General features: G+C 32.5%; 1 protein-coding gene across 2 annotated transcripts; it reads left to right on the top strand.

Moving 5' to 3' along the window:
- Positions 1 to 220: 220 nt before the first annotated feature.
- LOC129222780 (MAP3K12-binding inhibitory protein 1-like) lies at positions 221 to 37,809 on the top strand. 2 transcript variants are annotated; one of them, XM_054857316.1, is made up of 12 exons: positions 221 to 304; positions 675 to 821; positions 2,875 to 3,048; positions 3,888 to 3,941; positions 5,789 to 5,935; positions 7,968 to 8,079; positions 26,169 to 26,240; positions 31,069 to 31,206; positions 33,453 to 33,614; positions 34,665 to 34,762; positions 35,151 to 35,210; positions 37,689 to 37,809. In XM_054857316.1, exons 2-12 carry the CDS (start codon positions 678 to 680, stop codon positions 37,782 to 37,784), a joined length of 1,257 nt encoding a protein of 418 aa, XP_054713291.1. In that variant the 5' UTR covers positions 221 to 304; positions 675 to 677; the 3' UTR covers positions 37,785 to 37,809. The 2 variants fall into 2 exon arrangements, with proteins under 2 accessions (XP_054713291.1, XP_054713292.1); XM_054857317.1 differs by lacking the exon at positions 3,888 to 3,941.
- The last annotated feature ends 23,139 nt before the right edge of the window (positions 37,810 to 60,948 follow it).

Below are 60,948 nucleotides of genomic sequence, written 5' to 3'. Positions count from 1 at the left end.
GCAGTTCCATCACCGGATCGAACAGTTAATGAGAGTTTAGAACTAGACCAGGAGCTAATAGCTACCTGGTCATCGTTTATCAAAACCCTTCTACCTCCCTGATCAAAATCAAAGTTATTTTCCCATTGCCTTTTCTTTAGTATTGGGCAGGAGAGACCAATAGATTAGTTTTTCCCTTTTAGTTTTGAGTGGTGGAGAGGAGAGACGCGAAAGAGTGTCTCTCATGTTTCATATTCGCTAGGCACGCTAATGATTTTCGAATGCAGATCTCAATTTTCAGAATTAATTTTTGGTTTTACAAGCTGTAAGTGCATACCATTCTTCCAGTTCACACAAGTATTTGTTAAGTTTTTGTTTTTGATCATTTTCTTAGATTATAGTGCAAAAAGATTGAGTTTATGCTCGATTGCCTGAGCAATTGGCAGCAAAAATCATTGTCATTTTTTCTTCTGAAGTGCTTTTATCTTCAAAATTTGTCACTATTTTTCTTCTCTTCTTCAAAATTTACGTGTTTTCGTGCCTTTTTTTCGTACCATTTTGTATTAAGGGCGCTAATAGTGAAGAAAATTGTATTTATAAAAAAAAAAACTATTTTACCGAGTAATGATTTTGTAACCGTTATCATGTAACCGAATCATTTTGTAACCGATATTTTTGGTTATGTTCTTTCGTAGAAAATGGCTGGTAACGTCGTAGATTCTTCAAATGTTCCGGATGCAGGTGAATCGGCAGAAATGATTGGTGATCAAAGTAAAGATGTTGTGAATAAACCAGAAGAAATCATCCAAGATCATGTTCAGAGTTCAGTAGATGAACAAGAAGTAAGTTTTAAAACCTGACTAAGGTTTGTTCAGTTAATTTGGGTACAAACTACAAAAGTGGCCTATTTTGAACTTTCAAGTCAACATATTTTCTTTTTCTTATTCAGCTAGCATTGTAACTTTCAGAATAATTTTTTACTATCTCCATGTTGATAGATCAAAAGGGCAAACATAAGTGGTTATAGTTAGAGAGCAAAACATGCTTTTTATAAACATCTTACTTAGTTTTAACAAGTTTAGGTTGATTGTTGATATAACAGAAATGATGCGATAACATGAATAATAATTTTTATGAGCATTAAGATAATCTCCAGGCATATAATGATGCAAAAGTAGTACTAAAATATGGCAATGACTTCTTGATAATGAGTACCTAGTTTTTTTAATGATAGATGAGATTATGATGATACACAATGGTTATTTTTGTAGATATTTCTAAAAAATGATTATTTTTTATTCTAACTTATAAAATGTAATGTATACCCAAATTACCCCCATGTTTTAAAATCCTTAATTACATAAAAAGAATTACAGGTAAAATTTTCAATTTGTGGAAAAATTAAAGTAAAAGTATGTAATGTAACTTAAATTTGGAAAGCATACAGCTGAAAATTAATTAGCTGCACTTTTTGGAAGTAATTAATTTGCTTTCCATTGCTGTCTTTAGTAAACTGAACTTATTGTTTATCAATTTCAATCACTGTTATTTTCAGCATATACTCATAGGCATGAATGGTGTTAAAACTGATATTTTTTAGTTGTATGAATTTTTTAGCTTTCTTTTTATTTAATAAAATATAACTTGTGCCCAAATTATTCCGATAAACCCTATCTGCTGTATGTATATGGTGCAATAATGATCTGCATATTTTCAAAACATCAATGTTTTTATTGAAACGACAATCAATGTCTTTCAAATCATCAATATGTTTCTGATGTTGGCCAGGTTAATTCATACAAATTCATCAGATTGCTGTGCTCTACCTTTTTTTTCTTTTAAAATTCATATCATTAAAAGTTACATATAAAAGATTTAAAAAATACTTTTATTTTTTTTCTAAAGTCTTGACCTTTGATATTTTAGAGGTCATTAAAAGTCATTTTCATAGAAAAAAGTGGCACTTTTAGACTTTTACATTTTGGCCCAAATCAGTTAATGGCAGTTAAATTTTAAATTTTCGTGTTAAAGTATACATTAGATAATAGTCTCACATACTATGTTATGTAACTGCTTTAATACTTAAAATAAGAGCAACAGGCCGAAGTATAATGTCAAATGTAAAATTTTTACTCATTTCAAATGGGGATAACTTGCTTGAAGGACAAAAACACAAACTGAAATATGACAAAAACTGATCTCACAAATGAGAAAACCTAATTGTAATTGTGTGTTTCTTCAGCCTTCATAGTTTAGAGCTCAAAAATAAGAAAAAAAGACTGTTTTAGACCCTTGTAAACCAAAAGGGGATGGAATAAAAAATTAAATTTCTTTGTTGATTGAGTATTCCCTCTTTTTCTGCCTGTTTATCTGCCATTTTTTTTTTTTAGAATTTTGTCTTTGTTTTTATAATTTTATTATTTTTTTCCATTCATTTTTACCAATCTTGCTTAGTTCATTTTGTATTTGTTTTTGCTTTTGTAATGCAGTTGACATTTCCCCCCCCCCCCTTTCTATTTGCCTTTGTTTTTCTTTTACCAAAATTTTGTGTATTGTTTATTTCCCAAAGTTTTTTTTGTTCATTCTGCTTTTTTTCCCCTTTTCTTGATGTTGAGAAATATTGAAAGCATCCTTTTTGTTTTAACTTTAGTAACTTTAACTTCTACCAATCAAACTCTTTCTTGCTTAGGCTTTACACTTGCGAGAAAAGTTTTTGCTCATTGTTTGCATTCCTATATCTTTTATAATTGTCATTTTTTAAGATATCTGAGGAAACCAATTTGTTTTTAGCTGGCATTACCATTTAAATAATACACAATAACAGTAATCAGCTTTTAGAGCATTTTAAAATAGACAGTGCCATTTTTAATTACGTTATTAAATATTTCTACATAGGAAATGGCTATTGACATCATAGATTCTTCAAATGTTCAGGATGTACCTGAATCAACAGAAATAATTAGTGATCAAAGTAAAGATGATCTAGATAAACCTGAAGCAGTCATAAAGGATTCTGTTCAGATTTCAGTAGATAAACAAGAAGTATGTTCTGAAACTTCACTATCTGCTGTAAGTATCCTTAGTTTAAATACCTTCTTGATTTAATTAATTTTTAGCCATCCAACGAAACCAATTTGTTTTTAGTGGACACTCATTTAAGTAATATTTAATACTCAGTAATCAGTTTGTAAAGCATTTTCCCCACTCTCCCTTTTAGTGCAACCTTAATTTTTTTTTTTTTTTACATTTCTGTTATAAATTTTCTTATCAAGATTTGTAAGCAAGCAAAAATTACTTCTAACTACTGGTATTTTGTTAAGAATTGTTCAGACTTGAAATGAATCATAACCAACCAACAAAACGGTAAGAACTTTATTCTCCCGACTTGAGGAATAAACTCGGGCAGAAGTGCAGAGCCAGAGAACAAACCAGAAACTTAATCCGCCATTTTATGTAGCTCAATAAGAAGTTTAGGAAGGAATTGCATAATTTTGATTGAGTGTTGTTCTTAAAATAATTACCTGCATCCGGTCAAGAAAACTTTAAGTGTTGAGAATCAACCAGACAAAATATTTCTAACACTTGGATAAGAAATTCAATCCTAGGATTAGTTTGTAAGCGGGGGCGGGACTACTGGGGGTGGGGCTGTCCACGCTGGGTGTTACCTGTCTGGGGGGTGACCCGCAAAGTGGAATTGCAAGTTTTTAAAAAATGTGAAGCTAAAATGCATGTTTATGACTACAAATTCGAAAATTTTCCAGGGGGAAATCCCCAGTACCCCCCATTGTTATTGCCTTTTATACATTAGCTCACTTAAAATTTTAGTTATAACATAAATGTAGTTATTTCTGCAAATTGCATGAATTTCATGTTTACCTAAAATTTTTTTTTTTCGTTTGCGTTTGTAGGAGGCAGGGGGAGGGTTGACAGCACAAAATACCGCCCCGGGTGTCCCATGCCAGGTACGCCACTGTTTGTAAGTGCATTATGTAAGCATAGCATGGTACCATAGACTAATAATAAGAGTAGACCGAGCTATGGCAACCCTTTTGCTGCTCATAAACCAAACCATGTGACTGGTGGATATCCTAGCAACAGCGGGCGTTGATCGTAGCAGACGATCAACGCCAGCGCGAAATAAAATAAATAGAATTGATGGAACACGGAAGAATGGTCTTTTATGGAGTCCGATTCCTAAATTTGTTATTCTAAGTTGTAAATATTTTGTTAATATAGTGAGTTTTTCGTTTAGATAGTATTGTGCATTTTCTTTAATCAATTTCAATAACTCTGTAAGCAATAAAAGATGCAAGCGACCAAGAAGAATCAGCAAACGGTAAGATTTTTACCTACAGTTTCAATTTAAGATATCGATTAGTACATTTTTGCGTTAACGCAAAACGTTTACGCCATTTCGTGCTCGCCAACGCTGACGGCTCCAAATGAAATAAAAGTTACCGAAAACTGATCAAAAACTATTACTAATGTCAAAATAATGCATAACTTAAAGAAAAACAGTTCAATCTCTGCACTTGGAAGTTTTTTTTAATGAAAACACATTGTTGTAAAATACATGTCGAGTGCCAAACTGTAGATAATGCTGCCATCTAGCAACCATGCTGCCAAAGTCTTCGCCAAGCCCTTCCACTAGTCACATGATACATCTATGAACCAATTTTCTTCATCAGCAAGAATGAGAAAGCTCGGTCTACTCTTATTATTAGTCTATGCATAGTACACTATGCTACTGCTTCATGCTATAAATAAAACAGTTAAACAGTTAATTTTTTGAGTATTGTAAATGATCAATTTGAGATCGATCGTTTACAACAACAAGCCCCGGACCCTGCAACACCTGAAGTACAACTGAAGGCTAGCCATTGCAAACATTCTTGTTGATATGCTCGAAAGAGTGGAACAAAACTTCAAAGCTTGGGTAGATCAGTGCATCATTAATGGGGACCATCATTTGCCTAGTTAAAATAAAAATTTGGAATGTATACAATACCTTATAGAAAGAAATAAATTGATCTATGAAGTACCTTACCTTTTCTTTTATTGACTTTTCAAATTGGCAAGTTTCCCTGCTGCACCCTGTATTATCTTTATTTAGAATTTTTATTACAAATGTAAGATTTGTATTTTAACATTGAATGCTTAAAATTACTTAAATTATAAGCTAACATATTTAAAACCTAATATAGTCATAACTAGTGGCACCCGCACGGCTTTGCCCGTAATAGAAAATTAAAAGGTCTTTTGGTTAGCCTGTATATTTACAAATAATGTATGGTGAATTTTCTCGCCAATTGGCTTGTACCCACGTTACAGTTCCACGTTATGATAATTTCGTATCTCGCCAATTGGCTTGTGCCCATGTTACGGTTCCACGTTATGATAATTTCGTAATTTATCATAGTTTTGTTCTTAAAATTGGAACAGAAAAAGAACCACATGGAATTTTCGAAAAATCGCTTCGAGGTGCACACCCCCATGCTATAAACTAACTTTGTGCCAAATTTCATGAAAATCGGCCGAACAGTCTAGGCGCTTTGCACGTCATGGACATCTAGACATCCAGACATTGAGCTTTATTATTAGTAAAGACTATCACTATTGTCATAAGCGACTCAGTCAATCATTTTTCAAATTTTTTTAATGACATCTGCTTTAGGTAGCCAGGGTCCTTAAATGAAAACAAGTTATTAAAATATTTTTGTGTGTAAAATATAAGTCTTGATAATCAGCTAGTCATCCCATCCATTACGTCAATCTTAAAAAATCACTGTACCATTTTTCTTTCTCATAGGAAATGACTTCTAGTACAGTAGATTCTTCAACTAATCAGAATGCATCTGGTTCAGAAGAAATGATTATTGACCAAAGCAAAGATCCTTTAGATAAACCTGATTCAGTTAACAGAAATCTTTGTCAGGTTACAGTAGGTGAAGAAGAAGTATGTTTTAAATCCTTATTCTATTTGCTTAATGTACTTACTGTTGTTTTTAAATTGCAATGTCTTTTTTAGTTTAGAGACATTGTCCAATGTCTTTGTAAACCACTTTGTTTTTTGCGGTGAATACAAGAGAATTAACCCTCAAATTATATGCAACTTTAAAAAAGTTAAACTGTTTGTCTGCTTCTTATGCATTTTAAATTCTGAACTCTTTTTTTTTCCCTCATTTTTATTATAAATATACTGTACAATTTATGTAGGCAAAAAATTATTAACTGTAATGTGTCTTAAGCCAAATAAATAGGTCATGACTTTACTTTAAAGTTTCTTATTAAATTTTTAAACAAATCTTACTACCCTTATGAATATTTGCACTGTTAACTTCTCTTTGACCCTTATGTCAACTATCAGTAATTACATGAGACTTTAAATTTTGTCATTAACAACTTTTAGCTATCTTTTATTCTATCTTAGAAACCTGCTCTTGTTAGGTTATCAAATAAATAGGTTATGGCTTTACTTTAAACGTACTTATTAAATTTTTAAAGAAAGTTTGATCCCTTACAAGTATTTGCAATGTTAACTTCTCTTCGACCCTTATGTCAGTGTCAACTATCAATAATTGCATGTGACTTTAAATTTTACCATTTACGACTTTTAGGTATCTTTTATTCTGTTTTAGAACCCTGTTCTTGTTTGTTACCAAAGTTCCAGTGACATCTAAATCAAAAGTATAGGGAAGGAAAGTTGTGTGTAAGATGTGTTGAAAGAGATGAAGAGAGGCTAGATATTTGTATACTATAGTAAAAATGACCACTCCCCCCTTTATCAAAAAGCCAATCAAATTAAGGTGCAAATTTCAAGCATGCTCATTGCCATAGTGACTGAAGCTATTCTGCTATTTGGCATTATGAGATAAAAATACGGTCGAGCATTGATTATCAGAACTACAATGATCCAAAGTGTCCAGTTCAATTTTACGAACATGATCTTGATTAAATGTTCGAAATGAGATACATTCGTCCAATCATGGACAGATCCAGAAATTGTTCAAGGAGGGGGCAATTGATTTTCTAGTTTACCTCTACTACATATCTAATTTATGCATGATGGGAGAAAGGGGGGTGCGTGGGTTCACACCACACCATTTTTATCTGACACAACTTAAATATAAAGGTTTCTTCATAGAGGTTTACAAGCCTATTCCTTTCCCTTTCCGGTGAAAGAGATATTCTAAAATTTTATTTTAGAACTTCAATTTCATGTAATTCTGGGCAATGTTTTGAAACCTCCTCTCCCTAATATGATCAAAGTTTGTCAAAAATGAACTTTATAGGAACTTTTCAGCTTCAAACAATTACGGGAAGAAAATCACTGAACCAATTTCTTCCATTAGCACTGCCTGAAATGTCTACAATCGCGTCATTAAGACTTAGATTTTAGAAAATACCTGAGGGAAAGCCTCCAAATTCGTCCTCCCAATATCACCAAAGATCGTCTGAAATAGCCTTATTGAAACCTGAATTCCAAAAGAGTTCTGGGAGGAAGATTCAAACCCTATTCCTTTCCTTAATGTCGTCAAAGATCTGCACTTGGGTTTTATAACTTCAATTTAGAAAAATTTTCAATGCAGGGTCCCTCAAGGGAGGGACAATCTGCGATCACCTCTCCTTTGTATCCGTCCGTACCTCCAATGTGTCAGAAATAAGGACTTGGGAAGAAATAGGAAACAAAAAAACACACTAGATATTTAACAGTAAGTTACCGCCCTTAAGCCAGGGCAGAAAGAATCACATGCAATATACCAGACAGCCCGTTTATCACATACAGAGACTGAAGTTTCGTTCTTGTTATTGCAAATGTTGGAGATGTCACTTGACTCCTGAAAAAAATCACAATGATTTTTTTAAACTTAGAGATCTGCTACTTTAACTCTTAATGTAATTTTTTTATTTCATAGTATTTAAAATTTACTTGCATTTTTCTCTTTCAATTATACCAATATTTATTATGAACATTTTGAATACTACAGATGAAAAGAAGAATATCATCATTTATATTTTGGAAAAGGAAAGAAATAGATCGACGGAATGTGTTAGAGTTTTGTGATCGTCCTTATATAGAAGAAGATGATCCAGAATATGGTATGATTTTTAAACTGTTTTATCTTTTTAGTAGTAGATTTTGTGTTCAAATAATTAATCTTGCTTTAAGGAAGAGTCTGTGCAGTATCTCCTTATTGTATTGTACCCTATACTCTCGATATCTCAAAAACTTTGATATGAGGAAAAATTATTTTACCCCTTGATTTTGCGTATTTATCTAATGTTATTTTTCATTCTTATGTCGAAGAGTTTTAAACCAAAACCTTGTTATGTCGAATATTTTTCAAAGTCTAATATAATTTTTGTGGAAAAACCGCAATTCATTGTCTCGAAGCAACTTGAGGAATGTTTCAAAAAAATTCTCACACCCTTCATTATTTCTCTCAGGGGTTAGAAATGATTCGGAGAAGCTTATCTACTGTCACTTTCATTCTAGAGCTTGGGAGGGGTAGGGGGCAGAACCATCATCAACGGGGGTGAGAAGGTGTCCCCCCTTCCCAGTGATTTTATCCAATCAGCAAAATTGGTTTAGAGAGTTGACAAAATCAAGTTGGTAAATTTAGAACTTTTGATACTCTAAGTTTTTTATTGGAAGAAAGAAAATAGGAAAACAAGAGAAAGTAATGGTTGGCAATTTCAGAAGCGGTGTTTTTGAGTTTCGAAATTATTCGGGACCAGGGGCATCAAAATGGAACGATACAGTAGCTCAAAGCGCCCTTCTAAAACAAATTGCTTATTCGGCAAATTATGAAACAGTGTGTTGAATTAAATCGTGAATAATTTGTATGGGCATGTTATCACATACGCGAAACGCTATCATTTCTCTAACTGATTACAGATAAGTCGTTATAAAAAGTCATGCCACAATGGAAAATGTGTTCCAGTGAAAACAATAGATGCACCAAAGAACCCCTTTGAAGCTTCAAAGAGAAGATCCCAAAATGGACAAGTAAGTTACATTTTTACTGTATGAAAATTTAAGTATTTAATCTGAGTACTACAAATAAGTAGGTAGCTATACATTTGAAAAAATAAGAATATTTCAGTTGAAAATTTTTGTTCGAAAGAAGCCTTAATAGTTCTAAAAAAGCAAAATTTAGAACAGTTGTTTAATAACATTTAAAACAAATTTTCATTCTCCAAAAATGGGGGGGGGGGAGTTATTTTCTGGAGTTTTCCTCGAAACAGTATGAAAAGTTCTGAATTGGCAGTCGTCTGGCTGTAGTATTCACCTTAGGATATGAGAACGACTAAATGAGTTTATAATTATTAGGAAATTAAATTTTAGTTCTAAATCATATAATTTTATAATGAAATCGATATTGTAAAAAATTCATCTGAGGTTATATAACTGTCTTATATTATGTTGCTTATATTTTCTAATCCCTGCATTTTGTTGAGAATTAATAACTATTACTTTATGAATGGCCAGTTTGGTCATTTACTTTGTTGTGTATATTTGGGTCAATTTCATTCTAATTACAAATGTCCAAAAAAAGAAAAAAAAAGGTGAACTTTTTGGTTTTATTTACTTTATGGCTCATATTTAGCAAGTTACTCGATTCATTACCGATGTCTGAAATATTTTTTGAAAATTTAATTACTTTGTAATATCTCTATTCTACATCGTCAGTAAAATGAATTTAATAAAATTTCTTACACACAAATTTGTTTGTTTGTTCTAGGGTGGAAAATATATTTTTCTCTTTTTTAATTTTATTATTCCGTATTTTTGTTTCTTTGAGCAGTCAAAAACTGCTTATTGTTTTCTTTGCACTTTGAGTGGTCTTCTGCAGCACTCATTCCAAAATCATCCTTTGAAATGTATGCATGTCACGATATTTCTTAGAGACAGATGTTCTGAAATTTCAAAAGTTCTCATTTAGCTTGGTCTCATTTTAGTAGGATATTAACTGGCGGAAATGTTAATTAAAATGCAAGTGGAATGCTTTAACAAACTTGGTGGTGAAAATGTACTTTGCATATTTGGGTCATTATACAAAAAACGCAGGTTTTTGAAGTTGGAATTCATGAAAAAAAAATCTTCAAAATTTTTAAAAGTTAGTTTCTGTTGTTCCTTTTAGGCACCTTTTTACTCTCACATAGTCAGTCACATTCTTTATTGGTTATTTTGTAACCTTCTTTTGTAGTTAAAATTTTGGATGTGAACGGAGGGTAACGGATAGTAAATATATATTTTAAATGTTATTTTTAAACTTTTCATTCAAATAAACATTGCATCTTATATGAGGAACACAATTTGAACTGATTAAAATGTACACATCTTTCTTAAAATAGATTTTTAAAGAAAGTTGTATGCTCCATTTCTGATTGTATATCCTCCATTACATCTATACTGTAACGGAGGATACAAATACTTATGTTTTGCTATGCACATTGTGTTTATTTAGGGTTAATGCAACATGTTATTTAGAATTTACTTAAAAAAAGTGATTCAATTTTAACGAAAAAAATTTTTTGTACATAAACAATTCTTTCCTTTTTTAATCAAGAATGGAGGATACATAAAGTTAAGGACCTATTTGACTTCAAGGAGAATAATGTTGAAATTCTTTCACACTAAGTTCTTTAGCTTCACTATGAAGACCCAGAGTTGAAAAGGCCTAACTTGTGATTCTAAACCTCTGTAGTAAGCTGCTAGTACTGCCGTCTATAGGAAATTCTATTACTTAATTAAATCCTGAATGAAGGATACAAGAAATACTGTGACAGTGATTCGAAAGATTATGAATGCTATATATATTTTTTTTATTTTATAACATAATTCTTTTAACCTATTAAAAAAACATCAAATGATTCAAATTTCACTACTAAATCTGTTATATTTTTTTGTGTTGAGTAAATAAATGAAAAAGTACATGGAAAGAAATGTGTTGGACATGTAACGGAGGCATACAAGTATCCCTCAGTTCAGTGAAAAAAAAACATTTAAAAAATTTTATAACATTATTAATGTATTGATCATTTTCAAAATTTGTTATACTTTTCTAAATCACATGAAAAAGTGTTTAAAAATAAATATTTTTGAAACTAACCACCCTGGACATAAAAAAGCGAGTTTTTTGTAGAATGACCCATTTAAGGTTTCGATTACGATGGAACTTATTCAGAGATCTAAATCAATTAAAACTTGAGTGAGGAATGTTTTTAGCACATAAACTGAAGCTATTTATTGCTTCTCGAGTCTTCATGCTGATAAGCAGCAGTCTTTTTTTTTTTCTCAAAAGGATAACAAAAATGCACAATTTTGTGCCTTTTATTCACAATTTTGATTTTTTATGATGCCATTTTACCTACATGGGTTAGCATTTAAAATACTTCTAGTTGTTTTAGCTCATTTTCTAAGGCTTTACCAGAAAACATTTTTTCCTTTTGATGGTCCTTTCTATTTTGAAGAAAAATTGGTAAAGACTCATTTTGAATTTTAGTGGAAATCTTTTACTATTGTTTACTGTTCTAATTCTAGTTGAATAAAGAAAAGTGCGACTCAAGTCGTGAAGAGAATTTCTTATCACTATATCTAGCTTTCAATCATAACTTTGAGTGTTGAAGCATGCATATTTTTCTTTTGGGGAAAGTTTGGTTTGAAATGACTAGAACCGCACTTTTCTTCGTTTGTGGTGTCATTTCGTTAAAACTTTTAAAACTACAGGAATAAGGTAACAACCCCAGTAATTGACACTTTAAGAGTTTGACCTTAAACTTACCTCTGTTTTCATTTCTCAGAAAAGACATGTTTACTTGTAAATATTTTTGTATCAAAGAATGCACATCTGTGCATATATTTAGTTCACTAAAAGCAAAAATCTTTGAATAGATATTTTTATAAAAATATATGTATAAAAAGTTACTAAAATCACCAGTAATTGGTACCTGATACCCCAGTGTATGACACCTTGTGATCCAGTGATTGGCACACGTTAATAGAATTGGAAAATCATTTTAATTTTCATTTTTAGATTACATACAAATTCCATGATCATAAGAAACATAATTAATGTTAATTTAAAGTAGGTAATTTTACATAAATTAATGTTAAATCACACATCTTGATGTTAAAAACGTATTTTAGAGAAATGAAAATTTGGAATGTTACATGGAAAAAAATATTGAGATTATTGCTGTTTCATCAGTCAGCATGCAGTTTTGATTTTACGAATTATAGCTTTTTTCACATAGAAAGGAACATTAACCCAAGGATTCAAAGGGACCATAAAAAATGAAACAGTTCTCTACAGTCGTCATATCTGACTCTGATGACCAAACATATTTGTTTTTTATTGTTTCCTTTAAAGATTTAGTTGTAGATTCTGGAGGATTCAAACCAATAGTAGAAACCATATTATATTGTTGCTGCAAAAGTATCAGAAATCAAACTTGTGACACATTGCACAATGCATTAGGGACTATAAGCACATGTGCCAATTACTGGGGACTAGCACAACTGAAGCACCACTGAATGGCATCCATCATTTCTTTAAAACCCAAAAATGAGACAAAAATTTACTTCTCACTCAAAGTAACATTTCTCAACAAAACTTTTGATAACCAAAATTTAAGATATATTTCAAGTCAGATTTTAATGGATTAATGTGCATGCTTCCCTTAAGCCAGAGCAGAAGCTTTTGCAACAAAAATGGCTGATTTGACACAAGCCACAATTGTTTCTCTTTCCCATGCACTGCTACCATTTAGTAATATGAATTGAAGTTATAATACTTAAAGTAAATGTACATTCAGTTGGTACATAGCCTTCTACTTTAAATATATTGAATATGAATCTTATTTTAGAACATTTTTGTTGGAAGTGCCAATCACTGGTGACCTGCCAATTACTGGGGTACCCTACTAAAATTATCCTTTCTGACATAGAAAAAATAATTTTGTTCAATTGAGTGCATTATGAAAAGTGCTTAGTATTTTTTTTAAAAAAATCTGTTGCTTTATTCTTTTTTGTGTAAATGTATTTCAGAAATAGAATAATGTTACTATCATGAAACTTCACCTTATTTTTTCATATAAATGCTCCATACTAAGAGGGGAAAAAAACCATATATGTGTCTAAAACTTCAAGCAGTTGGCACTAAAAATCAATCATTGTTCCTCTCTAGGATTTATTTGTTTGCTAATTTAATTAAAACCATTTAAATATTAAAAGTTTCCCAAACTAACTGATGTTTCAAAACATACAAATTACTCTTGATAAGGATCCTAATATGTATCTTTACTTAAGACCCGTTTTCGATTATTGCCATAGATGAGGATAAAAATCTTATGAAAGCAATGATAGTGGATACATTTCATGCTTGCTGCAGAGAAGCCTTGATTCAAAATTTTTATTATGATTACTATTAATTTGATGTTGTAAGGCAACAGAGTTTGTAGCAATGGGTTTTATATTTAAACATTTAATGGGGAAATTACACGAAATTTGCTGTTTTCCATCCTAACAGAAATAATAATTTTATTTTTTAATTGAATTTTTTTAGCTTTAAGTTGTACCTTAAGATTAAATAAATCATTTTGTGAAATCATGAAGTCTCTAAGTGGTCTAGATGCTCAGATATGAGCAAAAGCAGGCCTCAGATTTTTCCGTGATTATCAGGCCAAGTAGGGGAGACTGGGGATACTTAATCCCCACTTTAGTTTTCAATTTTTTTCTCGGCTGCAAATTATCTTTTTTTTTTTTCAATAAAAGTACGTGAAGAAAGATAATTTTTTCCTCTATCTGACAGTATTTTTTTAGTTGAAACTAAACCGTTAGTTTTGGTAAAATAATTTTTTTCAATAACTTTATAAAAGGATCATCTGTCCCCACATCAAGGGATACATGATCCCTTCATGAGGGATCCTTGATCCCACTGAGAAAAGAAACTTTTTGTTAGATCAGCTTTATTTATGGATTTTCATTTTCTACATAATGTTTCTAAAAAATAGCACTAGTTCTATTTTTTTTCATTAGATTGTAGCAGAATAACAGTTTTAAATTCCACTAGGACATTTGTAAAAAAAAAAAAATGTTCACAACTTAAATGAACTTATGAGACTTTTAATCAGTAACTTATTCTCTAATACAGTTGGGAACAATATATTTCATAAATAAAAGTAACAATTTTTTTAAGTAGCGTAATGAAACTCAAATTACAACAAATAAAAAAAGAAAAAAAACGACAAGCACAAAAATCAATTTATTTGCTTCTTTTCTTGCAATAGTTAAATTAAAAGTTCTATCAGTTGAATTAACTTTAAAAAAGAGGGATGAAAAATGCAAGTATCAGCATACTTATAGAAAAAAATAGAAAGCCGAGCATACATTTTCAAAACCTGAAAAGTCAAATGCGAACAATTTGTTGTTTAAAGTTCAGCTCAACCCATCTGGATGTCTGCAACTTAACACATTCATTCTCATTTAGTACACTTTTATCAATTTTTCAGGAAACATAGATTGATTAAGCATGTTACCTTTTCACTTTAGAAAACTTATTTCAAACTCTAGAAATCCAACTTAGCATTCTATGCGCTAATGGGTCTACAAAATTGGCAACTAACTTTTTTGATGTAAATCTAACGGTAGTAAATTTTTTTTTTCATTCAAACGAAGATTTGACATCTATTTCAACTTGTTTAAGCTCATTTGCTGATTAGAACATAATTCATCAGTAGAGTTAGTTTATGTTTAGATGTTTGAGGTGTTATGTGGGTAGCAAGTGCAAACTGATATTTTTATTTTTTAGCATATTTACTGCAGTGATTATATAAATCTATCACTCATACTATGATAAATATTATTATGTTAATATGGTTTTGAATTAAAGTTAATGTCAACTAAATAAACAACAGTTCTATTGTTTTCATTGTGGTTATATTGTCGTATGGATACTTTGACTCTTGGGATCGTGTATGCATCTAAACGAAGGAATCAAGTATCCCTAATATGCGATTTTTACAAACATTCTTGTTATATTATTAACAATCAGTGGCAATTTACTAAAAATATGTCTCAATTATAAAAGACTCTATACTTTCAACATTACACTTCAGTATTTTTTTAATTTATATATATTGGATAATGTAAACTTCAGAATGCTTTCCTAAAGAAAAGTTTCCGTTAACATGTTCAGACAATCATTTCTTGAGCTAAAACAAAATGGCTGAAAAATAAAGTTGCCAGATTTCATGCACAAGTATAACTTTAACATAATTCTCAGGTTTTAAATCTCTATTTAATGATTTCGGTACGTTTTTGGCTATAGGATCAAGTATCCACAATCTCCCCTATAATAAAAGTGATTAAAAAAAGTCATTATTATTATTATTATTTTTTTTTTTTTTGAATTTTCTTTTGAAATGTTACACAGGTGAAATGCTTTCGGTTTTTTAAAAGCTTTAAAATACAATGTCTGACAATTATTTTATTTTATTTCAGACGTTTTACCATGCCATACCAACTGTGTGCCAAATTTCGACGGATTCCCCTGGAAATACCGGTTGTGCTGAAAAGCCATTTAGCACTGAAGGAGAAAAGAGTATGGAATTAGAAGCTGTAACCGAAAATGTTGCAGCAAGCACTGAAGAGAAGTTGCAAACCTAACTCTGGAAGGACAAAAAGATGTAGAAGTGGAAAATGCAATAGATCATACAGGGGAAGTGGAAAAAAATCAATGAAATATCCATGGTCTCAAATAATTCATCCAAGGTAAACAAGCTTTTAATGAGTACCGAAAGAGAAACGGCTGGTGATGTCAAAGCTACAGCAGAAGAAGATGATGAATTTAGATCCATTTCCAGAAATTCCACTACCAAGGACCTTGATAATCCAGAAGATCCACAAAATAATGAAGACAGTAAATCTTGGTTGACGTGTGCTGGGCAACTCTCGGTGTTAGTTAAACAGCTTGAAGAATGCAAAAATATTGTATACCGCCTAAAAGAGGAGGATGTTACAAATCCTCTGATTTTTTTTGTCAGAAAGCATCGAAGTCATAACAGATGTTAAAGAAAAATGTCATTTATATCTGAATGATGCATCAGAGACGTTGAATGCTATAATGAACAGTCGGCAAGTAAGTTCTCTACCTGTGCCAGATGAGCATCATGAAATAGTAGAGCAATGATCCTGGAAAGCGCAAGCAAATCTGTTCTTCCAACCAAAGAAAATTTCTTATATCCCTCGAACCAAATCAGCCAAAGCTTATTCCTTTTCCAGCAAATGAAGAAATTCCCAAGTCAAACAAAGACATTTCAATCCGACCTGGTATAAGGAGTACAGCGCAATTAAAGACGCTGCATATTGCTTTGTTTGCAGTCTCTTTCCAGAAGGTTCAACTCCATGGACTGACGACGGCGTTCGTCTATGGCATTAAATGAAAAAGTGTAGGCAACAATAAACAAGGAAAACTTGCGAGTCATTTTTCTTCTAGCAACCATAAAAAAGCACTGGAAGATTACTGTAATTTTATAACAGACTCAAAACATGTTGATGCGCTCTTAAGAAAGGATATGAGGTCACAAAAAATAAGAGAAGAAGAAGAAAAGTTGTACAATATAAGAGCACTAAGTCTACTTCTTGATGTTGTCCGCACTTTAGGTCGCCAAGGACTCGCCTTTAGAGGAGATTTGGATGAGAAGAATGGCAATTTTAATCAAATGGTAGAACTTTTATCAAGACACAGCTCTGTAATGAAGCGATGGCTCGATTACGTTAACATTCGACGGTATTATGTCAGTTACATGAACCCTTCTTCACAAAATGAGTTTTTAAATATTTTGGCACGTGAAATCCCGATACAAATTGTCGGTGAAGTAAAGAAGTCAGGGATGTATTCCATAATGGCTGACACAACCCCTGATAACTCACATAAAGGCCAGCTATCAGTAGTACTTCAATATGTGGATGATGAAGGAAATCCAAATGAAAAATTGCTTAAAATCAATGAAACTCAGGACAAAACTGGCAATGGAATTGCAAAAATGATTTTTCATTTTATTAATGAAGCTGACCTGATAAGTAATCAGCGAGTATTTCAGTCATATGAGTGTGCAAGTGCAATGTCTGGTAAACATCTGGGCGTTCAAAAAAAACTCTCTGAAATTCTAGGCCACACCATACCGGATATTCCATGCCAAGCTCATCGTTTAAACACGTTTACGCAACATGGATGTGAATTTAGTATTCTAGTTGGACACTTATTTGATGATCTGAGTGCGCTATATGTATTTTTCACGTCCAGCACTAAACGATAGTCATTTGTACCAACAATTAAATGAACTAAATAACTTGTTGCAGCAAAAAAATCTGTCTAAAACAAGGTTTACAAATTAGGCTGAATCAGTAAAAGCAGTCTGGCAATCTTTCGATCACGTTATATCCGCACTTGAAGAAGTTTCAACATCAAAAAATTTGATCCAAAATCAAAAGTTGCGGCGTCTGGATTGAGAAGGAAAAGGCTCTCTTTTGATTTTATTGTCATAATTATGTTTATGAAAAACATAATATATAAACTGAAAAACCTGACTGAAGCTCTTGAAGCCGAACAGCTAAATATTGTTGATGCTTCCATTTTAATTGGGGGCACAATAAACTCATTGAAAGAGATCAATAAAGACAAAAGCGGTATGGATGATTTGATCGAAAGTGCAATTCTTTTTGCCAAGAAATATGAAATTGATGCTGAGAGTGAATTCAAAAAGCATCATAGAAAAAGAGTTTCCCTCAAAAGAATTGATGAAAATCCGAATGCTCAAACTGATTCCGCATTGAAATCTTTTTACAGAAAAGAATTTTCAGAACTATTGGACACTTTAATTTCCTTATCCAAGGATAATCTCCGAAATTTCACAAAAACATTCAGACCATTATTTGAAATACTAAAACCACCAATGAGAAGAAACCAGTGTACATTGGAAAACATAGAAAATGCTCTTTCTCTTTTTCCTACTGACACCGTTGTGAAAGATGCTTACGCCGTTCAAGCTGAATTAGAAATTCTGAGTGACCAATGTTCACAATATACGGATTTAATGTCCACAATGAAAATATCAGAGAAGTTCAAAGAATCATTGCCACTTGCGAATCAAATTCGCCTCCTGGCATTAACTGCACCTGTAACGGTTGCAATAAATGAAAGAACTTTTAGCAAATTAAAATTGATCAACGATGGGAGATGAGCGGCTCACTTGCTCATTTTATTGAAGTCCGAGAAAAAAATACTCTATAAAATAAACTTGGACAGAATGGCTGAAAAGTTTGCAATCCTAAAACAAAGGAGAATTAAGATATTTTAGTAAAAATGCTAAAAAAAAGAAAAAATTGAAATAATTAGTAATGTTACCTTTTCAAAAATTTTCAATGTGCAAAATTTTATAATTCTTGGGGGAGAAGGGGGAATCAATAGTCGTAGCAAAATTTCTCTGGTAACTATTTTATGTTGATGTAAAGTGCATAACTGACACAAAATATCTATTATGAAAATATAGGAATTAAGTTTGATCTTTTTTTTTTATTGCTTACTATGCACTAACTGTGATTAAAATGAAAAATTGTCTACCAACGAAAATTTGACAACATTTTTCTCTCAATCTTCCTCTGGATGGCTTTATACTTTATTGTAACAATGAAATATGTTTATTTTCATCATTTTAAAAGCATAACAGAACCCTAATTGTCCGAGACTGATGACCACTGTCGGAAAATCAAAAATGCTCCCATATTTAAATCACCCCTTCCCTTAATTACTTATGTTAGCGAAGTCTTATTAAAAACGCTGGGAAAAAAATATCAATACAGAAACAAGAACAGAGTAATAAACTACTACCATTATGCTATTAGTGCACTACTAGTATATATTTAAGAAGTAAATAATTTTACAATGTGTGTATATAATTAAATTTTAAAATATTTAAAGATGATTTTTAAAATGTGAAAAACTTCGAAAACAGCAACAAAAATTGAGGATGTTGGTTGTCTTTGGTTCAATCAATTTTGCATTGAAGATGGTATGCCTTTTAAATCCGAGACTCGTGTCTGTGATTTTCATTACTACTTTGTGTTTTTAATGTTTTTCATTACATTTTTTATATTTTATGTACATAGTTGCCTGAATTAAAATTTTGAAAAAAGTTTTCCATGTAATATTCCTTCCAAATCCGAAACCCGTGTCTGCGATTTTTATTACTACTTTGCTTACGTTCGACGAACCTCACCGGTCGACCGGTGTAACCTGTTGCTAACCGCAGCATTCTTGAGAGCTACCGGTTAACTGGTTGCTTCCGATGTCGTTCTATGAGCCTCACCGGTTGATCTACCGGTCAACCTCAACTTAAGATGGTTGATTGGTTGAGGGAACCACGTGACATTTTTGACGAATTATAAGTAATTTTCACCTGCGTGTTATTCATCTGCGCCATGTCTGCGCAAGTAACCGGTGATCAACCGAAAGCGTTCGATGAAGCATTGGTTCGTGAACAACCGGTTAGTTCCCGCTGACGTCATTGCTGTCACGTGATTAACCAACTGGTCGCTACTGGTCGTTCTCGTCGAACGTAAGCTTTGTGTTTTAATGTTGTTTCATTACATTTTTTATATTTTATAAACATAGTCCCCTAAATTAAAACTTTGATAAAGGTTTTTATTGCATAATATTGATTACACGCACGTACTATGCTTAGGAGCCAGGAGAATGTTTCAAGCACCAGCAAAGGTATTTCCTAAACTTTTTATGAAAATTCAGAGCAATATGGCTGATAAATCAGTGACCAAGGTGTTTTTTTAGTCGCCTGGGTGACCTGGCACCTGGGAGTTTTCGGAATCTCAGTATGTGTATTATATTGTGTCTTTTTGTATGTATATTTACATTACGGACCGAAAATCACTGGTACGTATATATTAGTCGGCAAAACGTTAGGAGTCAGTCGGCAAATTCAACCTCACCCCCCCCCCCCCAACCGAACTTACTTCACAACGGCGCTGGGGGGATGGGGGTCAGAAAATGTAAGTCCTGAGAAGCCCAAAAAACTTACCTAAAACCTTTCATCCCCTTCTCACGCCATTTTGTTGGACACCTTTTGACTCTATTTTCACCTCTGTAAAAAAAAGGGAGATGAATGGGAACCCCTTTAGAGACAGGAAATGGTGCAATCCTTTGTCCGACTTCTTTTGTTCTGGGGTGCTCGAAGCTCGTTTGAAACCGTTCTGCAACTTTGGTAATTCAAATCTTTGATAAGTTTAGTCGTGGTAAATCCTTACATTTTGCTACTTCAGTAGAGCGCTCTTTTTTATACTTTTTTCTCTATTAGTTTTGGCTTATTTAAAAAAAAAATTATTGTTATTGTATTAAGATTTTTTTTCAACTCTCGTTACATGTTTCCACTTATTTTTAACTATTGTGACTAATTTTTAGAATATTATTTTATTATTATTATGACCTTGTTATCTCAAAAACTCGATATCTCGATTTTTTGTGATATCGAGAGTATACTGTACTTGTCTGGAAAAGAAGATGTTACAGAGGTCCAAAACATTTGCCATTTAGGAATAAAGAGGAGGAATATAAAAGCCCAACTTCTGGGCTCCTTATCATTTTCTGCTGTAAATGCAAGAAAGGTGAGAGGAATGGAAAGAAACAATGGGTAATGTTTTTTTTCCAGCCAACCCCTCCCCCAACCAAAAAAAGTAAATAAATAAAACAATATAGAAGTGTTTGAAACATTGTTATAAAATGCAACGTTATTTAGCATTAATGCAGTATTCACACATGTTACTTTAGGTTTTCACTGCTTTAGAATTAAAAAGTAGCAAATTCAGTGAATAGAAAACATCCATTGACTAAGAAAATGATAAAAAGATTTTTAAAGAATAACATATTTTTACTGCTTCAATTGCTTCAAACTTAAAGCAAAGAATTTCTTGCTTTTTGAAAGACAAAGGTAAAGTTATGTATCTAAATGAGCATTGTAACGAGGCTACTGTATATTTAATATGAATTATACCTGAAGTTCATATTCGGGTGTTTATATGGTATAAATTCATCAAGGGCGCTCATATGGGGGGGGGGCAAGGTGGGTGCAAGCCACCCCTTAGAAATCAGAACTTCCTTGCTTTTGATACTTTTTTCTTTTCAGAAATGTAAAAACATTTATTCTCCAGCCATTAATGAATAAGTTATTAAAAATGACAAATTTTAATGACTATATTCTGTCCTGAAATCAGTTTCTGTGGGGAAAATATCCTGTTAAACCATGAGGAAAATATTTGAGTCTCCCCCCCCCCTTACAATTTTGCATATGGGCGCCTTTGGAATTCATATTCCTCAATATTTCTTTTTTTTTTTTTTTTCATTTTTCGTATCAATGTTCCCACTAATCAGGGAATGCTTGCAAAATCAAGAATTATCAAGGAATTTCTTTTTGATTAAAAAAAGTCAGGAAAAATCTTTAATTTTGGCAAAAACCTGGAAAATCGATAATCGACACGGAAAAACATTTTACTCAGCAGCATAAATTTATGTAGTATTTAGATGCTTATTATGTTGTGTATATATAAATTCGCAATTAATAAAAGACAGTTTGATAATAAATAAGTCAAGTTACTGGCTATAAATCCAAATTCCCTCTAACAGTAGGCAGAAGTGGAATGTGGTACAACATTCAAAAGTTATATTTATTTATTATTAATCTGATGAAAATGTGCTTTGACGGAGTTCATTCGTGACTATTAATATAATACTTTAAAATTAAATTTTGAAATTTTACAAAATCATTTGATATTTCCCAAAAAATATCACTAAAACAGGAACCTGTGAAAAACCCTAAGCAGACCATGATGATATCAATTGATTTCTAGTTTGACTCTGAGAACTTAAACTCCAATCAGTGAAGGATGAAATGATACTCCTTGTTTAAATAGGGAAGAAAAAAGCCTGTTTGCTTTGCCAATAAGATATTGAGATAGTTATTGGCTTCGTGCCAATGTAGAATTTCATACTCTTTCTCTCAAAACAGAAATAAATGCTTCCAAAGTCAGACGTCTTGTTATCAAAACCATACTAAATGCTTTGTATTTTAGAAAATAAAAGATGAATCATCAGAAATATTTGTTTTGTTTGCTTAAATTAAACATTGATTTTTAAAAACTATTAGCATAGTAAAACACAGGGGTGCCCATCCCCCCCCCCCAAACTCAATGGCGCAAATTCCTCCCCCCCCCCCACCCACCCAAAAAAAAAATACTCACTTTCGAATTGGGTTAAACATGACAGTTTTTAGAGTGTTTAATTTCCTGTCAAATTTATGGGGGGGGGGGAGTTGCAATACCAAATAGCATTTGAACTGCAATATTATTCGCCTTCCCAAAATATAGAATGTGGACCTTGAGACCTTGAGTAAACAAGTTTGGGAGACTCCTGAGTTTTGCTACATCTTTTTTTTTTTTTTTTTTTCTTTCAAACTTATGAATAATTACAGGGAGAGTGGTTTCAACTTTATGATTTGGGATGGAGTCATTACTGGATGCATATTATATGAACCTTGAAACGGAAATATAATAGCCACTTAGTTAGGGGGGTCCGGGGGACCTCCTTTTCCATTTCGGATTCGGACTCCATTTTTGAAATTGTAGTTTTAAAACCAGTTTTAGACGATCTCTGTTGATGTTGGGGAGATAAAAGGTTCGGTGGCCCCTTCCTGGTAATTTTTCAACATTGAAACGTCAAAAACACAATTGTAGATAGTGTACCATTGCATTAGGGAAAGGGGATGGGCTTGGGGGCTCTCCTCTGATAAATTTTCAAAATTGTAGTTCTAAAAACGCAGTTTTAGACTATCTGTGGTAATGTTGGGGAAAAGGGAGATTTGAAGGCTCGCCCCCAGAAAAAATTTCGCAATTGAAGTCTTAAAAATGCTATTTTAGGCTATCTATGGTTGGGGGACTGGTAGTTTTCTGAAACTGATCCTTTAAAATTGCAATTGTAGCCGACCTTTGTGACGTTCAGCAAAAAAGTTTTCTGAAGCTCTCCCGGAATTTTCTCGAAATTGAAGCCCTGAAAATCAAACTTAAGACGATCTTTAATGATGTTGGCGAGAGTGAGGGAAGGGAAAAGGGTGCTCCACTTAAACTTTTGAGCTTGTGGCTTTAAAACGCAGTTTTGATAGGTCTTGATAATGTTAGTGGAAGGTAAATTTCGGTGTCATTCCCCCGGCAGTTTTTCGAAATTGATACTCCAAAAACGCAACTTTAGGATTGTCTTAGATTGTGTTAAGGAGAGAGGAGAATCAGGGGCTCTCTCCTATAAATTTTTCAAAATTGCAGTTCTAGAAACGCAGTTTTTGGTGACTCTTGATGATGAAGGGTGTTATTTGTACGTTACAGTGATGGATACGCTCTCCTGGAAATTTTCCAAATTGCCAAAGTTGCATAGCCAAAAAAGATGGATCACACAGAGATACTCTGTGACAGATATTTTTTGGAAATCCTCAAAAATGGATTCAGCTATTCAGCACACATTGAAAATTAGAACTTAAGAATTTTAACGAATCAAATATCTTTCTATGCATGTCAGATATAGAAGAAAGTAAAAATGATTTACGAAAAATAATTAAAACACCTTAAGAACATATTGTTCTGCTTCCATCAGCTAAAACCAACATCACTGAAATTTTTAATAAAAGTCATCTAATGATGAATTGAATCAACCAGTTTAAAAATGGTAGAAAAGATGATAATAAAGTGAAATGAAAAATTCTACATAAACTTAAGCTAGTTTATGAAGAAAATATAGTAATTGTCAATTGCAGGGACAAAAAATATGTTATTCGCAAAATTCAAAACTAGTTCTTGACGATTGTCAAGGTGCAAATGAATCAATGAAAGAGAAGAGCACAGTGATCAGAATTATTACAAACAATGAATAAAGGAGAGGGAAAACCTTTTTATTTTAGTCATTTTTGATCTCTCTTCCTCTCATCACTGTTACACGTATTCATCATGCAGAATTGTGCTACTTCCAAAAAAGTTATAACAAATTAAAAAGAAAGCAAATCCTCTGATCCAGCTTTGAAACAAATACCAACTCCATCCCGTCTCCGATGTTCCCTTTATTGAAAAAGGGATACGGTCATTAAATTTTAGAAAGAGTACATGAAAAAAGTATTTATGCACTTATTTCTTGTTAAATTAAGTTAAATATATTTTCCTTCCAAAAATCAAAAATTTCATGTTCTAAAGAGAAGCAAAATGTCTGGAAAAAAATCACCCCCAAAAATTTTGATGGCGCAACGTGCGCTATAATACCCCCCCCCCCCTGTGGGCACCCCTGGTAAAACCTGTCTACAACGATGCTGTTGGGACCTAAAAAAATATTGTTATACACAGATTAGACAATTTGATTATTCATGCTGACAATTTGAGACAATTACAGTAGAAGACCGTTATAACGCCGACCTATATAACGCAATTCTCTATAAACCGCACAACTTTTCAGAAGTAAACAATAGGTTTTGAAGTTTAAGAAATCCCTCTGTTTTGCTTTGCAAACATAAAAATTATCGGGCAAATTAAATTTTGAGACAGTTTTTCATCTTTCCATCTTAATTCAAAGCTCTTGAATTGAAAATGAGTACTCATAGTAAACAGAAAATACCAGATTGCTCTTGAAAATGCAGCTGTTTTGCAAACCATGAAGCTAGCAGAAGTGCAGGATAATGCACTTTCTTTTAATTGTGAAACATATTTATTTGTGAATGATTAATTGTAATATTAGTGCTTTAATACTCATTGCAGATAAAACTCATTCTGAAGTTAATATATAGATATATTCTGAATATTGGTTTCAAAATTTGAAATGATCTATATAACGCAAAATCTGTATAACGCAAAAGCTCTGGTCCCAAGGTATGCGTTATAACGGTCTTCTACTGTATAGACAATTTGATTATAGATGCTGACATTTGTCTGGGAACAAGGGAAATATCGTTATAGACAGGTTTATTGTTATAGACAGTATCGTTATACACAGCTTTCTAAAATGTATATGACATTTTAGAAAGGTAACTCAAAATTATTCATCAAAGATAAAGGGCTGAAAAATGTTACGTTTATTTCATCATATCATTCTTGACTTTTAAAACACCAATGTACAAAATCAAAGTACAGTCAGACCTCGATATATGGTCACCCACTTAAAAGGTCACCCCGCGCACATAAGGTCACTTTTCTAAAGTCCCGGCTCGCTGAATAGGAATTCAATGTCATGTATTATTGGATCTATGGTCAGGTCATAATACATTAATCGCTTATAAGGTCACTTTTGTCTGATTTCTTTAAATGATTTCATTGCCTAACAGATTCACTTCCAAGAATTTTCCGCGATATACAATCCTTAAAAAGTGAAAAGTCATTTTTCCTATTAACGTAGTAAATTAACAGTAGAAAGTGAGTTTACAACAGTGATACTAAAATATGAAGCAGTAACATGGGCACTCAGTATGTACATATCGCAATTTTTTACCAGTCATTAGAAAGATACTTAGAAACCATTGTGCTTAAACTAAAGAAAAAATGCGTCAGTCCTGTATTAATGTAATATTAAGTAAAGTAAGTTGCACATCAGTTCTTTGCTTGGGCATATTTGAATGCAGTTTTATTCTAAATGGAAGTTTTAAAAAAGCATTTCAAAATTTCGTAATAATTCCAAAAATTTCAACTGGTTCAAATCGATTCAACTATTATAATTTAATTAACTGATGTTTCTGGACGTATTAAATTTTGAAAAGAATTAATGTGTACATCCTTGTAAATACATCCTTATTTATCAATAAATATTTATGAATCAGTTATAAGGTCACCCCACTTATAAGGTCAGTTTTGTGAAGTCTCGTGGAGTGACCTTATATCGAGGTCCGACTGTATATGTTTTAATATTAGAAATATAGTTTTTTGGCAAAAATAAAGGGGGGAAATGGATTGATCATGATTGTATATCTTGTTTGCAAAGCACCTTGGTTTGGTTCTTATTTTACTTTATACAAAATTTAATAAATCAGTGTAAAAAATTTGAACGAATTTAATGAAATTTGATTTATTGATTATTTATAAGAAAAAACTTCTTTTTTAGGAAAAGTTGATACATGTGCCAGAATAGATGCAATTCACTTCTCTAGATGTGGAGGCAAAAGTCGAGTCAAAGGTTTGTTCATTGTTTTATTTGAATGATTCTTATTTTTAAGAAACCTAGTAAATACCTGAATAAGTACTTTTGTGCTTGAGAAGTAAAAATGAAACAGCATTGTTAAATTCAGGGTTCGTACGGGTCATGGAAATCCTGGAAAGTCATGGAAAAAAAATTACAGAATTTCAGACCTGGAAAAGTCATGGAAAATAGAAATTTTGATTAAAAGTCATGGACATTTATTTCAAGTCATGGAAAAATTTCTTGGACAAAGAGAAAGGAACAGTAACTAAAGGAGCATTAGAAATCTTGAGTGATTTAACAGTATAACACATAAAAGCTATTAAAAGTGGAAAATTGAACGATCCAAAAATCAAGTCTGAATTTTGAAATCTCATTGCATCCACTTCTGTCGCAGCCACTCAACATTTTTTGCGATGTGATTTTACTGCCTGGACATCACTTATTTTGAATTTTTTGTTATTTTCAACTCTTATGTTTCATCTTCTGTAGTAGCAAAATTTCACGTTCTTAGTTTTGCCATGCCCACTCAAAAAAAAAAAGCTATTCAATTGCATGCAAGTTCGATTCCATCACTCATAAGGACTTTATTATTAAGTTTATCAGAGTTTATCTTAATTTGTTGAATGTTTTAGAAAATAAAGATCTTAAGTCAGGCGATAGAATACAGAAAAAGAGGAATTCTAATGCTATAAAACAGTAGTGCCCAACATACGGCACACAAAACTAATCCATGCGACCCACTGATACCTTCAATGTCGGGGAATTAAACGTGTTCTGGAATTTCTGAACCTATTATCTGATATGCATTTGAAAATATGCAAATTTGTAAACAAAACAAATATACTTTTGAATCAGAAGATTTTTTAAGTGTGCACTTATATTTTTTCCATTACGAGTAAGTGCTTCAAGGAGGCTGTGGCATTCATATAGACGTTTTGCTAAAATGCTCATTTCCAAGTATTACCAAGTTTGAGATTAAAAAGTGCTATTCTCTTCGTGTAACGAGGTCATGAAAATTTTCATTGAAGTCATGAAAAAGTCTTGGAAAAGTCATGGAATTTTTTCATCCAAATAGAGTATGAACCCTGTAAAATTGCAGGTTACTGCAGGCACCTGTTTTGGGGTTACAAGGAACTCCTTTTCTAATTGAAAATAAGTGAGCTTATGAATGAAGTAGCTCACTAAAACTGTAAAGGACTAGGAAAGGGTAGGATAAATGTACACAGAGTCAGAGATTTCCATTCCTCCAGAGAAAGAAGGTACCATGACACATGTTTTTGAAACAATTGGGGGGGGGGGGTGAGCAGAACTTTTTATCTTTAACAAACCTGACTGAAAAGAAGTTTTTATCTCTTTTCAAAAATTATGGATTTATTCCTCTGGAAGTATTCAAATAATATTAGTGATTTTATTATGTAGGAGAGACTGGAAATACTTGATCCTTCTGGATGCTCGATCCCTCAGCCAAAAATACCCTAAAAAGCTTTAAAACCTGACAACAATGTTAAAGTTATGCTTATACATAAAAACTGGCAACACTTTGTCTTTTTCACCCTTTTTGTTTTAGTTCAAGAAATGATTGTCTGTATGTGTCAAGGGATACTTTTCTTAAGGAAAGCATTCTGAAGTTTACATTATCTGTTATATAAAACTTTTTAAAAATATCAAAAAGTAATTTTAAAGTATATACAGTCGTTAATAATTAAAACCTATTTTTAGTAAACTGCCACTGATTGTTAATAAAAGAACAAGCATGTTGGCAAAAATCTCATATTAGGGATATTTGAACCCTTTGGTTTTAGGGATACATGATCCCAGAGATCAAGCATCCCTATAACAGTATTAACACAATGAAAACAATATAACTGTAGTTAACTTAGTTGACTTTAATTTTAAACATTTAAAACCATGGTAACATAATAAAATTTATCATAGTATAAGTGATAGATATAAACAATCACTGAGGTAAATCTGCTAAATAATTAAAATATCAATTCACACTTGTAAACAAACGCAGGATTTTTACTTACACATAATACCTCAAACATATAAACATAAACTAATTCTACTGATGAATTATGTTCTGATCAGCCAAATGAGCTTGAACAAGTAGAAATTGGTTATCTTTGTTTGAATAAAGGGGGGGGGGGAATGATTTTGCTATTGTTAGATTTGCAACAAAAAAGAGAGTTGCTTATTATGTAAATTAAATAGAATGCAAAGTTGGATTTCCAGAGTTTGAAATAAGTTTTTTAAAACAAAAAAGTAGTATGATTAATCATTCTATTTCTCTTGAAAAATTGACAAAAGCATAGTAGATGAGAATGAATGCCACATCCAGTTAGGTTGAGCGGAACTTTTAGAACTACAACTGTGATGTTTGTGTTTGACTTTTCAGGTTTTGGAAAACAGGCTAGACTTTCTTTTCTTTTTCATATGAAAACAGATACTTACATTTTTCTCCTTTTTTAAAAAAATAATTCAATTGAATAACTCTTAATTTTATTATTGCAAGAGAAGAAGCAAATAGGTTTATTTTTGTAGTTATTATCGTAATTTTTTTATTAGTTGTTGTAATTTTAGCTTCATTACGCTATTTTTAGAGGAATTATTAGTTTTATTTATAAAATAAATATTCTTCATAACTGTATTGGGGAGAATAAGTAACTGATCAAAAGCATCTAAGTTTATTAAAGTTGTGTACATTTGTCTATAAATTTCCTAGTTGAATTTAAAACAATGTTATTTTTGTGTTCACATTATTATCATTTAAGAAAGAAAATTAGTAATATTGTTATTTTTTAGAAGCATGTAGCAAACTAAAATCCATATTGCTAATCTAATGAAAAGTCTACGTATTTTCTCAGAGGGAACAAGTATCCCCCACAAGTATCCCTTGATGTGGGGATACATGATCCCCTTATAAAAATATTGAAAAATATTATTTTATCAAAACTATCTGTTTAGTTTCAACTGAAAAAACTACTGTCAGATGGAGGAAACAATTTCGATTGTTCAAGTAATTAAAAAAAAAGAAAAAAAAAAACTGATAAAAGAAAAAAATTGAAAATTTAAAGCGGGGATCAAGCGTTTTCAAAAAAAGGAAATGAAAATTAATTTACTGGAATAAATTTTCGCAATGTGAATGTTAAGTAAGTAGTAAGTAAGCATTAATAAAGAAGTGATACAGAAACTCTTTAGGAAATTAAAATTATGGACTCTCAATAAGTTGACATCCGCTTTAGTCTCGTGTTTTCAGGGCCGGATTTAGGGGAGGACAGGCGGGGCTACTGCTCCGGGGCCTCCACAACAAAGGGGCCCCCACAATACAATTTTTACAAAATATCCTAACTTTCACGGGTTGAAAATATCGCATGTATACATATATATCAAAATATTCGGATATATATCAAAGTATTGGATATTTTCGAAAATATGATCTTTTCAAACCCTGATTAGGGGCCTCCACTCCTTTGTTGCCCCAGGCCTCCACACTTCCAAATCCAGCCCTGCGTGTTTTTATGTTCCCTTAGGGCGTCGAGTTATGAAGATTTCACTGCATTTTATCTGAATTCAGATATTCAATTCTGCAGATTACCTTTGGTTCCATTTAGTCCAGATAAATGGAATTGTACTGCAACTTCAGTTTTTGAGCAGCTTTTTATTTCATGAATTAAAATAAGAAATGAATGAATGAAATAAAAATTAACCCTCAAAAAAACTCATTATTAAGTTTTATTATTTAAAGTACAAGGTTGTTGTAATTTCAAACGGCAATGCATATTGGTTTCTCACCATTTGCAGACATAGTGTATCCCAGGAGTTGATGCACAATCTCTTGATGTGGAACCGCTATCAGCAAACAGCCATTTGCACTTGAGAATTTCGACACCCATTTCTCCATCCAGATGGGTAAACTTTTGGGTCCTCAGAATGCAAAATTATTTTAGGATTTTAATTTCATCCAGAGTATCCTAGCCAAATAGATACTTACGGCAGTGGTGCACATAGTACCGCCACAGCCCCGGAGGGGGGGGGCAGAACGCATGAGGGTGCACACTCTGATAAAAAAACACCAAGTTAAAATTAATAAAAATAGTTTGTATGAGGGATTGCGCACTTATAAATCTTATGAGGGGGGGGGGGCACCGATGTATGTATGCAAGCTACTGACTCAAGGGATGTTGGGAAATCATACAGCATGGACATTGATAGTTTTTTGCTACTTGAAAATTCACTGATTGGACCTGGGTTTGAACCTGTGACCTCCACCGTTGGTTGGTTGGTTAATTCGATTATAATGGCACAAGATCCCTTGAGGGCTATACTCAGCCAAACGATTTTTATTTTATACTATTTATTCTCCATTCAAGTATAAAGTTAGGAATTGCTAAAAGTAAATGTATAGTGAAGTAAAAATCATAAAACTTCAGGTAATTTAAAATATAAGGTCTTTAAAAATATGGAAACATTGAAATAATTTAAACAAAGTATAAATTAAGAAGAAATGGATGAATCGATATCATGACAATTAACCTTGAACTATAAGAGAAGGACAAAACCACATAATGACATGACAAGCACTAAATTAAAAAGAAGAAACCAATCTTCTGGAGGAGGAGTATAAATTCCAGCATTGGCCTTTGACGCAATTAAAAATTTTTGCAAAGTTTTAATTGCAAGAATTTTAATTTGTCAGAAGCAACTTTTTTTTAACTCTAATTTTTAGCATCTCTTATATTGATTGAATTTTTATAAAACCTATATGTTAAATGAAATGAAAATAAGCATTTGTCAAAATTTTTTACTCTTCACCTTTTAGTTTCTAAAGTGGAAAACAAATGGGGTCCCCAAACACGACCTATGATCGATGCCAAAAAAATTAAAAAAGAACCCGGTACAGATGTGATCGAACAAGCTGGTAATTCTCTGGACATGACTGAAGAACGACTGAAAAATGGTAAGTCTGACTTAACGTTAAAATGACGAGCAATTGCTTATTTGCAAGCAAAACACTTTAGAACATAGCAATCAGATTATTTTAATTTGAAATCTATTGTTGTTACGTATCCTAACAAGTCTAATCTTATCCTAATGGTCTAGCCAGTAGGCTGGACCACAGTTCCATGAGTTTGAAGATTTTTGAAAAATATAAAACAAAAGGGGGGACTTAATTTCAAATCTTCCTCCTTGAGTCCTAAGCAAAAGAAAAAGTGATCTTTCAGTTGAGGTCCCCATGTATTTCAGTTTTTGTTTGAATTCTTGCATTGTTTTCCGAGATAGAAGTAGTAATGCTTCACGAGAAAATTATTCTGCCGTGTCAACCCTTTGAAATGATTGGTGTCAAAAATTTACCTTCAGCTCTCCTATTGAGGCACATAATCAGGGTTTCCGCTACGGTCGCATTTTTCGCATAATGCGAAAACACTATCTGAATTGCGAAAATAAAGCAATGCATTTTCGTTTTTTTGCTCAAATAAAAAATAAATTAGTTTTTTAAATAAAGAAGAAATGTATGATCCTAGAGAGGAAGCGTGCATGGCGATAATCAACTTAATCTTTTTTAAATCTTAGCTAAGATGTTTAAACTACAATTAAGTTCAATAACTATTAGTCTTATCCAGCATTATGTCCCCCCAAAAACTGCTTTATTAGGAGGAGGGGACTGCAACATTCTAAACACCAATCATGTTTTCTTTTTTTATTTTATGTTTTAAAAAAAATTGCTGTTGTACTTATTTCTTCAAGGATGTCACAAATGAAATATGAATTTTATTTTCAACTGGAGATGAAACACACTGAGGCATATATAAATATATGAGAATGTGTAACATTTTAGCATTTTGCTAACATTTTTCCATCAATTTTAGCTTTTATGCTAAAGAACTTTTGAACCCAGCTTAAACCCTGCACATAATGTGTACCAATTTTTTTGTGAATCCTTGTTTAACAGATAGCAGTCACGCTAAAAGTGGAAACCGTTTGATTGGCTCAGCAACTGAAGGGATTAGGGCCAAAACTAATCGACATCAGCTCACATGGAGATGCACATATGTACCAAGTTTCTTTCAATTCCATGTATATTACGTTTTTAGTCAGATCACCCTCAAGAAACTGGTCAAATACGTGCTAAACACAAATAAACAGACAGATAGTTTCAAAAAATGGTTAAGGTAGGTTCAGCGCACCTTAAAACGTGTTAATCTGTCAAAAGGTGAATTCTCGCTTAATAAGTAGTTCCTTCAATGTAGAAGAAAGTAATCGAATAATGATCCTTTTTCAACTTTATCATTTGACTCCTAGATTGTTAACATTTTGTCTTTTCGTCACAAACAAGAATGGGGTTACTTTAAGTAGAAGCAAACTACTAAGGACAGAGCCTCGTTACCACAGGGGCATGATGGGCACAGGCCCTTCCTCTTAGATTTCAGGGGGACCCAAAATCCCCTTAATTTATCATGATAATTAAAAATAAATAATGATTTTACTTAGAATCTAGATTACAATGATATCATTGATATTTGTGCAAATGCTAATACAAGCAAAAAATCTCTTATTTGTTGATAAAATTCCCTTTAAAACTTGATATCTTTGCAAATCCTAAAACCACTCCCAGTTTAGTCTGTATTTACTACTAAAATTTATACCATAGATAACTTTGAAATTTACAATTCAGTGCAACAGGAAAAGTTTAACCACATCTTATATAACTATCGTATACAATGTGTCTTCTATTTTTTAAATGTATAATACTCTATTGTGATATGAGGTAACACCAAAAAGCGGGAATGGGGGGGGAGGGCACAAAATGAATTTCATGCTTAGTGTCTTCAAAACTCTTAGTCTGGCCCTAGGGGCCAGACTGGCCTGGCCTAGGGGGGGGGCCTAAAATAGAACTGTGCCCCGTGTCCAATATCAGAATGATCGGGCTCTGACTAAGGGGTCCGTGGCCTAAGAAGTTTGGGAACTGCTGGTCTAATATCTTCAATTTATTTCAAACTCATTTCCTCCTACCCTGCGAAGTTAAACTACTGTTCATGTGTTGTAAACATCAGATTTTTTCTTGTAACATTTATTCACTCAGAATGTTAATTTAAGAGTTAAAAGCAGCCTATTTAACATCCAAAAGTTTATGAATGTCAAATAGAATGATTAAAATAAATGTGCCCTTTTTGTTAAAACTTTGTATTATCTACCTTTTTTTAGTTTCTAAAGCAGACAACAAATGGGGTACACAAGCACGACCCATGATTGATGTGAAGAAAATCAAGAAGGAACCGGGAACGGAAGAGGTGGAACAAGGAGATTGCCTAGAAATAATTGAAGAACGACTGCAAAACATGGAGTCTCACTTAAAGATAAAAACTGGTACATTCAAAATTTTTGTTTATTGATTAGTTGAATTATAATAGTTCCTGCCTTGCTAAAACATAAAATAAACAATTTAATTGTTTAAAAGAAGATATAAATACATTTAATTACACAAAATGGCAAATTATTGCAGATACCTATTTCGGCATTACATATACGAAGGCTTTTGTCATATGTCTTTTCATCTATTGTATTGTAAAAGGTGTTCCTTGCTACGCCAAAACATGTATCCACAATAATTTGCAATTTTGTGCAGTTAAACATTGTTATGTCTTATTTTACTTTTCATGCACAAAGGTATTTATTCGCTTCTAATTTAGTTTGTTATTTTTGTACTTCTCAAACTAAAAAAAGCATGAAATGATGAATTGATTTGGAATATTCATTAATAACTTATGCACATCGTGCTTATGAAGACCCTATATATAGCCTTTAAAATCAGACTATAAATTTATTTTATACACTAATAAATATATTTTTTTAAATATTGAAGGTATGAAAGGCAAAATGAGACAAAAAAAAAAAAAAAAAAAAATGATGAAAAGAAACATTATAAAATGTGCATCTTTTTTAAAATTATTATTTATTATCATTTTTGTTACTACTTTTAATTATTTTGCTGCATTTCACTCCTCATTTTACTTTAAATGGCTGACTATATTTTATCTTCAAACAGTCTGAATTTTAAAAAATATATTGCATAGAAGTATGTTGGGGTATTCTAATGTGACTTTTAGATTTTAAATTTGATTCAAATAATTGACATTAAAATTTAAAATATGAAAAGTGCCCCAAGGTACAACACTCTCCCTTACAATTCATTATCTTTCTGTCTAAAGTTATCTGTTCTTTTTATTGGAGGATAGAGTGTGGCCATTCTCAATGTTACTCTTTTGAAATAAATTTTTATGAGTCAAATTTATTTGCAATTTTTATTTTGTTTTTATTCTCATGCGCATTTGTTCAACTTAGGTTCTTTGTTGTTTTTTTTTTTTTTCCTTTTTATTTATTTTCGAAAATACTGAGCAATGTTGCATCTTTTTTCAGACAGTTCCCTTAGACACAGTATCTTTCAGAGATTGAAAAATTTAGAAGACAGAATTTTATTCTTAGAAGGCATTTCTCCAGAATATTTTCATTTTTCTGTAAGTTTTTATGCATTTTTTTCCGTAATTATGAATTGTATCCTGATTTGCAAATCATTTTTATCCTTGTATGAAATTGAATATGTTCATTAGAAAAAAGCTAAAATTCAAGTAAAAAGTGTTAACCTCAAAGATAAACTATATTTCTTTACATATTTTACTTATTTTTGACCATGAATGCATATGAGTTAATGCTTCATTTAGTCAAACTAAAACTTCATTTGTAATGCATCAGTATACATTTTTTGAGATATTTGAATTAATTGTGATTGGATTTATGATAATAATCTCAATTATATTTTTTCTGTTATCTTAAAACTGTAAATATTTAAGGTACATTTACGCATTGTGTTGTTTGTTGTAAGCTAATAAATTATAATATTTTCAGGGCCCCAAAGATAGTTCACCGAAAAAGAAAACAGATTCTGAAAAAGATAAATTATATTCAGTAAGCTGTTTAAATTTTTTATCATCTTGTATTGAAGTTGTAAATACATTATTTTTTAGGGTATGGTTATCAACTATATACTACTTAAAAAAAATTAAGCAATATTGTTTACAATATAAATTTTTGAAGGATATGTTTCTTGTTTCTTTTTAAATATTGTAAGGTATAGTTTTGGTGGCAAATAAATTATCAACAGAAATTGTGCGGTGTGAGAAAGGAATTAATGAAGGAAAAAAAACTTTGATACTGAGTTGTTTAGTAGAAAACGAAATCTGCCAAATATCTGTGGGGCTGAGAAAAAAAAAAAAAAACAATTTCATTATGGAAAGTACAGTTTAAAAGTGAGTCTGATTTACCATGATCAACAACATTAACATCTGTTAGACATGAATTTAGTTAGATGTTTGTCTTTTAAAGAACTTTCCCGTTTTCTCCCCAACTCCCTACCTTTTAGCATAAAGCCGCCGAAGGACTACCTTGCAGGGGCGTGCACAGAAATTTTGGGACCTGTCAAAATGACTTTTACTGGCACCCTCCATATTGTTTACCCCTATATTTCATCCCTCATTTTAAAAATATTGGGCTCCCTTCAGGCTTGTGCCAGGGCCAACAGGGGCCCTTTCTCTCTCCCCCCCCCCCCCGTGCACACCCCTGCTACCTTGTACTTCTGCATGCCATAGGAGAATTTTTAAGACCCTTTTATACTGTCAACAAATGATGGGCTGTTTCATTTGAACCATTGAACGCTGCAATTGATAAAATTGAATGATTTGGAAGAACTTTTGTATTGCTCTTTTGATATTGGCCTTGGTCAACACCGGAGCTGTGAGAACCTTCCTTTTCTTTAAGGGCCTCTCACAGTTGACCTGTATTGTCCCTAACGTAGAATGATAATCACTGGTTTAACCTTTCAGTGATGGCGCCACCAGTCATCTACACTTCAACAATTTTGGCACAAGCTGAAGAGTCTCCTGTACCAGCGGTGGCTTCCGTGACCAATCCCAGGACTTTTGGGGCCAGAGATTTAATGCATATGAACCAGCAGTTCCGCAGAGACCCCTTGTCATTTAAGTCGCCAGGCCCCTCCCGCCCTCCAAAAAAGAAGAAAAAAAAAGAAAAGAAAAGGGGGAAGGTGAAAAATGGGGAAGGGAAAGAAAAGGGGGAAAGGAGTGGGGGTGAAAAGTCAAAACTGTTTACTAGAAAACAATTAACTCTGTTTTAAGTACCACAGCAGTATATACCAAAAGAGTAAATTTTACTTAATCTTTACGTTTTCTCTTATTTGGAGTAGTCCCACCCCCCTTTTCTTTCTTCCTTTTTTTCTTTCTTTCTTTCTTAGTCAGTGTCGCCGGGCCCCTAGTTTCCGACTAAGATGAGATGGCCTGTTGTCGGGCCTGCGAACCAGGCATGTATTCAGTAGCTCTTCATATCCTTGGGCATTGAACCCTAATCTCCTTGAATCCTGATGTCCCATTGGCCATAGGAAGCCTACTAGGCTTGGCATACCCATTAACCAAAATGGTAAATCATACCCACGTGCCCATTCATTGATAGAAAATAGACGCAAACAGTTTGAAAATTTGCTGTAACTCATTATACATATCCAAAAATAAAACAAACCTGCCTGATAATTTAGTAACATCTGAGTGAGGGACTTTTGTATTATAGGTATAGTTTTAGACATAATAGAGTGATGGGTGCATATATTATAATGTTTTAGATAAATGAAAATCAATGCAGAAATGTTATGAGAAAATAGCTCTGCATTAATTAAATCAAAATATTCACATGATATAATATTAAAAATAAGTTAAAGGATTGTGCTGAATAAGGTATAAGTGTTGTTGAATGTGACTTGTGAAAAGAGAAAAAGAGAATAGTTGTAACTACATTATAAGCCAAAACCAAAAAAAAAAAAATTTAAATGAATGAAAGTGTTTGAAAAAGAGGAAAAGTAAAAGTTCTGGTTTTTGTCCTTATATGCATCAAATAATGACTAATTTTTCTGGTTGACTAAATGCTGGCTGTCCATTATACTGTTAGCATAAAAGAATTGAAGTTAAATTCAATCATATCTGAAACTTTTCAAAAAATAAAAAGCCCTCATGAAAGTTAAAGATAATCAAAAAAAGAAAAAAAAAAGATCCAAATTATTTCCATAAAATTTATAAGGAATTAAAATTCAAACTCCTTAACTCAAGTGATCCATAGTCTGGGGTGGGGTGCCCACCTAGGGTGAGTCATGATGCAAAGATTTATTTCAATAGTTATCTGGATTTATTTATTTTTTTTTTTTTTTTTAATGAAAAACTTTCTCTGCCTGATTATAATAGAGTTTGCCCCAAAAATATACCTGTGCCAGTATTTGTCAAAAATGACAGTGAAGCTATTTCTCTGTGTATCTGTTACATTAAAAACTGTAGTAAAGTTTTTGATGTTATGATTCAAAATTTTTTTTTTGTCTTTCTTAATTTTTAGAATTGGAGCGTTGATGATCTTCAAAAGAGAATTAAACATCTACAAAAATCCTTAAAGTCTAAATCAGTTCAGTCAAAGAAAGATAAGAAAGATTAATTTTACTCCAGGAGTTGTCAAGTAAGTACATGAAGTTTGAAATATATTTTTTTCTCTTCCCCCAACTTCCCCCCCCCTTTTTTTTTTATAGTTTAAAGAATATTGAATTATTTGTATCAATGGTCTGCATTTTTAAAGCTTGGTCAGATGTTTTTCTGTGGAAAAAGCAGATTTCTTGCTTTATTTCTTTTTGACCAAAAATTTGTTGATTGCGAAAAATTTGATGTTCCTTCTTTCAGATATTATTTGAGCATTTCATCATTTTGTGCTTTCATGTTTTTTGCCATTTCAGGTTCATCCCCTTTTTTGTGGGGGGGGGGTGAATTTAGCATGCATGGTTGATATTATTTATTGTCAAAACAATGAATACTATTTGTCCCCACCCTTCTTTTATTTATTGTTTCTTTTGTTGCACCTATTTTTCTCTTTCAAGTCTTTATGATCTTTAATCTGTTATGATTATATAAAATGTCTGTTTTCACTTTATATTGATTTATTCAACTTAATTGTTTTCATTGACAAATATTCAGTAACTGAACTGAATAGGAGAGCAATTTAGTAATATGTAGGGTAGTACTATTACTAAAATCTAATCTAGTTACTTAAAAGTTGTCCAAAATCCTTCTCCATGCTGCCCAAAATCCATGTGTCTGAAAGGGTTCAAAACCTTCTTTTTTTTTTCAAATAGTACTTATTGCAGAAATATTAAAAACAAAATGATATCTATTGAAGGTAATGTTTTATATTTTAAAAATATTTAATGTGAACTGTTAAAAAAATATGTAATAGCAATAAGTCTCATTTATACAGCTGATTCTAATCTAGTTACTTAAAAGTTACCAAGTTACTTAAAAGAAGAAAATGTTTATCCAAATGGGCATAATGGAATGCAAAAGCAAATCAAATGAACTTAGGAAAATACTCTTCTCCTTTGACGATAAAAAAATTAAACCAGCCTTTCTAAAAGTGCTGGTCACTAGTGAATTTTTGGTAGGTCATGATACTATAATGATCTGTTGAATCTTAGTATTTGTAAGTTTTGCAACTTACTGTAGTTTCTAAAATAATATTTGAAAAGGAAGATCATTGAAAAGCTGAAGTCCCAAATAATACCTGAGATTTTAATTTGTCTGTAGTATAGTAACAGTTGGCAAAAATCATAAAACATTTAAATCTTAGTTCATCATTTCAAAGCTTAAGAAGAATAGTGAATCATTTGAAAACAAATTGGCAATAATAATTGCAGCAGGACAATGATTCAGATTTTTATAGCCTACAAAGGAAAAAACTAGTACAATAATACTTGAACTTTATAATGCTCAGAAACAATTGTTATGCAAAATTATTTGTTTTAATAGATTTAAAAAATGAACTGATGTTTAATATTCTTTTCAGTGAGAAAGCTAAAAAATTTAGTAAGGTACCGCCCTATAGGCAGGGCTAAGGCAGAAATACATGAAATACACTGCCAGCTCAGTCAATTCCAGCCGAGGACTGCAGTTTCGTGCTTCTTAGCACTAATCAGCCCGGCATAGGAGTGACTACTGCAGTCCTCGGCTGGAATTGACTGAGCTGGCAGTGTATTTCATGTATTTCTGCCTTAGCCCTGGCTATAGGGTGGTAACTTACTGAATATACCATGCCTTGCCTTCAATATTTGAGTTGAACCGAACCATTGTTTCGGTCACTTGTCTGGTCAGGGCTAATTCTGTATTAGCTACCAGTTTGTTTGGCACTCTAGGCTTCCTTAATAGGTTTTCCACTTCCAGCTCAGTCACTCCTATGCCGGGTTGATGAGTGCTAATAAGCACGAAACTGCAGTCCTCGGCTGGAATTGACTGAGCTGGTGGTGTATTTCATCTAAAAAATTTAGTTAATAGTTTTGGATTTATAACTAAAAGTTATTTTGTTGAATAAAATATTTTTTATTTGCTCAAAAGAGTTGATGAAATATTGCCCAGGGGCGCAGGTTAATCACAAGCTGCCATAGTATCCATTGTAAAATGAGTTGAACAATGATGAACTCTACAGTTAATAGGTTAAGTTTGTCTTTTCCCTCTATCCTAAAATATATACCACAGATATTTTCTCCTGTTTACGTTTAGTTCTATTTTCAGTGTGATTTGTTGCTAAATATAACTTTAAATTTAAACTCTTAACTTTCTAGTTGCCAAGGTTCCTCGAAATCCTTAATTTTATGTTGTGAAATAAATGCAATTTGCAGCACAATATGTGTCTAAAACCTTATTCAATACTGAAATAAATTTAAAAGACTGCAATTCAGTTCAAAATTGAATCAGCCTTGCATTAAAATTATAATTTAAGAGTTACCATAATTTTAATTGCAATGACACACATTTTCTTTTCAGGTGCCATCCTGTTCTTCTGTTTTAGTTATTTATTTCCGGAACTGTACCGTGCTAAACAATTTATTGTGTAATCTTTGGTTGTATGCTACCAGTGTGAAGTATTAATTCCTACCCCTATTAAAATATTTACTTCACAAAACAATCATAATACACTTAGTGGTAAAAATATTTTTATTTGTTTGAAAAACAAACTTCTGTGGTTCCAGTAAAAACAGTTTTTCAGACTAAGGTGGTTTTTCCTGTGATCTCTAAGTTATTTTTTCCGTTTTTTTTGTTTCATTTAAAATACTATGTGTCCTGAATCTCTTGATATAGTTATGTTTTACATTCATATAACTTCAAGCAATTAGAACGATTGCTTTGACTTCTTATAACAATATCTTAAATTTCTCTTTCTCTTTTGACTTTTTATTTAGTTAAAATATATTTCGTCAGCCCATGTATTTTTTTCTATGCTGTTGTGGTGATGATATTTTGGCCTAAAACGGAATAGGAAAAAAATATTTATGTATGGTAGTGCCCCTTGTGAAACTACCATGCTTATTTACCTGTTCATTCTTTGAACTGAAACTTTCACAGGTTTCTGTAAGGTGCTGAATATTTTTTTATTTGTTAAAATATGTTTAAAGCATGAATTTTTGACAACTCTTTGTTAGGTAATCTTAATGAACAAACACACATTCTTTAATATTCCTAAACAATATTTTAGGATTACATTTTCTTTTTTATTAACTAGCATTTCAATAGTTCTCCAAATTATTTTATTTTGCGGTACGCCCAGAAATCTGACACGGAAACCATAGGGCTCTCTGGAACAGCTTGAAAACCACTAGTGTACAAAATTGATTTCAAACATTAATCACAGATATGAATAATTTTGCATTTATGCTTCTGTTAAATTAAAAAATGAACAGGTAAATAAGCATGGTAGTTTTACAAAGGGCACTACCATACACAAATATGTTTTTCCTATTCCTTTTTAGGCCAAAATATCATCACCACAACAGCATAGAAAAAAATACATGGGCCGATAAAATATATTTCAACTGCTTTATATTTTGTTGTGAGCTGGCAGGTAAGCTATAAATGGCTCAGCAGTTTTTTGTATTATATTCTTGTAATGTAAGTATGCATTTGTACAAAAGTCATTTCTTTTTTTATGTACAATTTTCATTTGATGTTTGTGTTGCGTGTGTGCATGTATCATACATATTTTGGAAGTAATTGCAATCTCAGTGTGGACAATTTTAAAGTGCTGACAATTTCTGATGACTTTATCCCCAATGGAATAAGAGGTATAGGTAATGCAGCTCATTTAAAAGTACTGTATCCTTTATTCTTTTATATAAAAGAATATTGGCTGAATATTGCAAGTCAATACAAAATTTGTAAACTGAAGATTTTGCATTAAATATTGTTTTTAATCATTTTACGCCCAAGTTTTCTGCGTTTAAAAATTGCAGAAATTTGCGACTCGCCAAACTTGCAACCTTACTCATACTCACATCTACTGAATTAATTTCCTAAGTTTATTTTTTTTTAATTATAGATTTATTATTAAATAACTCCACAAGCTAAATACTGAAATTCAATTGCAACTGAATGTCTTCATGACATTTCGAATAATTTAATTTGGGAAGAGTGGGTACAGGGAAAACAGTGAGAGGACAGTAATTTATTTTCTCTTTGGATATTTCCTATCAGATATAACTTTTTTGAAGTGAATTTGATATAATTTGAACAATATTACAGAATAGTGGTTGCTTTCAAATCTGATGTACAAAAAATAACTATATCATCAATAAAAAGACGAATGGGCGTATCTCACTTTTAAGCATTTTGCAGAAAACTGATTTAAAGATTTCCAGTTTACTGTATCGCTTGATAACCGCCAGCAGAGATATGCCCATTAGTCATATTATAAAATAAACTTTTGACATTTTTGTGGTGTTCATAACTCATTTTTCGACTTTTTTGAGATATGCTTATTCGTTTTTTAGCGACGATGTTATTGTAATTCAACCCCATCAAAGTAAAATATGTGCATTGTTTGTTGCATTGTTTATAAACTGTGAGATGACTTTTGCAGAGTTGTGTTATTAATCTTACATTAGCCAGTTATTTAACGTTCATTTTAGCAGTAAAATGATGAAGTTAATTTTCTTTGTCTGAAAATGCCACCAACTGAGTTTATATATTGCAAAGAGGGAACACTAGGCGCTATTTGTGTCTCATTACTCCCATGGTACTTTTACATTGAAAGTGGAAAAATTATTTATTGAATTAAATTTAATGACAGCTAACCTGTTGATGCTAATTATAAGATAAGTTTAAAAGCCCCGCACTGACAAAATAAGGATGGTTGAATGGAATTATGACTACTATAACTTAATAATATCACGTAAATATTTCCATTTTGTACTTGTTCCATTAATTTGTTTTATAGTTTCATTGCAATGTGCTAAATGTAATAATATTTATATGCATTTCAATATTTTAACGTGCCTAGAAAAAAATAAACTCATTCGGAGGTTTTCTGAAATGAGCAGAAAAGAAGCTGTTGTACTGGTGATCGACAACGGTTACTGTGAAAACATTCCATCCTTATCAAATGCTACTTCGCAAGAAGACACTTCAAACCAGTTTACCAGTCCAGAATCATCAAAATCATCACAAATACGTGGTAGATGTTACTACTGTGTGTCAACACAACATGAAATTTACCTTGCCAAAGGCAATAGCTTATACCAAAACCAAACAGCAGCAATCATTCATATTTTTATCAACTATCAAAGGGACCTCTGACCCTCAAACAATGAAGGACTGTGTGCCAGGCGCCTTGCCTTCAGAAGAAAACACAATAGATGGTGGTGCCATCTATGGACAGTTCGAGAATTTAGAACCAGGCCAGCAGCCAAATAACTTTCTGGTCTGGCACCCCCAGAGGCATCGTTTCACTTGAAGGACATTGTGACCACGAGCATATTTAACGTCGCCCAGTCACCATTAATGACGAGAGTGGATCTTCGACCAGCGAGGATCGAACCCAAGACTGTCCGACCCCAAGTTCAATGCCTTATCGGTCAGGCCGCCATGGCCCTTCATATTTTTAATGCCCGACGCGCAAAAGAACGGGGTTATAAGCTCAACGTAGCTGTCTGTGGCTCTCTAGCACTTAAACATAAGGACCGATTTTGAAAAAAAAAATGTAAGTTTTTGAAAGGAGAGTTGATCAAGAGTGTTCTTGCTAGGTTGCATCTTCGGATGACATTAATTAATCAAGATATTAATTAAAAACCTCTAAAACTTTTTTGCAGTGAAAATATGTTTCAAAGTTTAGTACCAAAATAAAATAATTTTTTTCTGCATCTGATAGAACTTCCGTGTTATATAGAATTGGAATTATAACATTTTTTCAAGCAGATTTTAAATAAGGCTAAGCTTTTATTCACATGATTGGTAACCGAATTCATTGTTGCCCTGACAAGGAAAGAAACACAATTATATAAAAACTAGAAAATTGCCCGTCAAGTTATGACGGGTGAAAATTGCTTCTACATTTGAACGAAGCCATTGCCCTTTGGTGATATTTTGATAGTTGAAATTATAACCCTAGCTCCAGTGAATGAACCCTAAACTCCAGTAGGTAGTTTTCATTGTTGTCCCTTTTTTCGTTTCTTCATTCCCCTGAAATAACACAGTCTTACCAGTAAAACGGTTAAGTGAGCGGATCGAATTCAGCCTTGTTACAATAAACCCTTTCCCTTTTTGCATGTTAAAGATTACCAAAACACATTATCAAATTATCATGCCGTGGCGCGAGTTTCATTGTTGAAACCTGCGGGCTAATCGATCATCGGCTATTATTTATATGAGGATGAGGATTTTATCTCTTGCCAGCTTCTATTTAATAGCAAATAAAATACTTGTAATTGATTCTTAATAGTATAAGGCTTTTTAAAGGATTTTCAATTTTCCTTCTTAATTCTACATTTGCGACTCAGTTGTGGTTTTTTTTTTTTAAATTTTAGTTATTTTGAGTGAATTTAGATTCTTTGAAAGCTTGCTAATTCAAAAAATTCTGTTTCAGAATTGCATTTTTTTTTTTTTTTTTGTGTGGATTCATAGTTTTTCTAGATCCACTTTTATAGTACTTATTACAGTGATAGATATTGAACCACTGCCAAGAAATTGGTTTATGTGCTTTTTAATACCAAAAAATGCAATTGAGTTTTTGTGTCAAACTGTCCCCACCTTCCCCTATACAGTGAACTCCCACTCTGAGTCAATCAAGAATTTTAAAAGAGGTATTTTTACAGCAAGAAAAAAAACAAAGACTGATTTTTTTGAAAACTTATAAATTTTTAAGGTTAGCTGCTTTTGTTCGTTTTTTGCTTTCTTCTTTGTTCATACACTTGTTCTTTATCGATGTTAAGTTGTATTGTGCATAAAATACATAATATTTTCACTATTTGTATGAAGTTTTATGTTTCAATACCATCAAGTTTTTGAGAAAAAAATTTTTGTTACCTTCTTTGTCTATCGTTTTTTTACGTTTTTACAAGTTATCCGCAATTTCCATAATTCCATAGATGATGAGGAGTTTACTGTGTTGCCAGGCCGGGGTTTACGTTCCCGCAGACCCCACAGTGCACTAGGAGGGAGGGGCATGTCTTTAACGGGCCCAACAGCCCAAGGAAAAAAATTAAAAGAAACTAGCATTTTTACTTATTAACGTTACTGATATACACTGCTGGCCTCTGGGCAAGGGTCCTACAGAGTTTTTGCATGGGGCCCAAAATCCATAGATCCGGGCCTGTGTGTGGCCTTTTGTTGTATTTTGTGGAATTGTAACATTTCTGTTAGATAGTTTATAGAGTTTCAAGTTTTCCCAATTAGGCTCTTTCCACAAATTTGATATTCTTTTTTGCTAGTTGGTAGTGAAATGTCATTTTTAAAGAAGAACACAATTGTTTTTCAATTTGTTATTTATTAACACTATACAATAAGCTCTTCTTTCGGTGCAGATAAGACAAAAATGTTCCTATTTTACAATGAGCATTCTATGAGCACTAGATGGGCAGGACATACGTTTGATATACCTGAATAGACTAATTTTGTATGAGTTTTCATTTAATATCCATGATGTCCATGCAGGTCATGAAGGCCATGACCACCATGAAGCCCTCCATGAAGATCTCCATGGAATCCATGAAGACCACCATGTAGTCCATGAAAACCACCACCATGTAATTCATGTCCTCCGTGGTGGTAACCATGTCCGATTCCGGCATGAGCTACATTGAGATGGATCACAGGAATAGGATATCCATGGTGCCCATGGCCACCATGATGGCCTCCATGTCCGCCATAATGTCCTCCATGCCCACCGTGAAAACCTCCATGGTGACCGTGTCCTCCGACGTTGCTGCTGTGAAGAAGCTTGATGAATCTGACCTTGGGGATGGGAGGTGGAATGTATTTTACCTCTTTCACGATATGTGGCACATGCTTCTCAACTGTAATGACCTTGGGATCATGGTGCAGTGAACCATGGGAGTATCCTCCCTGTTCTAATCCATGATGAAGATCTCCTCCTTGTTCTAGTCCGTGTCCACCAAGCGCTAATCCATGTCCACCTAGTCCTAATCCGTGTCCACCAAGTCCTAATTCGTGTCCGCCAGATTCTAATCCATGTCCACCATAGGAACCTTGCAACCCTTCAAGACCATGCAAGCCATGATGACCTGATTCATGTGCAATGAGTCCTCCACCATGAAGCCCACCATGAAGTTCACTTGCAAATGCAGCTGCTGCAAGCAGCGGAACCAAAAGGAACCCCACCTTAAAAACAAAAAATAACGTGCATTAGAAAATTACAAATGCCATGCTTAAAAGTTATGCACTTTATAATAAACTATTAATATTTATACCTGCCAAATGATACTTTTTGACTTAACTATATTTTGACATATCTTAGCAAAACTAAACTCATAGAACTAAATTCTAAGCAATGATGGATTTAAACGTTTGAGAGCTTGTTGCAGTGGGAGCCCTGCGCAATTGCAACATTTGTGACATAGTTAATCGGCCACTGGTTCTAAGCATTTGTTTTTGTTCTTAAATTAACTTGTGAAACAAAATTTAACAAACCAGTTATCAATTTGTCTTATTTAAAACTAGATGAACATGAAACGTATGTATATATTTTTGTTTAAAAATATTTAGATTAACTTGTATTCTGTTTAGCAACCACTTTCTCAAAACAAAACAAAATAAATAAAAATTAGAATCTAATTTGCTTATTACTGACTGCTAACAGTAAAATAAACAACTGCTGCAAAATTAAAGTAAGTTTGAAAAGTAATATGTATTGCATTAAGCTTTTTGTTAAGCTCTTAAAAACCTTAAAACTTTAACCATAATAAAAGTAATCGTTCTTTTCCAAAAACAAAAACAATGGTCTAATTCTCTCGTAAAAGGTATTTTGAGGGAAATTATGGTTAGTGGAAAGTAATTTAAATATAAAATTTGAAATTTGTCTAAAGAGCTTCTTGTAGAAGAGTAGAGGTGTTAAATAAAAGTGTAATTTATCATCTGGTTTTCATTATTAAACTTCCAATGCTCATATAGATTGTTTTTATTATTGCTTAAGTGACTGAAAATAAGACTAACTTTTTTCCCTCCCCCCTTTATACGATTAATTATGTATTCGCCCTCCCAAAATGTTAATAAATACTGAATGTAAAACTTTTCCTTGACACTAAACATACTAACACTTAGACTTAATACATACCACAGTAAAATTTAACAGTTACCATAGTAAATACAATACTAGCCAGTCTTTTGACCAGTTAGTGGTACACCGGTTACACCAAGAGTGGAGATGTTAAGGATAGAAAAGAACGCGGTTTAAGTCGTATTTTCTTGGAAAGAGAAGTTTGAAAGCTCCGGAAACATGTAAAATTTGCAAGGTTTTCTGTACTTTTTCCCCGATAACATTTTTCTGTTTTTCCATATTTAAAACTTTTATATGAAAATTAGGATTGATAATTGACTAATTCTTTGGGAATGAGGAAAAAATATTATATTAAACTTTTATTATTTGAAATTTCGCATATACAGTAGTTATGGTAGTCTTTTGGCAATCAAGAATTTTCTCTGTAGTTCTTTGTAGATCATTACCACATCCATTTCTATTGTCAAGGAATGGCTCAAAATTTTCAATGTTAACGTTTTTGGTTCAGTGTCATCGATGTTGGTATCCTCGTTGGTTTTGTCCTCCTTTGTCATACCTGAAAGCTCTTCTTCCAGTGAGTTCTGAACTGTGTAAGTTTAATAACTTTATTTCTGGAAAGACCTCTGGAACCAATTGCATAAAATGTCTCCAGTGGCCCAAGCTCGATCATTAGCACACCAAAATGCAGTTTATTACGTGTAATCTGCAATCTTTAGGAGTTTGGATTTTAAAAGAAGGGAAAGTTTTATCTGTTTGCATTGCTGCATCCGCTTAAAACCGAAACTCATCCGCGTAAAATAAAGTAAAGGTGTCAAATCTTAAACCGCGTATAATCGAAACCTCGTAAAATAAACCCGCGTAAAACGAGTCTATTGTACATTTTATTGGAAAAGATGTGATGATCTCAGTGGAAAATGATCGTTTCTCTGCTATGTTTAGTTCCTCAATAAATTGCACTTTTTTCCTTATAAAATAAGGGTTACAGAATCAAAATGGCATTCTTTTTTTACCAGTTTTCGTGCCAAACATAACGAAATACAAAAATTGCATTTGGGACTAAAATTTGAAGATGGATTTGTTTGTTGATTGAGCTATCTATTATTTGCAAAAAAGTAGGAGTGTTTGCGGGCTCTCCCCCTTCTATGGTGGATAATAGGAGGAAGGGATGTTTAGAGGTCCCTCTCCGGAAATTTTTTGAAATTTAAGAATATAATTCTTGAAAATACAGTTGGCTGCCATCTTTAGTGTCTTGAATGGAAAGGATGAAATTCAGGAACTCTCCTCAGTCTTTTTTTAATATTAGAGCTACAAAAACGAAACTTTAGAGATTTTTAATGATACTAAACACAAAGGGGTTCGGGGGCTTTCCCCCGGAAAAAGTTTCGGAATTCAAGTCCTAAAAACGCAATTAAAGGCCACATTTGATGACGAAGCAAAAGACATGGGGTTCAAAACTTTTCCCCAGAAGTGTTTCGATGTAGGAGTTCCAAAAATGCAGTTTTAGACGATCTTTGTCTGATGTTGAAAGGTGAGGAAAGAAGGACTTGGGGGGCTCATCTCCGGAAATTTTTCGAAATTGAGGTCCTGAAAAAGCAGTTGTATGCCATCTTTTATAACATTGAGGGAAGGAACTGGGTTCGGAACTTTCTACCAAAAAATATTCGAAATTGGAGTGTTGAAAATGCGGTTGTTGGCTATCTTTGGTAGCGTTAAGAGTTTTATGGTGTCAGGAGCTTCCCTCAACTTTTTGATATTGAAGCATCAAAAACGCAATTGAAAGCCCTCTTTAAAGACACTAGGTGAATACATGAGGTTCAAAACTCTCCCTCTAAAATATGTTGATATTCAAGTTACAAAAACACAGTTTAAGATTTTTTTTTTGTCATGTTTGGAAAAGGTGAGGTTTTGTAGTCTTCCCGTGGAGGGTTTTAGGAATTGGAGTCTTAAAAACGTAATTGCAGGATGACTTTGATGACATAAGGTAAAGGAATGGAGTTCAAGGAATCTTCTCCGGCGATTTTTTCGTAATTAAAGCTCCAAAATTTTTGACGATCTTCGATGACATTGGAAAGAGGGGTTCAGTGACTCTCCCCTGGAAAAATTTTGGAATTAAAGTCGTAAAAATACAGTTGTCGGCAATTTTTTGTGAGGACGGGGGGGGGGGGGGAGTTGGTCGTTTGGTTTTCTTCTGCAATTTTTTTGAATTTACAACCCTTTTGGGGGGAGCGATCGTTCCAATCGCCGCCCCCCCCCCCCCTGTGGATCCGCCACTGCATCTGACCAATCCATATATGAAATTATTTCAAATAATTTCTATGTGCTTTTAAACTTTGCCTTTACTAAATTTTTGATTAAATTTTAATTAATAAGAAAATAACATTCAAAAAATTAAATAATTGTGAAATTTAATACCGTATTATACTAAACCTTTTCGGTGTTAAATCTTTTTTTAGGTGTTAACAGTTTACGTTTGTATACTGATTTAATACACTGCATACATCAACTCAAATACCTCTAACAAAGGAGCACCTCTATTTAAGGAACAAACTGTCCAATCCCCTTTGTGTCCCTTGTTGAGAGGTTCTACTTGATATTTAAATTCAGTGTAACACATAGAGTAATAATAAGAGTAGACCGAGCTTTCTCATTCTTGCTGATGAAGAAAATTGGTTCATAGATGTATCATGTGACTAGTGGAAGGGCTTGGCGAAGACTTTGGCAGCATGGTTGCTAGATGGCAGCATTATCCATAGTTTGGCACTCGACATGTATTTTGAGACAATGTGTTTTCATTAAAAAAAAACTTCCAGGTGCAGAGATTGAACTGTTTTTCTTTTAGTTATGCATTATTTTGACATTAGTAACAGTTTTTGATCAGTTTTCGGTAACTTTTATTTCATTTGGAGCTGTCAGCGTTGGCGTGAACGAAATGGCGTAAACGTTTTGCGTTAACGCAAAAATGTACTAATCGGTATCTTAAATTGAAACTGTAGGTAAAAATCTTACCGTTTGCTGATTCTTCTTGGTCGCTTGCATCTTTAATTGCTTAGAGGGTTATTGAAATTGACTAAAGAAAATGCACAATACTATCTAAACGAAAAACTCACTATATTAACAAAATATTTACAACTTAGAATAAGAAATTTACAAATCGGACTCCATAAAAGATCATTCTTCCGTGTTCCATCAATTCTATTTATTTTATTTCGCGCTGGCGTTGATCGTCTGCTACGATTAACGCCCGCTGTTGCTAGGATATCCACCAGTCACATGGTTTGGTTTATGAGCAGCAAAAGGGTTGCCATAGCTCGGTCTACTCTTATTATTAGTCTATGGTGTAACACATTGCCAATTTCCTATCAAAGTGAAAAATATCATATCAAGGAAATTTGAAAAATATTCAGCCAAAAAGAAAAATTAAATTTGTTTTTAGTAACAGCTGTGTTGATAAAGAGATATATTTTACTTTTAAACTATTTTATAATGACTATATTCAGGTGAATTTTGAATAAAAAGTTTGTCTTACTCATTATTTCTTACATTTAACACTTTTTTTTTCATATAAAATTATGAACTCCGGTTGTCAAAAAAAAAAAAAAAAAAAGCTGCAAGTGGAAACATGCCAGTTCCCAGGTAAGCACTGTAGCAAAAATAACTTTGTTAAAAATTTTTTGTTTCGTAAAAGTTCCCAAAATTTCAGATTTATTCATAGAATTTCCAAGATTTATTTCCATGTCTCAAAATCATTGGGGACACTTTTTTTCGTTTGTGGTGTCATTTTCTTGGAATTTTTGAAAAATACAGGAATATTTAAATTGTCCTTTCTGACCCAGAAAAGTTATTTTGTCCTTTTGAGTGCACTATGAAAAGTGCTTAGTAAATTTTTAAAAGTTCTGTTATTTTAACTTTTTTTACTACAGTTTTAGAGTAACACATGTAAAGCTTTGTAAAATCTAAAATACTACTTACAAAATTTTATGGTTGGTATTTTATACCGTTCCTTATTTCTGATAAATAGATACATTTTATGTTTCTTTAGTGTGAATAGCTTTCAAATGCAGGCTTTTTTACTTCTATTTACAGAAAAGGAAGTATTGTATTCGCAAAAAAAAAATTTCACTCAAAAATCGACCATTTTGCTCACCCTCGAATGAATGTTGAGGTTTTTTTTTTTTTTTTTCGTCTCGTCCACACGTGGATAAGTACCTAAGAACGTACAGACTCGCGAAATAACCATTTTGACGATTCCCGAGAAAAAAAGTTCTCGTGACGTCTGTATGTACGTATGTGCGTATGTATGTCACATAACTCAAGAACGGAATGTACTAGAAAGTTGAAATTTGGTACGTAGACTCCTAGTCGGGGTCTAAGTGTGCACCTATCTTTTTGGTTGCATTCGGATGCTCCAAAGGGGGTCTTTTGCTCCTTTTGGGGGGGGGGGGGAATTATTGTTAATTTCGATGTAAACTCAAGTGGTGTTATAATTTGGCGGACACTTGGCGATATGTCGCCAGTCTTTTGGTTGTCAAGTTTTATCGCCAACTTGGCAACAAATTTGGCCTTTTTTTTATTTTTAAAGTCTGGTTTCAATTTGGCCACTGTTGGTGATATTTAGAGAGTAAACTATTAAATCACATTAAAACTGCCAATAATGAGAAAATTCCATTAAATTGGAGTAAAAGGAAGTCATATGATGCACACATCAGCTCGTTTTTTTTTTTTTACTCCTCCATAACGGGGCATATCCATAAAGCAGGGAGCCATTAGTATATTATTTATTATATATTATAAATGACAGGATTAATGGAGCCATTATATATTATAAATGACATATGTAAGAAATGACAAGTCAACAGTGTTGATTATGAACTGTAAAAAGTTATCGATAAAAATTGAATTACGAATACTTGAAATGAATCTCGGGCTCAGGCGGGGCTTAGGTCATTAAAAAAAAAGGGGGGGGCCTTCTTGATGTCCAAATTTTACTGAAAGGTGCTTTTATCCAGGGGCGGATACAGGGTGGAGGCAGTGGAGACAGCAATACAAATAAAACAACTAAATATTTTTTATTTTTCTCCTTTAGAACTAGCGTTTTGTATGAGTTTACATTAAAAAACATACATGAAAACCCACTGAAAATAGGTTTAATTTTTTTTATTAAACTCTTTAAAGAAAAAATATTTTTTAAATATTAAATAACGTTAAAATATATTTTTAAAAAAAATAATTCTAAACACTGTTTCTATAAGTTTGGTTCGCTCTAAAAGTATGAACTGAAATAAGTACATGATTTCCTGATTGCAACACTCAAAAATTGCACTTAATTTTTAATCCTCATATTAGCGAATTCAGTGAACGAGTAACGCTCGGACGTCGTCAACAATGAAACTCGCATCATAGCATGATAATTTGATGATATTTTTTGTAATGTTTGACGTACAGGGAAATGCTTTATTTTGACGAGACTGAACTGAATCCGGTAACTTAACTGTTTAACTGATATGGTAAGACTGTCATTTTGAGAGAATGAAGAGACAAAAAAGTGGTCAACAATGAACGCTATCTACTGAAGTTTAGGGTTAATCCACTGGAGTTAGGGTTGAAATTTCAACTATCAAAGTATCACCAAACAGGCAATGGCTTCATTCAAATGTAGAAGCAATTTTTACCTGTCATACCTTGATGGGCAATTTTCTAGTATCTTTATGTTTAGGTTAATTCTTAAGCAGTTAATAAAATTGAAATTAAAAATTTGAGAGCAAAAATTGTCGGTATACAGCTCTATACGAATAGCTTTTACTATACCTCCTATATTTATTCTTCTCCCATCCAACATTTGATTAAAATTTTATTGGCTGCTTCAGAGTTAACCTAAGTTTTGTAATTAAGAAATCATACTTATTTTTAATCTTTAAAATTAAAAAATATATATTTTTACATTTTAAATATATAAGTAATAGTATAAGTTTTTTCGTTTTTAAATTTATTTGAGATAAAACTTTTTGAAATAAAAAAAACGCTGTTACCTATCCTTATTTTAAAAAAAAACTGTATTGACAAATTTTAATACACACAGATGTATTGCGCATAAAGAGGGAAAATATCTTATATTACCATTATCTTCTCTAAATATTGCAAGTTAGTATACTCGAATTTAAAGGCAATTTTTAACGAGTATAGGGGGGAAAACTTTTAAACTAAGGACTTGAAATGAATCAAAGAAAGCTCAAAAAAACGGCATTATTTGAACTTATTTCATAATGACTATTAAGTTTTCATTGTTTTTGGCTACCGGTAGTAAAACGCAGGCATTATGACAGATGAAGTAAGTTCAGAAATTGTCTTTAATGAAATAACTTACAAAATGCGTCGGCGGCGTCAACTTTACAAAAAAATAAATAAACAGGTTGATTGAAAATACCATTAAAAGTTTCCTCATAAAACAGAAAAGAAGATGAAACAAGCGTAATGTTTGTTGATTAAAAAATGGAAAAAAAGACGTTTGTTTCTGCAATGAAGAACTGCAGTTTTAAAACAGTTCTTATTATTTCTTTGAAACCATCTATTTTTTCTTTTCGAATTTGTTGTTCTATAATTGATTGCTCCATTCTGAATTCTTCAAAGTTATAGTTTCGCCTGAATTTTTTTGAATGAACTATCTTTTAAGCTCTTTCATTCGCGCTCAATATCATACGACAAAAAAACATTAACGAATCGGAGCACTTTAGAAGTTATACCAAAAAACATAAAGCCATTACCGAAATATTTTTTTTGCACAGTAAGCAAACCATTGTTATTAATATTCTATGAAACATTGTCAAAAAAAAAAAAAATAATAATAATAATAAAGAAAGAAAGAAATAATCCATCTAATTTGTGAGAGAATGTTAAGTATCTTTTTAATTAATTTCTCCAGTGATTACAATGCTATAAAAATGAGACCGTAAGTTCCTTTGGGAAATTTTTGATTTTTTTTATGCCTAATTTGATCTGCAATTCACTGCCGTTGTCGGGGGGAGCATTCGAACATACGTTTGTCTACCAATCACAAAGAATGAGCAATGTCAGGCTATGGCAAAGTAAAATCAGTAAATTTCGATTGCTCAAAAAGAGATAGAGAGAAATTTTAGCCCTGGAGAGGAGATCATTTTGTGGATGTATTGCAACTTTAATTCTTTTTGAATTCATAAAATATGCTCCGCTCCAAGTTAGCTTCGGATCAACTGGGTTTTTGGATTATCGAAATTCTGACTTATCAGAGTCTGAACTCCACTTTACCATGACGCTACGTGAACATGTATTCATTGGTGTAAAGATATATCGGCAAAATATGACTATAACTGTAGCTTTCTCTTGCTCTTGAGCATTGCTGATTGACACTGAAGTGAAGAAATGTTAATGCAGAATGTCCAAAATATTGTGCATAAAAGTGTTATATAAAGATTGAGTCTGCAGAAAAGAATAATATATGGTGCCGTTTATTAAAAACCAATTACGTCAGGATGATCAAAAATTTATTTTGTGTGAGCAATCCAAAATTTCTGCAAATAATCTTCTTTGACTATCAATAAATTCTCATTATGCGCTTTGCTTGTTTGAAGAACTGGTAAACTTTGAATTTATATATTAGTTATCTAAAACCAAAGTAATATCGATTAAAGGCAACCTGGTTACGTACAATTACAGAAACTTTACAACCGAAGAATGGAAACGCATCTACCACTTACCATTGTCTTCAGAGCGTGGCAATAGAAAATGCTTTGGTAATCTTCCCAACCCTTTACTCGACAATTAACTTTCTCAGGCCGGTTTATATACCTGGCACTCCTCCACTTTCCCTTTTCGAGGTTGTGCAACCACAGTGCCCAGAGGGTCTCCCCTCACCTGCTGGCGTCACAAAGGGCGTAAACCCCCCTCCTGGCTGAAAAGGGAAAGTGTAGCATCCAAAGCGGAAGCTTGTTCCGCGGGAAGACCCAGTTTTGCAGCCCGGAGGATCAGATGGACAGGCGGGAATTTACTTCTTGTTTTGCCCTTTTGGTTGCGACTAAGATCTAAAATCTGCTGGTGGCCTAGATTTGGTGATAAATAGCCGGCTGTTTCGCCTTTTTACACAGGCGTGACTCATATATTTTTTCTTTTCTTATCAAAATCTTGACTTTTTTTAGAACTTTCGTCTAAAACGTGTCTTGAAGATCAGACTGATGAATTCCACATTTTCATTTTTTCACAGCTTATTTTGGGTTTAAAAATTTTAATGTGTTTCCTTGTTGTGTTGGTGAACAAAAGTGTACCTCGCGTGCTAAATGTGTGACTGGGGGGGAAGTCAATGTGAAACTCTTTCTCCATCCCCCCCCCCTCCATTCTTTTCCGAACATCATTTTCGGCGGATATCCTTTTAATTTTACTTTCTTTGCAATAATAATAGCTTGGTGTTAGAAAAAAAGAACTTGAAAGATGCTACAAGATAGCACGTACGCCAGCTATGAATGGGAATGGTACTACTACATCTCCACTGGGAGAAAAAAGGAGGGGGTGCTATTATTTTGTTTGGTTTTTTTTTCTTCCCCATAATAATTGAAAAACGTAGCGATGTCGGAAATTTTCTAACATATGGAAATTATCTTCACCGTTATAAATAACATTTTTTGCCCTTCAATAAATAAATTTGTTGTATTTTAAATCATCAACTACTATTTGAATTAAGAAAAATGTTCACAACTACAAACGCATATTCTTACGTAACACAAATTAATTCACTCAGTTGCTTTTAATTTACAATCAGATAAGGAGAAATTATACCAAAAAGTGCCGGTATTTCTTCTTTAATGTTCCTTTAAATGGGTTGTACTATGAAGTCTGTTTTAAGTTTCTTTTCTTTTTTCTTTCTTTCTTTTCCTTTTTTGTTTTGGTTTGGGAACATATTCGGAAAACCTGCCCCACGTATGGGTCTAGGCTCATGCGATGAGTGGTCCTACCAAGCTGTCAAACTGCCCGTGGGTCGCATGCCGTTAGTGAAGCAGATAGATGTGGCCCGTTGTTTTTTGTTCATAGTCACAAACTGAAAACCAAAAATCAAAGTTTCAAATCAAATACCACCAATGTCACAAATTTTCAGCCAAATGTTTAGAAATTGGTTTTTAAAAATCGGATCAATAATCAACCATTAATGATAACACCAGAGATAGATAATGTAGACGCACGCCGTGCGTGAATACATCCGCTGACATGCGGATACATTCGCCGCGGAGTTGCATTTCGTCCGATAATCATAAAAGGTATTAAATAAAAATAAAGATTAGATCAATTGAAGATCAATTTGAAACGAATAAGAAGTAGATAAAGACCTTCTTTACTTCGAATGCGTTTTATTACTAATGTAAAACGTAGTAATCATAGCTAGATAATATAGACGGACGCAGATACATTCACTGCTGAACGCAAATATTTGCTGCTTTGCGGATACATTCATTGCAGACATGCGCATCTTGCCATATTCGCGAGTATTGTTCTAGTTTTCCACCTATCCTTTTTTTTCTTCCTGTTAAAAAATTACAAAAATGTTAATTCTCCCTTTTCTCCTATGCATCAAGTGGTGACAACTGAGCAATTCTTTTCATGTGGCTTTATAGTTCCTTTTTTTTTTTTTTTTGTGCTCATATCAAATCACAGAAGCACCTCTGTGACTTTAAAGCTTATCATATTTGACCAGCAAGTGCGCACTTGACGTATTTTTGGAAGTTTGCATCGCACCCGGCGTAAGCGCCGCGCTTTCAGTTTAACAAACAATGTGAAAGAAAAGTTTTTTTTTTTTTTTTTTTTGAAGATATCTTGAACGCAATTTAAACAGATTAAATATTTCAAAAATTTGAACGATCGTCTTTATGGAGGTTTAAAAAAGTTATGAATTTACTTTGAAATAATTACAGGATAAACTCGCTTAAATTTCAGCACCTTTGTCAAAAAACGATGCTTAAAGCAGGAGATTCGGACTTAACAGCGAAATAAGAATTCCGCAAATTTTCCCGATCTTTACTCGAAAAATTGGAATTTTTCATATTTTAGCTCAATTCTTTTAACTAAAAACTAAAGACATAAAACACATTCTGGTATAATTTTATATTATCTTCCCGTTAATTGGAAAAGACAAATTACAGTAGAAGCTAAACTGTACGAAAAAGGCGGGACAAGCCGGTTACGAATTTATCAATTTTTTGCATAGTTCATCGCTTGGAGAAAAAAAAGCGTGTTTAATAATGCTACCAGAAATTCGAAAGGAAAAGTATGTTATTTTTTACTCAAAACACATTTTGAACATATTTCCGATCATTTTGAAGAAAGTTCCAAACATTTCCTTTTCCTTCTTTTCAAAATAGTTTATTTTCTGTAAAATGTTGTAAACTAAAAAAAAAAAAACACCATATGCGCCACACCCGCTGTATCCGCCGTATCGACAATTTATAAACTTTTTTTTCTCGTAAATGCCGCTGCGCTTACGTCCGAAAAAACGGCACAGTTTTGGAATCCTTGTGTGCATTGGGCTATTAAGGGACCAAAGGCAGATGGAGGATTTGCTCCTAGTGGTATCTCTCACCTTCATAAATAACACTTTTGCTACTAGATTCGTTTTAATATTAGGTGTGGCCTCTCTCTTTTAAAAAGAGGTTGGGCACCGCTATATTAACATGACATAAATGCTATTTTTATTTTAAAAGAAGGGAGACTATTTTAGAAACCATTTTTTGCATCTGGCGACTGTTTTAGAGACTAGTTTGCTTATTTCAGGTTACTAAAGCTACTATTTTTAGTAGCAGAACTCAATGGCAGCCCTGACTTTATTCCCTCAACAGTCTGAAAGCATCAAGTTCTGGTGTAACATTAATTGCATGTGAACTAGATAACTTAATAAAAAGTCCATCTAAATAAAAAATGTTTATCAAAAATAAAATCGTTCGCAGCTCTTTCTTTCAGTTAAAAAGCAAAGTTACCGTTGGGAAAAATTAAAATAATTAAATTAAAACCTTAGAATAAAGATATTAATAAATGATTTCAACTATCATTTATGGGTCATTCTCCAGAAAGTGTAACTTAACAAAAATATTTTTTAATTTCGAAACTTATAGTATTCTTTTTTTTCCCCATTCTTACATGAAAGTGTTACCTACTAGAAGTGACCATAAACAATGGCCCAGCTAAATTTCAATTATTTTACTCATAAATAAAAATAATTTTAGAAATGAAAAGAAAAGAAAAAAAGTTTAGTAATAGAAAATCGAGGCCAATTTAATATCAAAGTAGTAATTTTGTTGATTGTGCAAACAATGAGCTATTTTAATGGTTTTTGTGAATCTAATATTAAATTCTCTTAATTAAAGTACGGCATAATTTTTAGTTATCCTTTTTGTTCAAATGTGCGATAAATATAGTATAATATTAATATATTTCCAGATTAGTAAATTAGAATGCCTAAAATTAATGTATTTCTCCTCCATCATTTTTTTTCACCTCATAAATAATGATATTGAATCTCATCTCCATGACACCTTGGCACGGAGGTGAGATTCACAGAAGTGAGGAATTTTCCATTAATATAGGCCTAATGGATACGTTTTTCAGGAAAATATATTTTTTCTTTCGTTGCTACAATCTACAAATGTTAAGCATATGAAAACATGTTTACTTCTCTTTTTTTACATGAATTTACATCCCTGAAATTCAAGTTCACGGAGGTGAGAATTCACAATAACTACTTTGTTTTTAAAACAAAATCTATCTTCTTGTTTTTCACCAAAAATCTCAAACTTCTTTGTATCTGAAAATAATCAAGGGGGCTGCCTTGTATTATGGAAAATAAAATGTGATGTCATGACTACCATCTGTTAATGAGAAATGGTCTTTTGTGTTTGGGTAACTAAGGTGAGAATTTATTGTGTGACATAATTCCTTATCCTACTAAAACGAACTAAAGCACAATATTAAAAAATTAAATATACTTAAACAATTAGTATTTGAGACACTTGTGAAACGAATAATAAATAAATATATACTTTTAATTAAACAAGTTATTAAGCAACATAAACAGTCACGCCAGGTGTGTTACATGCCACGGAGGTGAGAATTCACATGTTATGAACCAAAAATATCTTACTAATATTATATATGCGAAAGTTTGTCTGTATGGATGTATGGATGTTTGTTACTCTTTCACGCAAAAACTACTGAACGGATTTTGATGAAACTTTACAATAATATAGCTTATGCATCAGAATAACACATAGGGTAGTTTTCGTCCCGTTGTGGGGGGCAAAACCCCCTTAGGGGGGCAATAAAACACAATTTTTGTATAAATTCTCTAATATTGGGATGAAAAAATACTTGCACATATTTACATTATATGTCCATCGAAAGCTCTGATTTTTCTGCTGAAGATGGCACCTGTTCGAAATTTCTAAGTAGAATAAAAAACGAGTTATGAGCTTTTTAGATCCATGTTCGAAGGCTTTCCTCAACTCAATACAGTATTTAGTGTATCATCTCAACTCCCTGTCGATAGCGACAATTGTTGTATTGTTGACTTTCTTTGCTTTTCGTGATTGTTCAAGGCTTTTCTCAAGTCAAATCTTGAAGTAAGATTTTTGCACAAGATTGGCAAATAATACATGATTTGGCTGATGATTTTCCATTTAAACGGAACTTTAATGTAATTAATGGTTTTTATTATTATTTATGCTAATTGAACACTTACTCATTATCCAAACAACCAGCAGATCGCCAAAATTTTTGCAGAAAGATTTCCGTAGCTGATGCATTTGGCAGTTTTTTCAACGTTGCTGTTTTTGAAGCCGAAGACTACGTCATAATGTTTCTCAGCTTTCACCATGTAAACAAAATATCGCCAATCAAAGAATTTTCAAAAGACTTTTTTTACTGTGTTAAATAATCCAGCAACTAAATTAGGAAAATCCATAAACAGCACAAAAACTTCCATTAATTTTCCTTTTTGCACAATTTCAAACAATCACCAAATTTTATTACTTATTTTGGTAACATTTCGGATGAAACTGGTTAGCGCCATTTTATGGTGACCAAAAGTATCTCAGCATCTGGCGACGATATCTCTGTAACGAAAATTAATATCATATCGTTTTGCGAAGTAAGGAAAGAATGGGGGAGCATCATCGAAGGTATCCCGAAACGACTTTCGCAAATTCGGTAAAATCGCACCAAGAGCCACAATGATTGAAATTTCCCGAAATAACTAAAGCAAGTATAAGGGGATTACGAGCGCAGCTACTTTTTTTTAATCACTTCGTACTTAATTAGCCATACCGAGAAGGTTTTAGACTCCATGTTAAAAAAAAAGTATCAACAGATTAATCTTTTTAAACATGAGAAGATTAATTTCATGTTTTTTAAATTTGTATATGCTTAAATATAGTGCTTTCGTTTCTAAATCAATACTACTTTGTTCTTTATACTTATTGCTATTTTAGTTTTATGGGTAAGGAAGAAACTCGATTTTTAATCACGTCAAAAAGATGTGTTTTAAATTTTTTTACTTAAAACAAAAAACAAAAGCAAGTAACGATTTTTTCTAATAATTATTACTGACCCAGGCAACGCCGGGTATTTTTGCTAGTATTTAAATAAAAATTATTATTCAAAAATTGTTGGCTGGTTTTTATACATATATTTTTGATGAAATTAAGAAGCATTGTTAAATGAATTGTTCCTTAAAGTTTTTACTGCAAAAGACGTGTGACAGAAAAGATACTTTTTGAAGAATGACCCTTATATGCACAAACACTTCGACACTTCATTTTGATTCAGTCAATCAATCTATAAATTTCGTCATTTTTCGTCTTCAAGAAATGGTATTGCAAAATTTTAATAATAAATTATTTTCCATATTTCTAGAAATGAAAAATTAAGAATGTATTCAGACTCTTTACAATTTCCTCAATTTTTTGGTGTCAAAAGGTAATCCTTAGTGTTTTTGATTTTGAATGAAAAATTTGAAATTCTGCCGTAGATATTGATGTAAACCTTTTTAAAATTG

Source organism: Uloborus diversus, chromosome 5 (genome assembly GCF_026930045.1).
Source record: "Uloborus diversus isolate 005 chromosome 5, Udiv.v.3.1, whole genome shotgun sequence".
Taxonomy (NCBI): Eukaryota; Metazoa; Arthropoda; class Arachnida; order Araneae; family Uloboridae; genus Uloborus; species Uloborus diversus.
The sequence above is the reverse complement of the archived record's forward strand: the minus strand, read 5'-3'. Positions and strand labels throughout refer to the sequence as shown.

Bases quoted from the DNA above. Each gene is read 5' to 3' on its own strand.
- LOC129222780 (XM_054857316.1), top strand. From the start codon at position 678: ATGGCTGGTAACGTCGTAGATTCTTCAAATGTTCCGGATGCAGGTGAA. The intron at 31,207-33,452 runs GTAAGTCTGACT...ACCTTTTTTTAG, and splicing joins TGAAGAACGACTGAAAAATG to TTTCTAAAGCAGACAACAAA. The intron at 33,615-34,664 runs GTACATTCAAAA...ATCTTTTTTCAG, and splicing joins TCACTTAAAGATAAAAACTG to ACAGTTCCCTTAGACACAGT.